At 48.6% G+C, this 70,859-nt stretch overlaps 2 protein-coding genes and 1 pseudogene across 4 annotated transcripts in view; 1 reads left to right on the plus strand and 2 right to left on the minus strand.

The window, feature by feature from the left end:
• MGAT4B (alpha-1,3-mannosyl-glycoprotein 4-beta-N-acetylglucosaminyltransferase B) overlaps positions 1 to 1,591 on the plus strand; it is a 10,192-nt gene extending 8,601 nt beyond the window's left edge. The window contains exons 11-15 of one of the 2 annotated variants that reach the window (XR_013996059.1): positions 23 to 216; positions 535 to 666; positions 747 to 834; positions 919 to 1,031; positions 1,133 to 1,591. Coding sequence is in view for 1 of the 2 variants with exons in the window: in XM_081092371.1 (XP_080948497.1) it covers positions 23 to 216; positions 588 to 666; positions 747 to 834; positions 919 to 1,031; positions 1,133 to 1,156 (498 nt within the window). In the remaining variant the exon portion in view is untranslated. The remainder of the gene's footprint in view (positions 1 to 22; positions 217 to 534; positions 667 to 746; positions 835 to 918; positions 1,032 to 1,132) is intronic. The other variant, XM_081092371.1, reaches the window with a different exon arrangement.
• Positions 1,592 to 2,451: 860 nt separating this feature from the next.
• LTC4S (leukotriene C4 synthase) lies at positions 2,452 to 5,444 on the minus strand. Its single transcript, XM_081092372.1, has 5 exons — positions 5,314 to 5,444; positions 3,230 to 3,329; positions 3,063 to 3,133; positions 2,902 to 2,983; positions 2,452 to 2,704 (listed from the first exon to the last, which is right to left on the minus strand). The coding sequence occupies exons 1-5, from the start codon at positions 5,369 to 5,371 to the stop codon at positions 2,563 to 2,565; spliced, it is 453 nt and encodes a 150-aa protein (XP_080948498.1). The 5' UTR covers positions 5,372 to 5,444; the 3' UTR covers positions 2,452 to 2,562.
• A 25,917-nt stretch (positions 5,445 to 31,361) lies between these two features.
• On the minus strand, positions 31,362 to 58,634 carry LOC308519314 (nuclear receptor-binding factor 2-like; annotated as a pseudogene). Its single transcript has 3 exons — positions 58,337 to 58,634; positions 35,956 to 36,071; positions 31,362 to 31,755 (listed from the first exon to the last, which is right to left on the minus strand). The product of its transcript is annotated as a nuclear receptor-binding factor 2-like (transcript).
• Positions 58,635 to 70,859: the final 12,225 nt, after the last annotated feature.

Below are 70,859 nucleotides of genomic sequence, written 5' to 3' on the forward strand. Positions count from 1 at the left end.
AGCACTGTCTCTCCGGGACCAGGACAAGGACTTTGGGAAGCAGGCGCTGCGGAAGGAGCACATGAACCCCCCGGCCGAAGTGAGCACGAGCCTCAAGACGTACCAGCACTTCACCCTGGAGAAGGCCTACCTGCGGGAGGATTTCTTCTGGGCCTTCACGCCGGCCGCAGGGGACTTCATCCGCTTCCGCTTCTTCCAGCCGCTGCGCCTCGAGCGGTCAGTGACCACCACGGGCCCACCTTGGGGGAGGGGCAGGGTGGCTGCCAGGGTACCGGCCTCACCACAAACTCCTGTGACCCCAGCAAATGACTCCACCCTGCCATGCCTCGGTTTGCTTATCTGAGGAGTGGGGTGCCTAACGGTAGCTACCTTGTAAAGACTGTCAGGCGGGCCCAGGGGGGCTCAGTGACGCTGCCCATCACCATCCTCCAAGGAGTAAGGCCTGGCTCCCTTGCACAGCCAATGGCTGCCCCTGGTGGTGCCAGCGTCGCCCAGCACCCGGGGCCCAAGCCTGGCCTTTTCTCTGCTGGGCAGTGTGCCTGGGCAGCTCCCACCCTGCAGCAGCTCATAGGCCTGCCTGGCTGCAGGTTCTTCTTCCGCAGCGGCAACATTGAGCACCCAGAGGACAAGCTCTTCAACACTTCTGTGGAGGTGCTGCCCTTTGATGTGAGTGTGGTCGCGTGTGGGTGTGCACTGAGGCCACCTCTCCCACAGCCCTGGCTTCAGCCCCTTGATTTCGCCCCCAGAACCCCCAGTCAGACAAGGAGGCCCTGCAGGAGGGCCGCTCAACCACCCTCCGGTACCCGCGGAGCCCCGATGGCTACCTCCAGATAGGTGAGTGGGGTCCGGCAGGCAGAGGGGGGAGAGGCTGGGCTGGGCAGGGGTCTCGGGACGAGTTCTCAGCACTGCTGTCCCCAGGCTCCTTCTACAAAGGCGTGGCTGAGGGCGAGGTGGACCCTGCCTTCGGTCCCCTGGAAGCACTGCGCCTCTCCATCCAGACAGACTCGCCCGTGTGGGTCATTCTGAGCGAGGTGAGGCAGGACACGGCAGGGGCAGGGAGCACGGAGCTGTTCCGAGTGGCTCCCTGGGGCCAGCTCTGTGGCCCCTGCTGACCCCGGGCCGGCTCTTCCAGATCTTCCTGAAGAAGGCGGACTGACGGAGGACTTCTGAGGACTGGCCCTGAAGCCCAGGAGACCAGGACGTCTTCGCTGCTGCCCCCGCAGGGCCAGATGTGCCCACCCAGCCTGAGGGGTTGTTCCTGGCACCTCTCAGCAGCCTGGGGTTGCCGCTGGCCGGGAGGCCCCAGGAGCTGGTGCTGCCCACCCGCCCGGCCGCGGGAGGAGGTGGTGGTCCCCACACTGTGCCTGAGGCCGGCCTGTGCCGCCCTGAACTGTTCGCAGCTGGCAGGTGGGCTGGAGCCAGGCCGTTTTCGAAGAGCTCTTCCTGGGCGCCTGCGCTCTCCGGCGCGAACACTGGAATGCATATACTACTTACGTGCTGTGTTTTTTATTCTTGGATACATTTGATTTTTTTCACTTAAGTCCACATATACTTCTATAAGAGCGTGACTTGTAATAAAGGGTTAATGAAGTGTGTGCCTCCTACCCGGTGCTCTGAGCTCCAGTTGGTGGGGGTGGGGAGCGGGCAGCAGGTGATGCCACCTGTGCCCACCTGCTGCCACCTCTGCACAACCCCATTTTCCCGGCGCTGTCCGGTCCAGGCCGGGGCCACCGTGAAGGGTCTGCATACTGGAAGGCGGGGGCCGCGCGGAACCCGGGCCCTGGCCTTGGAAAGCTGCCCCCTCCACGGGGCCTCCAAGCCCGCCCCTAGCTTCCTTCACCCCAGCTGCCTGCGGTGGGGCCTCTCAAACCCAAGGCACCCCCTGGCCCGTTCCCCCTTCAAGGCCCTCGGCCCTCCTCCAAGTCCACGGTGCCAAGGCCTCCATCACCTCCCCACCCTTCTGCCACACTGTGGGGGCTCCCGCCCACTTCGGGGCCTTTGCACACATTGTCACCCGCTTGCAAAGCTCCTCCCGAGACTGGACTAAAAGTCACTCTTGAGGGACGTTATTGGCGGCCTGCAGGTCCTCCCCAGTCGTCCCTCAAGGCACCCCGACTTCTGAAAGTGCCTACCACGTTCGCGTCTCCCCCCCTCCCCCCCACCCCCCCGCTCGGAGGCAGGGTGCCCTGAAAACCTACTGTTCTAGACACCGGGGCCCAGTGCTGACGAGAAAGGGTCCCTGATGTCTGGTGTAAAGGCCCGGGAACAGGAATAGGGTGGGGCTCAGAGGAGATGGCACCCTGGGCTGGGAGAGGGCGGACCTACGGCCAGATCGCGGCCCTGCTGGAGGGGGCGGCTTTCCTTCCTCGGCCTGCCCCCCAGCCCCCAGGAAGCCCACTCGACTGACTGCTACACGGAGAGCGGCCCTGACCGACAGAGAGCGCCTTCGGGTCTGGTCGCGAGCACTTTAATTAGAGACTGGGGTGGGGTGAGGGGTCCCCTCCCGCCGCCCTCCAGGCGGCCCGGGTCCGGTCCAGCTCCGCAGGTCCCGCGTCCTCGGTCTCAGGCCCAGGGCAGCAGCGTCCGGAGCCGCCCCACGAGTGCGGCGCGCAGGGAGGCGGGGAGGAAGTGGGCGAGCAGGCCGAGCGCCGCCAGCGCCACCAGCAGCCACAGGGCGCGCGCGCTCGCGTACAGCGGGGCCAGCCTGCGGACGGCGTGCCGGGGGCGGGGCCTGGAGGAAGCCCCGCCCCTCCCGCGGGCCCGCCCCGCCCCGAGGCCCCGCCCCTGTTTCGCGATCCCGCCCCGCCCACCAGTCCCCCGCCCCGCCCACCAGCCTGGCTCCCCAAAAGGGTCCCGCCCCCCGCCGGTGGCCGGGCCGTGGTAACCCCGCCCGGTTCTCACCTTTGCTGCGCGGAGCGCGCGTAGCCCTGAAAGTAGCGGAGGCGCGCGAACAGGTAGACGAGGCCGCACAGGGCCGCCGCACCTGGGGGCCGGCGGGCGGGGTCAGCGCACCGGGCGGGGGACCCTGGGCTCCAGCGCGCCCCCCTGCCCCGCGCCCAGACCTTCGTGGAAGAAGATGCCGGCTACCCAGAGGGTGGCGAGGAACAGGGGGAAGTACTCGCTGCAGTTCACCCTGCGGAGGGCGGGGCGGCGTGAGGCGTCGCCGGGCCTGCGCCCCTGCCCGCCCCGGCGCGCGCGCCCCTGCCCGGGCCCTGCCGCCGCGCCTCACTGGGCTCGGTAGACGCGCTCGAACTCGGGGGGGCCGGTGGTGAGCGGCGGCGACACGCGGAAGGCCCTGCGCGCCGAGATCACCTGCAGCGAGAAGTAGGCTGGGGCGCAGGGGGTGGGAGTCAGGTCTGGCCCCTCGGCGCCGGCAGCCTCCCGGGACCCCGCCTCCCAGCGGCCTCGCACCTTTCTCTTCCACTTCCGCCTCCACACTGAACTCAGGGCTCCTCTCGAAAGCCCTCGGCAGGGGCCTCCACCCCCAGTCTTCTCTGGGCTTGCCCCGTGTCCCTGACCTCCATGGGAAGGGGAGGGTGCGGCCTGGGCACCCTGTGAGTGTAGGGGAGGGGGATGCCAATCCCTGGGACACCTGCCGTGGGCAGGCCCTTTGGACTTTCCTGCTAAATCATTTGACTTGCAAAATGCAGGCAAATGCCCAGCTACCCGTCCCCCCTCTAGACATGGACCTTGCCTTTCGGTCCCCACACAGGGAGTGCCACCACGGCCTAAGGCAGAGCTGGCTGCCCCTTCCAGGTGCAGGGCAGCAGCACCCTGTGGCTAACAGCCCCGCGCCCACCTGCAGGGCCTCCTGACGCTGCCTCAGGCCAGAGTCACTCCAGCCTGGGCTCCTGGGCCTCCAAACTGCAGCGGTGGCCTCCCGTCTCAGCGTCTCTGTGCAGATACTCTGGACCCTGGCCTACATCTGACAGGCACGCTCCCTACCTCCGGTGGTGGCAGCTGGGACCTTCTAGTCCAACCTTCTAGCCAGACCCCAAGAGCTCTGCCACCCTTCATTCCAGCAGAGGCGGCTGGGCTTGCCCTAGGGGGTCTGAGTGTGGAGGGGACCCCAGGCCAGGCCCTTACCACACACAGCCCAGTGCTGGGTGTCCCCAACTATCTTACTGTGCCCTTGGAGCCAGGCCCTATGCAGACATATCATCCCAAGGGCACTGTGGTACCAGGGTGGCCACGAGCAGTGTAGCATCTGGAGGAAGCCCTGCAGCTACATGAACAGGGGCCGAGGGCCAAGCTTGCTGATGTGGCTGGAAATGGAGGCTGCGTGGACCCTTCAGGCCCCTGCCCCGGCTGTGCCTTGTCCCAGCCCATCCACGTTGGTGTCCTCAGCAGAGGGGGTATCTGGCCCAGGAATGTGTCCTCTAGGCCCGTGGCTCGGCAAACCGTGGCTCGCGAGCCACATGCAGCTCTTTGGCCCCTTGAGTGTGGCTCTTCCACAGAATACCACGTGCGGGCGAGCACGTACAGTGCGATTGAAACTTCGTGGCCCATGCACAGAAGTCGGTATTTTGTGGAAGAGCCACATTCAAGGGGCCAAAGAGCCGAAGGGCTCGCGAGCCACGGTTTGCCGAGCCGCGGTTTGCCGACCACTGCTCTAGGCTAAGTCTGAGACCGGCACCAAGCCGGCACCTTTTGGGGCCCAAGGGAGCAAGTTCTAACCCTGTCCAGCTCCATGTGATCCCAGCACGGAGAGGGTGCCTTTGAAGGCGAGGCCAGGGGATGGGCTCTCGTGCTGGGACACCCAGAGAGGGATCGGCTGGAGCGGGCAGGAGCCGGCTGGAGCAGACAGGAGCCAGCTGGAACGGGTAGGGGCCAGCTGGAGCGGGGCTGCAGCAGGCCCATGGTTGTCCCACATCGGTACCCAGCACCAGAGCACCCATTCATCCTGGCGCGCGCACACACTCAGGTCCCACAGCCCAGCACAGCTGGATGCCCATCTGCTCCCTGGGAGCTTCATTCCTACTCCGGGTTCTTATGCTGGTTGAGGGGTCACCACCTCAGTCATCCCTCAGGGCCTTTGGTCCCTGCTGGGTTTCACCGTTCACCCTGCAGACATCCCTCAGGGCTGCCCCTCCCCATCTGGGAAACTACAAGGCCCTCAGCCCTGGGGCACCCCAGCCTCCTGTAGTCGGTCAGTGGGGTCAGGAGAGCTTGGACACCGGACTCCGGGGTGGAGGCCCCACCTGTGCCCCTCATCTGGGCCTGGGCCCTCCAGTACCTCCCCAGGACCTGCAGGGCAGAAGGCAGGCGGCAGGGTCTGAGGCCCACCCACCTCCCACACAGGAGCCAGCTCACCTTGCAGGAGAACTCCCAGGAGGGTCACAGTGGCCAGAAGAGCCACCTCGTCCTTCATGGTGATGCTGGTGGCTCAGTCGGGCCAGCTGGTGTGTCAGAGGGCTCGCAGCAGAGTTTATCAGCCCCTGCCTAGCGGCTGCTCAGAGGCTGGCCCAGGAGAGGAAGAGTGGCTGGCTCTCCCGCCCCTTTGCAATGGAGGGCAAAGGGCAGGGGCGTGGCTATGGCCAGAGAGGGGCAGGCAGCCTGGTCAAACTGAGCAGGCGGAAACCAGGGTCACATGAGTCTGGGCAGGAGAGAGCAGCTGGCTGGTATAGCCTGGCCACTTCCAGTTTTTCTAGTCCCTGTGCCAAGCCCTGTGCTGACGGAACTTAAGCTGTCCCCCCAGGTGTGCTCCAGCCTAGGTGTCATCCGTGTCATCCCTGTGTTCCCCAGGCCCTGCACGCTCAGCAGGTTCCAGTTGGCCCGGGAGCCTCCCCTGTCCTAGGTCTGGCTTCAGGAAACCAGAGCTACCACCACTGAGCACTCTGGGCTCTTTATGCTGGTTGAGGGGTCATCATCTAAGCACCCAGCCCACACTGGGCACAGCCAAGTACTCGCTTTCTCCCAGGAAGCCTGATGCCGCCAGCCTCGGCTGCCCGGCTCCAGGTGCACAGGCAACGCTGGAGGCTGCCCGGCTGGCCTGGCAGGGTGGCTCCCCACTCAGGATGGCCGAACTCATCCTCTCAGGGCCTCTGACCCCACGCAACCGCCTGCTGTTCTGCCTGCCCAGCAGCCCTGCTTCCTAAGACGCTGACCGTCTCCATACTTGGTCCTGTGGTCTGGGCAGAGCTGCCCCCGCGCCTCTGAGACCTGTGGGAAGGACACATGAGCCAAAACTGGCTGTAGAGCCGAGATGGTGAGACGCAGCTCTAGAAGCTTCCTTAGAACTGAGAGTTCAGAGTGAGGAGGGAGATTGCTGAAGGCCATTGATGGCCACACACCAGCCTGAGGAGGACGGAGCCCACACAGGGCCACCATGACCGAGAGGGGGCTGGTCCTGGCACCCTGAGGCCACCTGGCCTGGACTGCCCCCTGGCTGTAAGGGCCACCTCTCCTTTAGGCTCACACCGCTGGGAAGGGGGTTTTGGTCAGCGGTGGCAGCATCCAGACTGATACACAGGCACAGGCAGGAGCCGGTGAGGCCACAAGCAAGCACTGGCCAGGCCGTGGGAGGGACAAGGGCGGGGCAGCTGGGTCTCTGGAGCAACTGCTGCTGCAGCAGGTCCTGGCCACCAGGACGGCCTGGCACCCCTCAGCCTCCACACCTTGCACCCACCTGGCCTTTCTTGCTGCCCCAAGCCCAGGCTCCAGCCTGAGGACTGTGGTGCCTGCTGGGTTTCCCAAGAAACCCTTTTACCCTCAGTACCTGGCCAACACCAACCAGCCATTCTGCCCGCATCCTCCCCCAGCTACACCCCAACCAGCTGCTCCCCAGCTGGGAGCGCTGCAAGCACCTCAAGGGCAGGGATGGGTCTCCAAGTCTGTGCTCACTGTGGGCCAGGTCTTGAAAGGACAGAACAGGACTGATAGCTGTGTCTTTAACCCCTCTTCCAAGAAAAAGCCGCAGAATGTATCAGTTACTCAGCCTGCCCTTATCTCGGCCGATGGGAAAGCGGGGGGGGGGGGGGGGGGGGGGGGGGGGGGGGGAACTAGCCCAAGGCCAAAAGTATGTTAGCCACACCCCCTGTCTTTGTGTAACCAGACCCTAGCTGCACCCTGCCCCCACCCCCGACCCCAAGCCCTATAAATTCTTTGTTCTCTTGGAACTCGGGGCTCTCTCTTGCATCCAGTAATGGAGGCGGGGGGGGGGGGGGGGGGGGGGGACCAAGCGAGCTTGTATAAAAGACTCTGCTTTTGCATCGGATTTGGTGCTCCCTGGTGGATCTTTGGGGGGTCTTGAAATCTGGGCATAATAGTCTGACCCATAGGAGCCCAGTGACAGGGCATGGCTGATAGATGCTTAGGAACAAACGGGAGCACCAGGGAAGGGATGCCAGATGCACCCTCCAGCCCTCTAGCTGCCCGCTCAGCCCTCTTCCTCCCTGAAACCTGCCCCTGACGGGTAGGCCCCATGCTGGCGGAAGGCCTGTGCGCCGGGCAGTCCATGCGCAGTGCGTGCCTGTCGGTCCGCTTGTTGCACGCCTGTGTGTCTCTCGGGTCCCAGTGCTTGGGAGTGTATTACAGCTCATCCGTGGCCCGAGTGTGTGTCTGGGTGCCTGCAGGGGTCCAGGCCTCTTCTCTGCCCAGCTCTTGTTTCCTCTGAGGCCTAAACATCCTCCCTTCGGAGCTCATCCCCTTCTGCCCGGGCGGCAGGAAGCTGACCAGCAGCAGCAGCTTCTGAGGAAGTCCCTGGTCTCAGCCCCTGGAGCCCGCCCCAAGCCCTTGGTCTGAGCTCGCCCAGCCTCCCAGCTCCCGGCCTGGGCTGAGTCTGCTCAGGAAAAGAGGTCCAGCCCAAGGCCATCCAGACAATGGCCACCCCCCCCCGCCCCCCTGGGCAGCCCTGGAGGTGCCTGCATCAGGAGGGAAGTGAAAAAGCCCCTCCCTGACCCCTGCAGGACCTGCCCCTATGACTCAGAACCCCTGCCCTCTGTTCTAAAGCCTCTACATGGCCCTGAGGAACCTTCTGGAAGCTGAGCTCACCAGGGACCTTTTGGGGAGTGGAAAGGCCAGCAGAACCATTATGTTGAAAATAAATCACAACTTTGGTATGATAGACACAAGCAGTGCATAATAACCCTAACCTTAAACTAAAAAAGGAAAATACTTATTTTGAAATTACTTTCTTTCAAAAAGTTACAAAAATAGTATAGTTAGCACATACCCTTCATCCAGCTTCCTCTAATATTAAAATCTTATATAACCATATTTTCATTATGTAAACTAAGAAATTAGGATTGATACAGATCTTATTAGCCATTTTACAGATCTTATTCAAGTATCACCAATTGTCCCACTAAATCAGTACAAAGACCTCAAAAACAAGCTAAGTGTGCCAGACCCAAAAGACCATATGTCCCACGGATCTGTGGATACTGTAAGAGCTTGTCGCTTGAAGCCCTGCTTTTCCAAAAAATGTGCGACTCTGGTCCTTTGTTCCTTGGGAACGGTGGGAAGGACCTTATCAGCCATGCTGAAGTCCCTCCGCATGACAGCCGTCTGGTGACCAGGAGGGAGTAGCTGACGATGTTCAGTTCTTTATCCCCCAGATAAAGCCTGTTGTCTTTAGGAATATAGCCCAGGAGATACATCGTTCTGTCCAAGTGGGCAATGGTGACTATTTCTCCTCCAACATAGTAATTTAATCTGTTCACAGAACTTGTGTAAATGAAGCAGTCACCTACCCACAGCCCCGTTTTCACAATTTCCTGAGTCTCACCAAGAACCTCAAAGGCATCTTCAATGCCATCTTCAGTAACTCCCTCATGTGTTTCCTGTGCAGCCAAGACTTTTTTCCGACAGATACGTAAGGATGAAAAATGACTCCTCAGTGGCAATACAGACGAGCTCTCCAGAGTCAGACCAGAAAATATGTTTGGGCCGAATTTCAATTCTGTGTGTGAGTTCTGTATTGTCCCAGTCATAGAAAGCTAAGCCATTTACAGACCTGACCCCCAATAAGAAGCCTCCATAGACACTTTCAGCTCCAAAATCTGGTTTAAATGATTTTTTTCCTTAAAGTTTTTAAATATCTTTACAACACCGTTGCTCTCTTATTGCATACTCGGAGGGATCATGGGCCCATGCAAACTCCAGGGCAGACCCAAAGCTCTTGTTTCTCAAAGCCGTTGCTGTGTAGATGATATACTCGCCATCACCACAAACCACAACAAATGCCCATTAGGACTGTGCTGTGGACAAAAGGGGCCACATGCTGACTGACAAGCTCAGGGGAGGCCTGCATGGCAGTTTTAAAGACCTACAGTAACCACACAGGATGGCCTGAAATTAAACCTTAACTAAAAGCAGTTGTGGTGGGCAGTTACGTCCTAAGCCGATATCTTCACTGATAAGGTCCACCTTTACCGTAACTGAGCCTCTCTGTCTTTTTGCATCTATGATAACATGTCCTTGGGATGTCTGGGTAACTTGTGACTTCCCTTTTTGTGGAGCCCCTGGGGCACAGCCAGGTGTGCTGGCCCAGGACAGAGACCACAGATTCCTTGTTAATTGTTCCTGCACCCACCTAAGTATGTGTCCATCATTTTACTTTTTATCCTATCACAGAGGTTTCCCCGCTTCGCTTGATCCCACCTCCTTAAATCTGTCACCAATGAATTTCATGTGTAAATACGGATGTGACCCTGCCATTCTCCAGAGCACTATCTCAATTCGTTGAGGTTCTGCTTCCCGGCATATGTCGACAGTTTGGCTCAAATAAACTCACAAAAATTCTTTACAGGTTTCAATAGTTTTTTTACGTTAACAGTGCTGAATAGTCTGAGGGTATATTTCACAACTGCCCATATCCTTTACTGCCAGTAGCAACCTTTCTCCATCTTTAATCTCAGCATTGCCCATTGCTTTTAGGTTGGCCTGCTGGACTTCTGAATGCTTGGCCCAAACTATCTTTCAAATTGGCATCCATGGATATGGCAGGTTCCTCCCAACCAAGCTTAACAATGATACTCCCTTCGTCATAGCCCAAAGATTGAATTTATATAAAATTCCCGAAAAGGCAAAGTAATAGAGACAGAAGACAGGTAAATGGCAGCCTGGGCTGTGAGTATGAGGGCTCTGATTGGGGTGATGAGAATGTTCTGGTTGTGGTGATATTTGCACAACTCAGTAAATTTACTAAAAAAATTACTGAATTTTTACACTTAAAATGGGCAGATTTTATGGTATGTAAGCTATCCTATATAATAAAAGTCTAATATGCTAAGTGTCCAGTCATCAACCAATCAAAGTGTAATATGCTAATGATAGGCTAAAGCTGCTCAATTGCTCTCTGTGACATGCACTGACCACAGGGGGCAGACACTCCAACTGGTAGGTTAGCTTGCTGCTGGGGTCTGGCTGATCAAGATTGAGTGAGACAGGCCAGACATGGCCTGGAGGCCTCCAGCGGTCCCTCCCTGGTCCTGATCCCTCATCCTGGTGGGGTCCCTCAGCCTGGCCTGTGCCCTCTCGCAATCTGGAACCCCTCAGGGGATGTCAGAGAGCCAGTTTCGGCCCGATTCCGCAGGCCTGGCTGAGGGACCCTACTGGTGCACAAATTCATGTACCGGACCTCTAGTACCTCAATAAAGTTGTTTTAAAAAATAGTACAAAGACTGCTTGTATATCCTTCCATGGCTTCCACAACTGTTATCATGTTATGTAACATGATTAAAACCAGGAGGCTAACATTGATCCAAAACTATTAACTAACCTATAGACCTTATCCAAATTTCAACAATTGTCCCATCATGTCCTTTCTGTGGTCCAGGAACCAATCCAAGACCATGTCCTCAGTCTCCTCCAATCGAGGACAATTGGACAGCCTCAGTCTGTCTCTATCTTTCATGACCTTGACCCTGTCAAAGAACACTGGTGAGTTCTGTTGTAGATGACCCTCAATTTTGATTGTCCAATATTTTCACATGGTTCGCTGAAGTTTTTCATGTTTGGCAAGAATGCCAAAGAAGTGATGTGTGCCCTTCTTCGTGCATCACATCAGAAGGGACGTGGTATCCACACATCTAATCACAATCCTGAGCTTTCTACACAAGGAAATAACACCCATGATGATGGCGCATCATGCTCCAGACTTAACCCACCGTCTCCAGCCATGCTCTACCCTGCAGAGTAACCTCGCTGATACACAGCTCTGACCTGGCTTTTCTCAGCCTCATTCCATTCGGGCACCTGGGCCTTCATGCACCCCATGTACTCCCAAGATGCCTGAGCGTTCTTCCTTGGCAGCCTTGTCCCTCTCTGTTTTCCGTGTTGGGTTTATATCTTTCTACCCTCACAGGAGTTCTTGGGAAGAGATGACTGCCCTCTGTGTGGTCCTCAGGCCCCGCAGGTGGTAGGTGCCCAAAGAAAGGTACCTGCGAATGAGCAAATGACAGCTATCCAGCGGGCCTAGCTGCTCTCCCTTCCACCTTCCCCTGGAAACCACTAAACTGTCTACTGTGTCCATAGTCTTGCCTTTTCCGGAATGTCATCGTTGGAATCATACAGTATGTAGCCTTTTCAGATGGGCTTCTTTCACTTAGGAGTTTGCATTTAAGATTCCTCCATCTCTCTTCACAGCTTCATAGATCTTTTTTTTCTCCCCGCTGGGCTGAATGATATTCTATTGTCTGGATGTACTTCACCTAATGAAGGACATTTTGGCTGCTTCCAAGTTCTGGCAATTATGAATAAAGTTGCTATTAACGTTTGTGTGCAGGTTTTGTGTGGATGTAAGTTTTCATTTCTTGGGGTAAATACCAAGGACTACAATTGCTGGATCATAATGTAAGATCAAGTTTTGCCGGAATCTGTCAAACTCTTCTAAAGTACCTGTACTATTTTGCATCCCCACCAGCAATGAATGAGAATTCCTGTTGCTCTACAGACACCCTCAGTAGCATTTGGTGTTGTCACTGTTCCGGATTGCTGTAGACTCTCAGTGTTACCTCAGCATTCTTTTCATTCCCCTGAGGACATATGATGTGGAGCACCTTCTCATATGCTAACTTACCATCTGCATATCTTCTTTGGTGAGATGTGTGTTCCTGTTTATTGTCCATTTTTAAATAGGGTTGTTGAGTGTTTTTTTTTATTTTTAAAATATGTTTTTTAATTGATTTTTAAAGAGAGAGGAAGGGAGAGGAAGAGAGAGAGAGAGAGAAACATCAATGAGAGAGAAACTATTGATTGACTTGCCTCCTGCACTGGAGATTGAGCCAGGCATGGTTCATGGGTCAACGGTCAACCACTGAGCCACATCAGCCAGGCTTGTTGAGGTTTTTTGTTTTGTTTTGTTTTAATATATTTTTATTGATTTCAGAGAGGAAGGGAGAGGGAGAGAGAGAGATAGAAACATCAATGATGAGAGAGAATCATTGATTGACTGCTTCCTGCACGCTCCCTACTGGGGATCAAGCCCGCATCCTGGGCATGTGCTCTTGACCCGAATCGAAAGTGGGACTCTTCAATTGCAGGCCAGTGCTCTATCCACTGAGCTAAACTGGCTAGGGCCAGGCTTGTTGAGTTTTAAGAGTTCTTTGCATATTTTAGATAAGTCCTTTATCAAATATATCTTTTGCAAATGTTTTTCTCTTATCCTGTAGCTTTTCTTCTCATTCTCTTTTTTTTTTTTTTTCACTCTCTATAGAGACCGTCAAAACTTGCGAGTGCTGGCTATATTTGTCACGGCAGGGTATTGGGAAAAGTTTTCAATGAGCAATAATCGTGCCTCAGATAAACCTCATTGGCCACAATACTGCCACTGTGCAAAGCTCTTCTTATTCGCTTGACAGGATCTTTCACAAAGCAGAAATTTTAAACATTTTCATGATGTTCAGCTTATCAAGTATTTATTTTGCCCTGGCCAGTGTTGTTTAGAGGTGGGAGCGTCAACCAGCACACCAAACGGTAGCCAGATCAATCCCTGGTCAAGGGCACGTGCTTGGGTTGCAGGTTCAATCCCCGTGCCCCAAGGGGGCACATGTGGGAGGCATCCAATTTATGTGTCTCCCTCACATCAATGTTTCTCTCTCTCTCTCCCTCTCCCTCCTTTCAACTCTTTCTAGAAATCAATGGGAAAAATATCCTCCATGAGGATTAACAACAAAAAACCCCACAAGAAAAAGACTATCTTTTCTCCATTATATTGCCTTTTCTCCTTTGTCAGAAATCAGTTGAACCCAGCTGGTATGGTTCAATGGTTGAGTGTCGACCTATTGTACTGGGGGCAGGGACCGCGGCATGGAAAGATTACTGATTGTTTTAAAGAAACAAAATGTTATGATATGCTCCAGCCAGGTGTGACCCCGGTTTCCTCCTGTTTGTATTAAACTTTTCACCCTGCCAGTTCTAAAGAACAGCTAACAAAATGCTTTGTGATTTTTACAAATAAAAAGCTTTGCTGTACCCCAAATAGTTACTGCAAGCTGCGAGGCTCCCAGAGGGGGAGGGACGCGCTGTAGTCAGCTGGCCAGCTTAATAAAGGCTCCTAAATTTAAATTCTGAGTCGGTGGTCTATCTCGCTGATTGAACCCATAACACTATGAACCAGGAGGTCATGGTTTGATTCCCAGTCAGGGCACATGCCTGGGTTGCAGTGCAGCGTGTAGGAGGCAGCCGATTAATAATTCTCTCATTGATATTTCTATCTCTTTCTCCCTCTCCCGTCCTCTCTAAAATCAATAAAAAATATATTATAAAAAGAAAGAAGTCAGTTGACCCTAACCGGTTTGGCTCAGTGGATAGAGCATCAGCCTGCAGACTGAAAGGTCCCAGGTTTAATTCTGGTCAAGGGCATGTACCTTGATTGCGGGCACATCCCCATTAGGGGATGTGCAGGAGGCAGCTGATCAATGCTTCTCTCTCATCAATGTTTCTAACTCTCTATTCCTCTCCCTTCCTCTCTGTAAAAAAAATCAATAAAAAAAAATTTTTTTTTAAAGAAAGAAGTCAGTTGACTATATTCTGTCCCATTAATAAACAAATTGTCTATTTTGCCAGTACCACACTGTTAATTACTGCAACTTTATAGTAAGTCTTAAAGTCAGGTAGCATGAATCCTCCAACTTTGTTCTTCTCTTTCAATGTTGCATTGAGTTGGCTATTCTGGGTCTTTTGCCTCTCCATATCAACTTTAGAATCAGTTTGTTTATGTCCTTAAAGTAATTTGCAGGGATTTTTTTTTTTTTAACTGGAATTACATTGAATCTATAGATTAAGTTGGGAAGAACTAACATCTTGATGATATTGAGTCTTTCTATCCATGAACATGGAATGTCTCTCCATTTATTTAATTCTTAGATTTCTCTCATTAAAGATTTGAGTGTAGCTTTTTAGTGAGTTTTGAAACCAGTAATTGTGAGTTGTTCAAGTTTGTTCTTCATGCTGAAGATTGTTTGGATTATTCTGGATTCCTTGAGTTTCCATATGAACTTTAGGATCATCTTATCAATTTCTACAAAGAACCAGCTAGGTTTTTGATATGGATTGTGTTAAATTGTTTATTAATTTGGAAGTATTGCCTTCTCAACAATATTAAATATTCTGATTTGAGCACCTGAGATGTCTTTCCATTTATTAGGTCCTCTTTAATTTATGTCATAACAATGTTTTATAGTTTTCAGAGTATAAGTTTTGCATTTATTTTGTTACATTTTTTTCTAAATATTTTATACCTTTTCATATTATTGTAAATAGAAGGGTTTTCTTCTCAGATGTATATAGAAACACAACAAATTGTGAGATTTTTTTTATTTTTTTTTACATTTTTATTGATTTCAGAGAGGAAGGGAGAGGGGGAGAGAGAGATAGAAACATCAATGATGAGAGAGAATCATTGATTGGCTGCCTCCTGCACGCCCCCTACTGGGGATTGAGCCCGCAACCCGGGCATGTGCTCTTGACCAGATTCGAACCTGGGACCTTTCAGTCTGCAGGCTGACACTCTATCCACTGAGCCAAACCGGCCAGGGCATGAGTTGATCTTGTATCCTTCAAACTTACTGATTTTGTTTATTAGTTCTATTCATTTTTATTTTATTTTATTTTTAAATATATTTTATTGATTTTTTACAGAGAGGAAGGGAGAGAGATAGAGAGCTAGAAACATTGATGAGAGAGAAACATCAATCAGCTGCCTCCTGCACACCTCCCACTGGGGATGTGCCTGCAACCAAGGTACATACCCTTGACCGGAACTGAACCTGGGACCTTTCAGTCCGCAGGCCGACGCTCTATCCACTGAGCCAAACCGGTTACGGCAGTTCTATTCATCTTTAATGGATTTGTTAATATCTTCTTCTTTTCATTCTTTATTGCTTAAATTATTACAAATGTCTCCTTTATCCCCCGTTGACCTCTCCCTGGCACTCCACCTCCCCAGTATTTTCTATATACAAACAAGTTCATGTCATCTGCAAAGAGAGATAGTTTTACTTATTCTTTTTGCTTCATTTTCATTTTCTTGTGTAATTGCCCTAGCTGGAACCTTCTGATGTGGCAAGAGCCCTTACGTTATTTCTGACCTTAGGAACAAAGTGTTCAGTTTTTCACCATTGAGTATGATGTTATCTGTGGGTCTTGTAGATATCTTACATCAGGTTGAGACAGTTCCCTTCTCATCTTAGTTTATTAACTGTTTTTATCATGAAAAGATATTGGATTTTGTTAAATGCTTTTTGTACATCTATTGAGATGATCATATGCCTTTCATTTTATTACTAGAGGCTGGGTGCACAAAATTCATGCATGGGGAGGAGGGTTCCTTCAGCCCAGCCTGCATCCTCTCCAATCAGACATCCCTCTCCCAATCTGGGACCACTGACTCCTAACCACTCACCTTCCTGCCTGCCTGATCATACCTTAACCACTCTGTCTGCCTAACTGATCGCCCTAACTGCCTCTGCCTGTCTGCCTGATTGCCCCTAACTACCTCTGCATGCCTGCCTGATCACCCCTAACTGCTCCCCTGCTGGCCTGATTGCCCCCAACTGCTCTCCCCTACCTGCCTGATCACCCCTAACTGCCCTCCCCTGCTGGCCTAATCTCACCCCCAACTGCCCTCCCTGCCAGCCTGGTTGCCCCCAACTGCCTCTGCCTTGGCCTCCTCCACCATGGCTTTGTACGGAAGGAAGGTGGACATCCGGAAGATGGCCGGTCGACCCAGTCTAATTAGCATATTACCCTTTTATTAGTATAGATAGATTATATAGGATAGGATTGCTTAAATGGGGGCGGGGGAGCCTTTTTCAGCAGGAGGAGATGCTCTTTGCAGACAAAACTACATAATCCCTATATCTGGACTGATAGCCAGCCATATGCAATATACTGCCAAACCGGTCATTAAAAATTTGAATTTTTAAAAAAAAATATATTTTATTGATTTTTTACAGAGAGGAAGGGAGAGGAATAGAGAGTTAGAAACATCGATGAGAGAGAAACATCGATCAGCTGCCTCTTGCACACCCCCCCACTGGGGATGTGCTCGCAACCAAGGTACATGCCCTTGACCGGAATTGCACCCGGGACCCTTGAGTTCGCAGGCTGACGCTCTATCCACTGAGCCAAACTGGTCAGGGGAAAAATTAAATTTTTTAACAGCTGTTGCCCTTAAGACCCCTCCTCAGCCCCCACCTTAGGTTCTGCCTTCACAATTCACCCAGGTTAGGTTCTGACTGGTCAGTTTCTATGCCAGTCAGTGTCAAATGCTCTGCCTCCTAGGCAACCATTGGCTCCTCACAGTTCACCCAGATTTGGTTCTGATTGGTTTGTTTCTATGCCAGTCAGTGTCAATAGCTCCGCCTCCTAGGCAACCATTGGCTCTTCTGGGAAATCCAGAATGGCCCCACTGACAGCTGTCTCTCCAGGCCCATCTCTGGGCCTGATCCTCAGCCTCCACAGCAGCTGCTGATCAGGCTCTTGTTCTCTCTCTCTCTCTCTCTCTCTCTCTCTCTCTCTCTCTCTCTCCCTCTCTCTCTCTCTGCCTTGCCAGCAGCCGTGGTGGCTGCTGATCAGGCTCCGCCTCTCTCTTTCTCTGGGCCTCTCTCTCGGCCTGATCCGGAGCTGCCACAGCAGCGGCGAGGTCCTTAGGCCTCCAATCCGGCATGGGCCGGAGGCTAATGACCTCGCTGTGCCCGTCTCACCCCACCCACCTCCCCCACCGCTCCACCCACCGCCTGTCGCCAGCCTTGTGGACTGCAGGGGAGGGATCGAGAGGTGCTCCATGCACTTTCTGGTGACTGGTCGTCCATCTGGTCATTTAGGTCTTGACGGCCCTAGGCTATTATTAGGATAGATAATGGTATATTACATCAATGGATTTTTAAAAATCCTCACCCAAGGATATTTTTCCATTGATTTTTAGAGAGCGTGGAAGAGAGAAGGAAAAATAGAGAGAAATATCTATCAGTGTGAGAGAAACACATTGATTGGTTGCCTCCTGCACAAGCCCCGACCAGGAATGGGCCAGGGAGGAGCCTGCAGCCTCCGCAGCAGCTGCTGATCAGGCAGGCGCTCTCTCTCTCTCTCTCTCTCTCTCCTGGCTTCTGCAGAGGCACTGGTCCGAGGTACGTGCCCTTGAGCAGAATCAAACCTGAACCCTTCAGTCTGCAGGCCAACGCTCTATCCACTGTGCCAAACTGATTAGGGCAATGGATTTTTAAATTTTAAACCAACCATGCATTCCTGGTGTAATTCCCACTTGGCCATGATGCATAATACTTTTTTGTTTTTATTATCTTTTTACATGTTTTTATTGATTTCAGAGAGAGGCAGGGAGAGAGAGATAGAAACATTGATGAGAGAGAAACATTGATCGGCTGCCTCCTACATGCCTTCCCATTGGGGATTGAGCCACAACCTAGGCATGTGCCCAGACCAGGAATCAAACTCGCAATCTTTTGGTGCATGGATGATGCTCAACCAACTGAGTACAACAGTCAGACTGTATAATCCTTTTATATGTTGCTGGATTTGATTTGTTAGTAAGTGTTGAGGATTATTAATATTTTTCTTTAACTCTTTAAAATACACTTTATGTCACCACCATTAAAATAAAGTCAATATCTTGTTTTCATAAATAGAAAACAAGACAATGTAATTAAATTCTGGCTAGATTTTCTTATTTGATCTGGGCTTCCAACCCATGTTCTGTTACCTCATCATTGTTATTGTTAAAAACACAGAATAGCCCTAGCCAACTTGGCTCAGTGTCAGCCTGCGAACTGAAGGGTCACAGGTCCAATTCCAGTCAAGGGCATGTCCCTCAGTTACAGGCTCAACCCCCAGCCCTGGTCGGGGCACGTGCAACAGGCAACCAATCGATGTATCTCTCTCGCATAAGTGTTTTTCTCTCTGTGTCTCTCCCCCTCCCTTCCACTCTCTTTGAAAATCAATGAAAAAAATAAAAATAAAAATGTAGCCCAGATGGAAACCAAGATGGCGGCATAGGTAAACACCGGAAACTGCTGCCTCCCACAACATATTTAAAAATACAACTAAAAGAGAAAACGGACATCATCCAGAACCACAGGAAGGCTGGCTGAGTGGAAATTCTACAACTAGAAGGAAAGAGAAAAGCACACTGAGACTCAGAGGAGGTGCGGAAGTAAAGTGCAGAGGTACGGAGGCGCAGGCGGCAAGGACTGGCAACTGAGGACTCGGCTGTCTTTTTGAATCCGGAGGGAGTCACAAGCCCCCGACTGCTCTGAACTCCAGTTCTGGGTGAGTCTCTGGGGACCTAGACTCATATGGGGAGAAACTGGACTGTCTGGCAGCAGGCAGAACTCAGAACTCGAGGGGGCTTTCTCTCAAAGGTGCTTGCAGCGATTAACAGGACACTGAGACTTGGGGCCCCTTAGGGCAGGCCTGAGGATCAGCCATTATTGCTTGCTCCACCCTGTTGATTCCCTGAGACCCTGCCCCACCCAAGCTGTGGCAGGGGCTTTTGCATATGAATGCCCTGGCCCTTTGCAATCTGAAAATTACCTAACAAACTGCAGCTGGGCCAGACAGACCCAGAACTTCCAAGAGAAGGCACAAGGCCCCACAGCAGCTTACATTGCTTCACAGCTGGGCCTCATTGGGGCACCTCCAAACCCCAAACAAGGAAGGGGAACCTGCAGATCTCCTCGTAGCTCCTGCTGGGTAGCCTCAGGCAGAGGCTAAATTAGCACCTCCTTAGATCCAAGAGCCAGTGTACCCAGTGGTCAGAGTGGGACCATCCAATTACAACTCCTCAGATCCATAAGGGACACACTCAGGGGGCAGACTCAGTGAGCACCAATGCCCCACTGAAGCAAGTCTAGCCTCATAAGGGTGTCTTCAGCACAGAAGTTCTCCCACTGTAGACACAGCTGACTCTCAGAGCCAATTGGCCTGGAGGTCAATTCCTCCCAGTGATACCTACAACAATCAAGGCTTAACTACAACAAGACTGTGCACAAAGCCCACAAAGGGGTGCACCAAGAGTGTCCACCTCAGGTAATTGGGGAGGCTGAGCCACTGGGCCCTATAGGACACCTAGCACACAAAGCCACTCTACCAACACAGGGAAGCATAAAACATGCAGAGACAAAGAAACAGGTCACAAATGACAGAAATGGAGGAAAGCAAACGACTGGATATAGAGTTCAAAACCACACTTTTAAGGTTTTTCAAGAACTTTCTAGAAACCGCCGATAAATTTAGTAAGACCCTTAAAACGACTGGTGAGACCACGGATAAATGTAGTGAGACCCTCAAGAAACCTAGTGAGACCCTCAAGGTTATGAAAAAGAACCAACTAGAAATTAAGCATACACTGAATGAAATAAAATATATTATGCAGAGTTTCAATGAAGTATGGTACCTATTTGCTTTGTTTAACAATGGACAGGTTATTTTGATTTTCTGAATTAATATAAGTCATCCCATTCGATTGAATGCCTTATTGATTGTAACATGACTATCCCATTGATTGTGATCTTACTGGTTATTGAAGCATATTCTTCTGTACCTGGGGAACAGGACAGCACAATTATCCTAAATTGTTTTAGTGGCCACAGATAATGCATTCCAGTTGACTCAGTGGTCCCAAGACCAGGACAGCACAATTACTCTAAATTGCCTCAATGGCTCTAGATAATGAATTCCTGGCAACTCAGTGGTCTCAAGACCCAAGGGCTCTAGACCCAAAACTGTAATTTAGATAACATGCCTAAATTTAACCCAGGTTACCCAAGGGCTCTAGATAATGTGTTTATAACATGCTGTTTAAACTGCTTTTTGCAAACTAGATTCCTCATTCCAGACCTGAGGGCTCTAGATAATGTATTTCTGTCAATTCAGTGACCCCCGAGACCCAAAACTATAATTAACATGCTTTATTCTGCTTCTGTAATCTGCTTTTTGCAAGCCAGGTTCCTCATTCCAAACCCTGGGATGTAATCAATACCTTGTGATTTTTGCCTATATAACCTTGGAGCTGCAACCACCTTGTTACTATGAGATTTGGGGAATGGCCCCTCATAGTCCTGGATTGCAATAAATGTGACTCTTTAATTCGACTTCTTGAGGCGTCCTTCTGTGATTCACGGGGTACATTACAACACCAACAGCAGACTAGAGGATCGCAAGAATCAAGTCAAAGATTTGAAATACGAAGAAGCAAAAAACACCCAACTGGAAAAGCAAAATGAAAAAAGAATCCAAAAATACGAAGATAGTGTAAGGAGCCTCTGAGACAGCTTCAAGCGTACCAACATCCGAATTATAGGGGTGCCAGAAGAAGAGAGAGAGCAAGATATTGAAAACCTATTTGAAGAAATAATGACAGAAAACTTCCCCCACCTGGTGAAAGAAATAGACTTACAAGTCCAGGAAGCACAGAGAACCCCAAACAAAAGGAATCCAAAGAGGACCACACCAAGACACATCATAATTAAAATGCCAAGAGCAAAAGACAAAGAGAGAATCTTAAAAGCAGCAAGAGAAAAACAGTCAGTTACCTACAAGGGAGTACCTATACGACTGTCAGCTGATTTCTCAACAGAAACCATGCAGGCCAGAAGGGAGTGGCAAGAAATATTCAAAGTGATGACTACCAAGAACCTACAACCAAGATTACTTTATCCAGCAAAGCTATCATTCAGAATTGAAGGTCAGATAAAGAGCTTCACAGATAAGGAAAAGCTAAAGTAGTTCATCACCACCAAACCAGTATTATATGAAATTCTGAAAGGTATCCTTTAAGAAGAGGAAGAAGGAGAAGAAGGTAAAGATACAAATTATGAACAACAAATACACATCTATCAACAAGTGAATCTAAAAATCAAGTGAATAAATAATCTGATGAACAGAATAAACTGGTGATTATAATAGAATCAGGGGCATACAAAGGGAGTGGACTGACTATTCTTAGGGGGAAAGGGGTCTGGGGGATGTGGGAATAGACTGGACAAAAATCATGCACCTATGGATGAGGACAGTGGAGGGGGTGAGGGCGGAGGGTGGGGTGGGAACCGGGTGGAGGGGAGGTATGGGGGGAAAAAAGAGGAACAACTGTAATAATCTGAACAATAAAGATTTAATTAAAAAGAAAAAAAAAATAGCCCAACCAGCATGGCTCAGTGGTTGAGCATTGACCTATGAACCAGGATATCACAGTTTGATTCCCAGTCAGGGCACATGCCCGGGTTTCAGGCTCAATCCCCAGTAGGGGGTGTGCAGGAGACAGCCCATTAATGATTTTCCCTCATCATTGATGTTTCTATCTCTCTCTCCCTCACTCTTCCTCTCTTTGAAATCAATAAAAACATATTTAAAAAAATAAATAAAGAAGTAGCCGCCCTAACTGGTTTTGCTCAGTGGGTAGAGTGTTGGCCTGCGGACTCAAGGGGCACACCTGGAGAGCCCAGCTCAGGTGACTGGGAAGGCTGTGCCACTGGGTCCTACAGGACACCCACCACATAAGGCCACTCTACCAAGTCCAGGAGATGTAGCAGCTCTACCTAATATATAAAAACAAACACGGAGGCAGCCAAAATGAGGAGTGAAACAGGTCCCAAATGAAAGAATGGGGGAAATCTCCAGAAAAAATAACTAAATGAAATGGAGGCAAGCAAACTACCAGATACAGAGTTCAAAACAATGGCTGTAAAGATGCTCAAGGATCTTAATAAGAACTTCAACAGCATGAAAAAAAGAACATGGAAATCATAAAAAAGAACCAGTCAGAAATGAAGGGTACACTAATTGAAATGATGAATAATTTACAGGGAATTGACAGTAGAGTAGGTAAAGCAGCAAATCAAATCAGTGATTTGGAATATAAGGAAGCAGGAAACATCCAATCAGATCAGCAATAATAATAATAATAATAATTTTAAAAAATGAGGTTAGTGGCCCTGGCTGGTTTATCTCAGTGGTTAGAGCATTGGCCCGTGGACTGAAGGGTCACAGGTACGATTCCCACACAAGGGCATGTACCTCAGTTGCAGGTTTGATCCTGGGCCCCAGTCAGGCCAATGAGAGAGGCAACCAGTCGATGTGCATGTATCTCTCTCTTCCGTCCCTTTCATTCTCTCTTAAAAAAAAAAAATCAATGGGAAAAATATTGTCTGATGAGGATTAAAAAAAGAAAATGAGGATAATGTAGGAGCCGCTGGGACAAGTTCAAGTGCACCAATATTTGCATCATGAGAGTGCCGGAGAGAAGAGTGCCGGAGAAGAGACAGAGCAAGAAATTGAAAACCTGTTTGAAAAAACAATGATGGAAAACTTTCCTACCTTGGTGAAGGAAATAGACATACAAGTCCAGGAAGCACAGAGAGTCTCAAACAAGTTGAACCCATCAAGGCCCACATGAAGACACAGCCTAATTAAAATGCCAAAGGTCTGTCCTACCTGGTTTGGCTCAGTGGATAGAGCATCAGCCTGCGCACTGAAGGGTCCCAGGTTTGAGTCCGGTCAAGGGCATGTACCTTGGTTGCAGGCACATTCCTAGTAGGGGGTGTGCAGGAGGCAACTGATTGATGTTTCTCTCTCATCGGTGTTTCTAACTATCTCTCTCCCTTCCTCTCTGTAAAAAAATCAATAAAATATATTTAAAAATAAAAAATAAAATGCCAAAGTCAAAGACAAAGAGAGAATCTCGAGGCACTCTCACAAGGTACAACTGATACTCTGGCGCTAGAAATATCTGTGGTGATGACAGATTGAGGTGTTCCTGGTAAGCCCCTAGGTGTGTTGTGCCCCAGAGCAAGTTTCTGCCTCTTGAGAAAGAATGTACACCGTTCTCCCCCTGGCCAGTTTTTCTCAGGGGTTAGAGTGTCCGTCCGAGCTCCAGAGGGTCATGGGTTTGATTCCCAGTCCAGGGCTGCAGGTTCGATCCCCGACCCCAATGGGGTGTGTGTGGGAGGCAACCAATCGATGTGTCTCTCTCACATCTCATTCTCTCTCTCTCTCTCTTTCCCTCTCTCCCCCACTCCTTCCCTCTTTTCCATTTTCTCTAAAAATCAATGGAAAAAAATATCCTTGGGTGAGTATTAACAACAACAAAAAAGAATGTACAAGCCCTGATCGGTTTGGCTCAGTGGATGGAGCGTCGACCTGCGGACTCAAGGGTCCTGGGTTTGATTCCCGTCAGGGGCATGTACCTTGGTTGCAGGCACATCCCCAGTGGGGAGTGTGCAGGAGGCAGCTGATCGATGTTTCTGTCTCATCAATGTTTCTAACTCTCTATTCCTCTCCCTTCCTCTTTGTTAAAACCAATACAATATATATATATTTTTAAATATATTTTATTGGTTTTTTAAAGAGAGGAAGGGAGAGAGATAGAGAGTTAGAAACATCGATGAGAGAGAAACATCGATCAGCTGCCTCCTGCACATCTCCCACTGGGGATGTGCCTGCAACCCAGGTACGTGCCCTTGACCGGAATCGAACCCGGGACCCTTCAGTCCGCAGGCCGACGCTCTATCCACTGAGCCAAACCGGTTTCGGCAATACAATATATTTTTTTAAAAAAAGAATGTACATCATTCTAAAACAATGTCCATGGGACACGGGGACACCAAGCAACTCTTGGCCAGAGCAGCCAGGGACCTGGCAAGTCACAGCAGAGCCCTCACACCTGGAAGGGATGCTTGGCATCGACTGGGTGGGGCCCAGGGCCCCGCCAGCCCCTGCCTCATCCACCACTGCGGCCCAGCCCCTGTCACTTGGCCACTGGCCAAAACCAGAGGCTGGGAAGGGCTCCCTCTGATCAGAATCCTGTGGAGGCCGTCGGTGAGTTAGGGCTCTTGATTTCACTGTAAGAAGTTTATCCATGTTTTACCTCATGTCTTGTTTAAGAAATCCTTTTTTATCCTGAGGTGATAAAGACGCTCTCCTCCATTATCTTATAAAAGCTTGATAACTTCACGTTTCACGTGCCTTTAATTCTCTTGGAATTGATTTGCTTATGGTGTCAGGCTGGGGTTGCATTTTCCTCCAAAAAACCCCACATGTTTTTATTTTTATTTATTTTTTTATATATTTTATTGATTTTTTACAGAGAGGAAGGGAGATGGATGGAGAGTTAGAAACTTCAATCAGCTGCCTCCTGCACACTCCCCACTGGGGATATGCCCGCAACCAAGTCACATGCCCTTGACCAGAATCGAACCTTCAGTCTGCAGGCTGACGCTCTACCTGCTGAGCCAAACCGGTTAGGGCTATTTTTATTTTTTATTTTTTTTAATATTTTTATTGATTTCAGAGAGGAAGGGAGAGGGACAGAGAGATAGAAGCATCAATGATGAGAGAGAATCATGGATCGCTGTCTCCTGTAAGCCGCCCACTGGGGATCAAGCCCACACCCGGGCATGTGCCCTTGACCGGAATTGAACCTGGGACCTTTCAGTTTGCAGGCCGGTGCTCGATCCACTGAGCAAAACTGGCTAGGGCCCAATACTGTCTTAAAAAAATGTTTTTATTGATTTGAAAGAGAGGAAGAGAGAGAGAGAGAAAGAGAGAGAGAGAGAGAGAGAGAGAGAGAGAGAGAGAGAAACATCAATGAGAGAGAAACTTCAATTGGCTGCCTCCTGCACCCCTACGGGGAGATTGAGCCCACAACCCAGGCATGTGCCCTGACGGGGAATGGAACAGGAGGCATCTTGGTGCATGGGACTTTGCTCAACCCACTGAACCACAGTGGCCAGGGCCCAATACTGTCTTTATAGTGAAAGAAACTCCAGGATTACACATTGTGTTCAGTGGTCAAGCATTTTCAGTCGGCCGGGGTTGTGCGTTCAGAGATCTCTCAGCCTTTGTGAGCACAGGCAGTTACTTTGCAGCAGGCCATCCTTGGGGTGGCCTGAGGCTTCTGCAGACTCTAACCAGCCATCCGCTTGGGGCAGCAATGTTAGAGGGCGCGCTGCTGGCCCCAGGACCTGGGCGAAGCCCGTCAGTTCCTCACCGGGTGATGTTCGAACTGCCCTGTTAACATGCTGTCTGCCGGCTTCTCTGCTGGAAAGTCCGCACACGAGGACTCCCTGCGACTCTCCCCAAACCTCCTGCGCCAGGAGACTTTGCCCAAAGTCTGCCAAGGCTTCCCGCAGCCATGGCCTGGGCACCCAGCCTCCGTCAGGGCCACTCTGGAAAAGCGGAGGCTGACAAAGGAATTTACCGTTAGTTCCAGCCAACACGTGAAGATAGGCTGCTGACTCCCATTCTTAGAGCATTTACTTTAAAACCTTAAAATTGTCAAGTTCTTTCTTTGTACTTTTTCTTTTTAATCCTCATCTGAGGATATTTTTTTGTTGCTTTTTAGAAAGAGTGGATGGGAGAGTTTGGGTAGGGGAGAGTGTGTGCATGAGAGAGAGAGAGAGAGAGAGAGAGAGAAGCATCGATCTGAGAGAGACACATTGATTGGCTACCTCCTGCACAAGCCCTGACTGGGGCTGGAGAGCGAACCTGCAACCAGGTACGTTCCCTTGACCTGGAATCGAACCTGAGAGACCACAGTTCTCAGGACAACACTCCAACCACTGAGCCACACGGGCCAGTGTTTCCTTTGTCCTTTTGAGATGTATATGTATCTCCTACAAACCTGAAGTGCTTTTTGTTTTTTAAGAGAAAGTTTATTTTAAAAGTTAGAGACGTGTAGAAGCGAGCCAGCTGGGCCCCGCAGTAGGCAGGCTCAGGGGATGAGTTACAGCAGCAGAAGGGCCTGTGCAGCTAAAGGAGAAAAAGGCAAAGGTAATGCCCCTGGGGAGGCGGGAAGGGCCAGGCACTGGCATGTTCCCTCGAGGGAAGGCCTGCCTTCTTTTTAACTTCGCCCAGGTCCTGGGGCCAGCACCGCGCCCTCCTCTAACATTGCTGCCCCAAGCGGATGGCTGGTTAGGATCTGCAGAAGCCTCAGGCCACCCCAATGGCTGGCCTTCTGCAAAGTGACTGCCTGTGCTCACAAAGGCCAAGAGAGATCTCTGAACGCACGACCGCGGCCCGACTGAAGGAGACTGAAGATGCCTGACCACTGAACACATGCGTAATCCTGGAGTTTCTTTCGCTATAAAGCGCACATATTGCTTCTCGAGAGCGTGTTCCCAGAATGGCACTCTTCATGCCCGTCCCTCCAGTCATCACTCCTGGGCACCACGGCTGCAGGACCAGCCCCACGCCCTGCGGCCACCCATGGCCATGACGTCACTGGAGCAGAAGCCCCCTCTTCCTGGCCCAGTTACTTCTATTACTGCCGGTTTATGAGGCTTCCATTCCACGTCTGCCTCCAGCCGAGTCGGGGCGGGGCTGGGCTGGGAGGGCAGGTTTATATTGAATGAAACCGAACTCGAGGGGCCCAAGCCTTAGCTCAGCCTTTCCTCGTTATGGGGTTCCGTTGGATTGGGGCTCCTCCATGACTAGTGAGAACTGCCTGTGGGTTCAGAAGGCCCTCGGTATGCACGTGGCCGCCTGCTTGCTGGCTACACAGCGGGAGCTGGAATGCGTGATTCCTGAAGGCTTAGCCCACTGCACCCTGGTAGCCTCCCCGGGTCAAGGTGCCAGGGGAATGTGAGCAACGGAGACCAACAAGACACATTTTCAGGTTGTTTTATATTCCTTTTTTTTTTTTTTGCCCTAGCCAGTTTGGCTCAGTAGATAGAGCTTTGGCCTTCAGATGGAAAGGTCCCAGGTTCGATTCTGGTCAAGGGCACATGCCTGGGTTGTGGGTTTGATCCCCAGTAGGGAGCATGCAGGAGGCTGCCGATCAATGATTCTCTCTCATCACTGATGTTTCTATCTCTCTCTCCCTCTCCCTTCCTCTCTGAATTCAATAAAAACATATTTTTTAAAAATTCCTTTTTTCAAACGTCCAGTTCATTGCATACCAACAGTTGATGACAACCTCCATGCTCCATAGGCAGACGCCATGTTCAGGTGGGCCGTGGGCACCCTGAGTCCTGTGGATCACATCCAGATCCAAAGCCCTTCAGATGGCGGGCAGATCTCACCCATCGCTCAGTCACCGGAAAGGTATTGGTTCTAACCCTGCTTCAGTCGGATCTCCCGCCCTCTGCTGCAGGGAGTCTGCTGGAGCGGCACAGGGAGCTCTGTGCAAGCTGCTGAGGCAGGACCTGGGCCACCCGTGGGAGGCCCTGACATCCTCGCTGTGTGCGCTGTGAAAGGAGAGGCCTCCTCCTCACTCCCCGCCTGGTAGCAGCGCCTGTAGCTGCACGTAGGTTCCCAGAAGACGTAGATGTTCAAAAAAGCATCCAGGTGGGCTGTGGAAGGCACATGGCGACAGGAGGAAATCCAGGTCTCCAAGCTGTTCCTTTCTTTTCGGGCAAACATCTTTAAGGGACTGAAAAGCAGAGGAGTTCCTTTTCCTAGTTTCCCTGTAGACGTGAGAAGACGGTTGAGTCAGGCCTTCACAGGACTTTAGAGCAACGCTGTGTGATTAAACAAGGTGGACCGTTACCTTGCCTAACAGGCTGGGAATCTTCACCCCGCGGGGCAGAGCTCCAAACAGCTCATTTTAGTCCAGGGCGTTCCGTCTTCCTGGGGCGCAGTTCCCTTCCCCATGGCTGCTGACTCTGAATAGCTGTCAGCGAGTTCCTCTTCCCTCTTGCCTGCCTTCACGCACTGGTGGTGGAGCTGATGGAGCTGGGACTTGGAAGGGGCTGTGGCAGCACTCTCCTGTCACGGAAGCTTTTCGGGAAGGGCTCACAGGAGGAGTGGCCGGTGGGAGGAGACCCTCAGGGCAACACTGTTCAACAGTGCGCTTGGAGAACTCCTGAAGTGGGTTGGATGTCAACCTAGTGGGCACAAAGTTTTTATTTAATTTTCCTTTAAAAGTTTATGTGGTGATGGTGTGGCTGTCCAGAATGGACAAGGTAATGAACAAAGCTACTGAAGATGAAGGAATTCTTTCAAGATTTCCTGCTGCTGAGAATAATATACGTCTTGTAACAAACACGATGATAGTTATTTTTGTTGCCCTGGATTGGTGCCAGGTGGTCAGTTCGGGACTAAGCCACCCACCTTCAATCTGCACAACAGTAATGAGATATAGGTCTACAATTCATTCCTGTTCAAGTGTTCTATGTTAAAAGTTGTGTTTAATTTCTAAAGATTAAAAAAAGAAAAAATAATGGTGCTAAATTTTACCCCTGAGCATGCTCAGTGAAGCTGGTCATGCAAGCATTTACAGTGCCCTGCTCGTCAAGCCTATTGTTTTGAATCCACAAAATAGGGGGTGGGGAGTCAGTGTGCGAGGACTGGTCTGGTGAAGCCCAGGGCCCACTGCAGTGGCCTGGTGTCTGGGAGGAGCCCACCCCCTGCACTTTCCCTACGCTCCCTGCAGGTCCAGCAGAGGAGATGCTCGAGGTCCCCCTGCTTGTCAAGGGGACGCAGGAGTTGAGCAAGGAAAATTATTTGGCCTCGTGAAGAATGGCACTCTAGCCCTGGCTGGTTTGACTCAGTGGATAGAGTGTCGGCCTGTGGACTGAAGGGTCCCGGTTTCAATTTCAATCAAGGGCACATGCCTGGGTTGCGGGCTTGATCCCCAGTAGGGGGCATGCAGGAAGCAGCCAATCAATGATTCTCTCTCATCATTGATGTTTCTATCTCTCTCTCCCTCTCCCTTCCTCTCTGAAATCAATCCTATATAATAAAAGCGTAATATGCTAAGTGTCTGACCCATCAGTTGACCGCTCAACCAGTTGCTATGATGTGCACTGACCACCAGGGGGAAGACACTCCGACCTATAGGTTAGTTTGCTGCTGGGATCTGGCCAATCGGGACTGAGTGAGAGGGCCAGACATGCCCTGGAGTCCTCCTGTGGTCTCTCCCCTGCCAGTTGGCCCATCGTTGGCCCCCGATAGGGACTGAGCGAGGCGGCCCCGATCAGCCCAATCACTGGCCAGGCCAAGGGACCCCACCCATGCACGAATCCGTGCACCAGGCCTCTAGTAAAAATATATTTTAAAAAATAGAAGCTGTAGCTGTCAAAACTAAAAAAAAAAAGAATGTCACTCTAAGTGTTTAATTTAAATGTCTGGGATGCACCGTGGCCACCTCATGAAGATGTGTGACAGGTGGCTCTCACGAAAAATACTGAGTCTGGATCATCCATGTGGCAGTTTGGCAGAGGGGATGACAGCTCCAAACTAGAACCGAACTGCTTTCCACACACTCCACCAACCAGTGACGAGGGTGGCCAGTCTATGTGTGTGGTGGGTTTAAAGAGAAGGGCATGGTTTTGCTTGGTGTTTCATTTGTCCTTGGGCTGCTCAGTAGGGAACCACTGTTTTCAAGGAACCAACCCAACGTGGCTGGATTGGTTCAGACTTGTTTCATCCCTAGCTGTGAGTGCCTCTTGGTCTGGAAAGTTAGCTTGTCTCATAATACCCACAGCTAGGACAGTCTCTATGTAATTATGGAAACACACACATGATTAGCTTATTGATTTTTTAAAATATATTTTATGGATTTTTTACAGAGAGGAAGGGAGAGGGATAGAGAGTTAGAAACATCGATGAGAGAGAAACATCAATCAGCTGCCTCCTGCACACCCCCTACTGGGGATGTGCCCGCAACCAAGGTACATGGCTTTGACCAGAATCGAACCTGGGACCCTTCAGTCCGCAGGCCAACACTCTATCCACTGAGCCAAACCAGTTAGGGCAGTTTATTGATTTTTTACAATCAAATACTGCCAACTAGTATTACTTCCACTCATACATCATTAAAAACAAAAGGATATTTCCTTGGTATTTTCCAATGATGCACCACACAATAAAGAAAGCTAGAACTTAAAATGCACCCTGATTAGTTATGGAAACTGGTAATTTTTTTAAAAAGTATAACTCATAATTTGGTTCTTTATGAAATGAAAATTTAAACATTTCTCCTGATAGTCTTGAGGTTATCATTACATTATGAGTAGTGCAAAGTGTGGCAGCGAGTTTCATCTAGAAAGGTGTCTTACACGCCTTAGTAAACAAGTGAAGTGTGTGTAACAAAATGCACACGGTCAATGCATGTTTCAAATACAAGGCAGCCCCTCAGGCCACCACATTATTTAGGTTTTGCATTGTCTAGATCAGCCGTGGGCAAACTACGGCCCGTGGGCCGGATCCGGCCCGTTTGAAATGAATAAAACTAAAAAAAAAAAAAAAAAAAAAAAAAGACCGTACCCTTTTATGTAATGATGTTTACTTTGAATTTATATTAGTTCACACAAACACTCCATCCATGCTTTTGTTCCGGCCCTCCGGTCCAGTTTAAGAACCCATTGTGGCCCTCGAGTCAAAAAGGTTGCCCACCCCTGGTCTAGATTAATGACATATAACATATTTTATATATTTTAGCCCTGAAGATAAGAAAAATAATTGTTTCTTGAAAAAAATTACTCCAGACAGCAATTTGGTTTGTATCAGGAGAAAGTGAACCTCTGAGAGTTTAGTGTCTGCCAAGTCTGGAGTCATTAACTCAAGTCAGTGAGTCAGACACATAGCATATTTCACAGTGGCCGTTCCAAGTCCTGGCGATGCCTCCTGGCCACAGCGCACCAGAGGACAACGTGTCTCCAGCATTACCCTTGCTTTTCCATTTTTTTTTTCTGGATTAACTGTATTATTTCCTCTTATCTCTTTTATGGTTTTACATTTCATTTTATTTTTTTAAAGCTAGGTTTTTATTGAATTTAGAGAGAGAGGAAGGGATAAGGATAGAGAGAAAGAAACACCGTTGATGGGCTGCCTTCTGCATGTTCGCTACTGGGGATCGAGCCTGCAACCCAGCATGTGCCCTGACTGGGAATCGAAGCAGTGACCTCTTGGTTCATGGGTTGATGCTCAACCACTGAGCACACCGGCTGGGCTGGTTTTACATTTTAATTATTTATAAGTCCTTTCAGAATATCCTCAGAGAGCTCCTTAATAGAGGGGAAGTTCTGGAGATGGGAAATCCAAGGGAGGAAAATTGGGAATGGAATATCCTTGGCTGTCCCAGTATTTGCTGCAGACTTCTGCCAGGTTGAAGAGGCTATAGCAGTTTCTGAATGTGGTGGCAAGCTCCACAACTCTGACTTTTCTACAAAATCGCATCTACCTGTAGCTCCTTTTCTATTGGGCCTTTTCAGCCTTTAGTTGTTTATCTTCTTTCCTTATACTGTCATCCTCAGCCATGAGAAATACCACATGCCTTTTCAAATCCGAAATTTTGGAGGCCTGATCCTCTATAATTGTTTTTATCATATTTTGGAGCTTTGCTTCCAATGCATGGCTCTATTGGCATTATTCTTTTCTTTTCCCATTAATTTTTTAAAATCTTTATTGTTGGGAGAAACCAAGATGGCGACGTAAGGTATAGACCTGTGCGTGTTGCCTCCCACAACAACATTGAAAATACCAACTATAAGACAAAACAGCTGTCATTCAGAACCATGGGAAAGCTGGCCCAGTGGAAGTTCTACAACTGGAAGGAAAGAAAGAAGAGCATTGAGACTGAGTAGGATCTGCAGAGGTGCCAAGAACAGAGGTATGGAGTCGCGCGCCAGGTGGGCTGCAACTTGATGCGCGGTTTTTTCAACTGAAAGGGGTTACAAACTCTAGAATCCACTGAGCTTGTTTGGGGCAGGATTCTGAGGTCCCAGACCCCTACGGGGAGAGGTGGGACGGCCTTGCAGCGGGTCAGAAAGCGAGGGTGGCTTTCTCGCAGAGCTGCTCGCCGGCACTCGGGGACGTGGAGACGCAGAGTCGCAGAGAGGCGAGGAGTCGCGGAGACACCATTGCTGTTTGCTCCGCCCTGGTGATTCCCTGAGACCCCGCCCTACTCAATTTACATCCCCACCCAAGCTGTGCCAGTGGCACAGAAGGAACCACCTTCGATTTTGCAGCCTAACCCAACAAACTGCAGATTTCAATTCCTCACATCCATAAGGGACACACTCAAGAAGCAGAATCAGGTTCAGAGGAAGCCAGAGCTGGACCTGGCTGGGCCGGTGACATGGAACCACTGTACCAGCAATTGCACAAGCAGGTCCACCAGATCCAGTTTCACATGGGACGCCAGGAGACAGCAGACAAGCAATCTGTGCACTTAGTAGAAAACAAAATCCAAGCAAGCATACCAGATATTCAGCCAGCTAGAATGCCTGAAGATTTTGTCCAGCAAGGAGCCTCCCAACAAAAGACAAAATGCCAAAGTTTGTGTTGACCAGTTAAAGTATGATGTCCAGAACCTTCAGACTGCTCTCAGAAACTTACAGCATCAGCGATACGCAAGGGAGCAGCAGGAGAGACAGCGAGAGGAGCTTGTCTCACATCTTCACCCCCAACGTGGAATGAGGCAACCCCTGCGAGGCTGCGATGGCCCCTGCAAGGCTGCGACAGCCCCTGTGAGGCTGCAATGGCCCCTGTGAGGCTGAGATGGCCTCTGTGAGGCTCTGATGGCCCCTGTGAGGCTGAGACGGCCCCTGTGAGGCTGTGACGGCCCTTGTGAGGCTGAGACGGCCCCTGGGAGGCTATGACGGCCCCTGGGGAGCCGGCGGAACTGCGTGAGCCACCCAGACGGCTTCGTCGATGGCCTGCAAACCAGCATGTGGCCCCACACACAACTATCACCCGAAGGGCGAGAGGGGCGAGAGCAGCTGTAGTGTTGCTTTCTCCTCACTTTTGGTAACAAAATCTTCATTTTAAACATAAGAGGACACATTATTTTAAAAAGCCGTTATGTGTCTCCATACCCATTCTGAGTAGAGCATGAACAAGTCGTGAGAGACCTTTCCAAACACAGGGACATGTCGCGGATGGAAATAGCTACATTTTCCATGTGTATGACCTTTGACCTGGCAACAAAAAGCGTACACCTATGGATGAGGACAGTGGGGGGAGGGTAAGGGCAGAGGGGGGTGGGAACTGAGTGGAGGGGAGCTATGGGGGGAAAAAGGGAAACAATTGTAATGATCTGAATAGAGATTTATTTTAAAAATATCTTTATTGTTGAGAATATTACAGATGCTCCCCTTTTCCCCCATATTGCCCCCTTCCACCTAGTTCCTGCCCCACCCTAGACCTTCACCACTCTACTGTCTGTGTCTGTAGGTAAGATCTTTGGTTAATCTCTTTCTACTCCCTCTCCCCTTCCCTCTGAGATTTGTCGGTCTGTTCCATGCTTCCATGTCTCTGATTCTGTTTTATTCACCAGTTTACTTTGTTCATTATATTTCTTGTTGTTTATTTTGATTTTTAGATTCAATTATTGATAGATATGTATTTGTTGCCACGTTATTATTCCAATTTTTTATCTCTTATTCTTTTTCTTAAAGAATACCCTTCAGCATTTCATATAATACTGGTTTGGTGGTGATGAACTCCTTTAGCTTTATCTTGTCTGTGAAACTCTTTATCTGACCTTCAAGTCTAGTGATAGCTTTGCTGGGTAATTTTGGTTGTAGGTTCTTACTATTTATCACTTTGAATATTTCTTGCCACTCCCTTCTGGCCTGCAAAGTTTCTGTTGAGAAATCAGCTGACAGTCTTATGGGCACTTCCTTGTAGCTAACTAACTGCTTTTCTCTTGCTGCTTTTAAGATCTTCTCTTTGTCTTTACCCTTGGTGTTTTAATTATGATGTGTCTTGGTGTGGGCCTTTTTGGGTTCCTCTTGTTTGGGACTCTCTGTGCTTCTTGGACTTGTAAGTCTATTTCTTTCACCAGGTAAGGAAGCTTTCTGTCATTATTTCTTCAAATAGGTTTTCAATATCTTGCTCTCTCTCTTCCCCTCTGGCACCCCAATAACTTGAATGTTGGTGCACTTGAAGCTGTCCCAGAGGCTCCTTACACTATCTTTATTTTTTTTTAATTCTTCTTTCTTTTTGCTTTTCTGATTGGGTGTTTTTTGCTTCCTCATATTCCAAATCATTAACTTGATTCTCAGAATCCTCTACTCTGCTGTTGAATTCCTGTAAATTGTTCTTTATTTCAGTTAATGTATGCTTAATTTCTGACTGGTCCTTTTTCATGTCTTTGACATTCTCACTAAGATCCTTGAAGCTCTCATTACAATCCTTGAGTATAACCTTATAACCATGGTTTTAAACTCTGTATCCAGTACTTTTCTTGCTTCCCTTTCTTTCATTTGTGACATGTTTCTTTGTCTCTGCATTTTGACTGCTTCCCTGTATTTGTTTCCATGAATTAGGTAGAACTGCTATGTCTCCTGGAATTGGTAGAGTGGCCTTGTGTATTAGGTGTCCTATAGTGCCGACTGGGTCAGCCTCCTCAGTCACCTGTGCTGGGCACTCTAAGTGTGCCCCTTTGTGGGCTGTGTGCACAATCTTATTGTAGTTGAGCCTTGATTGCTGTTGGTGTCTCTGGGAGGAATTGACCTCCAGGCCAATTGGCTGTGGAGACCAGGTGTGGCAACAGTGGGAGAGCTGCTGTGCAGGAGGCGAGGCCCGGCTTGAAGCAAGGCAGGATGGTGCTAGTGCCGGGTCTGGGGCCTTTTTATTAATAGGTTTGGGGCACACTGTCACTAGCTGCAGCTTGTTTGAGAGATTTTAGCAAAGTCCGAAGCCTGAGCTAGGACCAGCCATTCATATGGAAAAGCTGCTGCAAATAGCTTGTGTAGGGCTGCAAATTGGATGGGGCAGAGTCACAGGGAATACCCCAGGGTGGAGCAAACAGTGTGCTTCAGGCTGGTTGAGACTCAGATATGGCTGCCAGTCAGGCCTGTGACAGGGGAGGTCCCAGCATAGGAACAATGACCCTTGTAAGCACCGCAGTCTGGGAGAGAGCCACCCCTAAGTTCCTGCCCCAATGCCAGATAGTCTAGTTTCTTCCCCAGAGCCGCCCGGTGCTTGAGCTTAAAAGTATGGAGTCCCAGTACGTTCAGTCACTGGCCCCTTCAAAGCAACACCTGGGTTCCCAGCGGCCTCTATGTCACTCACCTACAATCCTCGCTGATTTTTACAGCCTGAAGTTATGGGGACTTCTCTTCCCAGCTTTGGAACCCTGGGTTGGGGTCTGGTGTGGGGCTGGGACTCCTTGCTCCTCACGGGCGGCCTCCACAGGGACGATCTCCTTCCCGATTAAAAAAGTGGCACATGCGGGTGATGGACAAGCCCGTTCTGCATCTCTGCCCCTCCTACCAGTCTCAATGTCTTTCTTCTTTACTTTCTTGTTGTAGGACTTCCATTCAGTCAGCTTTCAGGCGGTTCTAAATGATGGATGTTCTGTATTTTAGTTGTAATTTTGATGTGATTGTGGGAGGCGTTGAGTACAGGCATCTTCCTATGCCACCATCTGGGTTCTCCTCGGCTTTTTTTCTTCTAATTTGAGAGAGCGAGAGAGCGAGGAACATCGATTTGTTGTTCCACTTATGCTTTTAGTGGTTGATTCTCGTACATGTCCTGACTAGGGGATCAAACCTGCAATCTTGGCATATCGGGACCACAGTCTAACCAACTGAGCTACCCGGTCGGGGCCTGCTGGCTCACTCTCCTGCTGCAGTGAAAGTAGCCATGTGTCTGGGTCCCTTCAAAGACCCCCTGGAATTCAGGCAGGAAAGGACTGCACTCCTGGGAGAGAAGGAAACTCTGGCCTGCACCGGCAGGGAGCTTGTGAGCTGCCTGAAGCCGGGCAGCAGCATCCTGGTCTGTGCTCTGCTGGGCTCTCACTCTTCCCTCCCACCTGGCCCCTCCCACCTCTTTCGTATGAGGAGGACTGTTTCCTGGGGCGATCCTTGCAGTTCCAGTGATAAAGGAGCCTGCTCAGAAAGTGTCAGCCTCATGGCTTCAGAAAGATACGCACAGCCTTCTTGTGATAAGACACAACCTCTTGGTATTTCCCTGCAGCTAAAAAATAGTCTGCTCATCTGCTCTGTTTATGAGCCTCCCAAGACCCAGATGGAAAGGACCTTTAGCTTCCTCATGTGCCACACTCTCTCTTGTCCCCTGGCCTTATCCATCCTCTGCCTGCAGTCTGGAGCACGCTTCTCCTCATCCTTTACCCGGTAAATTCTAGGTAAACTTCAGATCTTACTTTGGGTGGGACTTCTTTCTGAAAAGTGAATCTGTTGGACTGAACTGTGTTGTTCCAATAGGTACATGTTGGAGCCCAGGTCCTCCCAGACTGCGGTGCTTACAAGGGTCATTGTTCCTATGCTGGGACCTCCCCTGTCACAGGCCTGACTGGCAGCCATATCTGAGTCTCAACCAGCCCAGGAGCATCCTTCTCAAGGATCTGAAAGCCTTTCTTTTGCAATGTTATTGTCAGGAAGTCCGGGGACTGACTCCCAGTCTCTGAGGGAGGGAGACTGGCCTGCATGTGAATGCAGTGAATGCAGCTAGCAGGCAGAGGGGACAGATCACTTTGACACTGAGCAGCCCTCTTAATGGCTTTTGTAATTTTCACTTCCCTGACGGCACTGGCCTCCCACTGGTTTTTGTTTTTGTTTTTTTTTTTAATATTTTTTATTGATTAAGATATTACATATGTGTACCCTCTACCCCCCCACCCCCCCGCTCATCCCCTCACCCCCCCGTTGTCCGTGTCCATTGGTTAGGCCTATATGCTTGCATATAAGTCCTTTGGTTGATCTTTCCCCCTTGCCCCCACCCTCCCCTACCTTCCCTCCAAGGCCCGACAGTCCAATCAATGCCTCTCCGTCTCTGGATCAGTCCTTGTTCATCAATTTATGTTATTCATTATATTCCACAAATGAGTGAGATCCTGTGGTATTTATCCGCTCTCCAGTTCCATCCATGCTGTAGCAAATGGTAAGAGTTCCTTTTTCTTCTTCCTCTTCTTAAAGAATACCTTACAGCATTTCATATAATGCTGGTTTGGTGGTGATGAACTCCTTTAGCTTTTTCTTATCCGTGAAGCTCTTTATCTGACCTTCCATTCTGAATGATAGCTTTGCTGGATAAAGTAATCTTGGTTGCAGGTTCTTGCTATTCATCTCTTTGAATATTTCTTGCCACTCTCTTCTGGCCTGCATGGTTTCTGTTGAGAAATCAGCTGACAGTCGAATGGGTACTCCCTTGTAGGTAATTGACTGTCTTTCTCTTGCTACTTTTAAGATTCTCTCTTTATCTTTTGCTCTTGGCATTTTAATTATGATGTGTCTTGGTGTGGTCCTCTTTGGATACCTTTTGTTTGGGGTTCTCTGCGCTTCCTGGACTTGTAGGTCCATTTCTTTCACCAGGTGGGGGAAGTTTTCTGTCATTATTTCTTCAAAAAGGTTTTCAATATCTTGCCCTGTCTCTCCTTCTGGTACCCCTATAATTCTGATGTTGGTACGCTTGAAGCTGTCCCAGAGGTTCCTTACACTGTCTTCATATTTTTTGAATCTCTTTTCTTTTTTCTTTTTCGGTTGGGTATTTTTTGTTTCTTTGTATTTCAAATCTTTGACTTGATTCTTGGGATCCTCTTGTCTGCTGTTGGATCTCTGTAACTTATTCTTTATTTCAGTCATGTATGCTTAATTTCTAGTTGGTCCTTTTTCATGTCCTCCATGGTCTCACTATACTCCTTGAGGGATTCATTAAATTTATCGGCGGTTTCCATAAAATTCTTGACAAACCTTATAAACGTGGCCTTGAACTCTATATCCAGTCGTTTGCTTTCCTCCATTTCTGCCATTTGTGACCTGTTTCTTTGTCTCCACATTTTGGCTGCTTCCCTGTATTGATAGAGTGGCCCTGTGCGTCAGGTGTCCTGTAGGGCCCAGTGGCTCAGCCTCCCCAGTTACCTGGGGTGGACACTCTTGGTGCACTCTTGGTGCCTTGGTTGTTGTAGGATCACTGGGAGGAATTGACCTCCAGGCCAATTGGCTGTGGGAATCAGCTGTGTCTGAAGTGGGAGAATGGTCCCCCTCTGACCACTGGGTACTGTGGCTCCTGGATCTAAGGAGGTGCTAATTCAGCCCCTGCCTGAGGCCACACAGCAGGAGCCACGAAGAGGCTCAGCTGTGAAGCAATGCAAGCCGCTGCGGGGCCTTGGGCCTTCTCTTGGAAGTTCCGGGTCTGGCTGGCCCGGCTGCAGTTAGGTAATTATCAGGTTGCAAAGGGCCGGGGCATTCACATGCAAAAGCCTCTGCCGCAGCCTGGGTGGGGCGGGGTCTCAGGGAGTCAAAAGGCCAGAGAAAGAAGCAATGGCTGATTCTCTGCGCCCGGAGTCGCGCGTCTCAGTGTCCCGGTAATGGCTGCAAGCACCTCTGAGGGAAATCCGCCCTCAAGTTCGCCCGCTGCCGCCTGAGAGAGCAGCCTCTCCCCGTATGAGTCCTGGGTCTCCAGAGACTCGCCGGAACCAGAGTTCAGAGCAGTCGGGAGCTTGTGATTCAAAAAGACAGCCGCGTCCTCAGGTGCCACCCCCTTTCCGCGCGTGCGAGCCGCCGCCGTACCTCTGCACTCAACCTCCGCAGCTCCTCTGGCTCTCAGCGTGCTTTTCTTTTCTTTTAGTTGTAGAAATTACACTCAGCCAGCGTTCCTGTTGTTCTGGACGATGATTGCTCCGTCCTTTGGGATATTTTTCAATGGTTGTGTGAGGCGACTATTTCCCGGTGTTTATCTATGCCGCCATCTTAGTTTCTCCCCACTGGTTTTTTATACCTCCCTTACTGTATCTTTTACAAAAGTAACTTCTTTCCTAGTGAAACTTATCAGTATCTTTCTTTGTAGGGTCATATGTTGAGGTTATGTAAAAAATTGTGTTACTCCTCAAACTAATTTTAACAATTAGTGGGATCTTTTTTAAAAATAAAATATTTTATTGATTTTTAGAGAGTAAGGCAGAGAGAAGAAGAAGAAGAAGAAGAAGAAGAAGAAGAAGAAGGAGAAGAAGAAGAAGAAAAAGAAGAAGAAGAAGAAGAGAGAGACATCGATTGGTTGCCTCCTGCACCCCCCTGACTGGGGGATCAAACCAACAACCTGGGTAAGTGCCTGACAGGGACTCGAACCTGCCACCTTTCGCAGAGTATGGGACAAGGCTCCAACCAAGCCACACCAGCCAGAGCCTCTTGGTGATTCTTGCCTGAATCACTTATTGTTATGATGTTGCCACTGGTGATTTTCTAATCCCATCACTTCGTTTTACGTTTCTTAGTAAGAAAAAGCTTCAGCATCTCTTTCACTTATTTGAATCATTGTGGAGTCATAAGTTTTTAAATTAAAAATAAATTCTTATTTTACTCGATGGGTTATAATTCTTTATTACCATTATTTATTTATTTTTATTTTAAAAAATATTTTTATTGATTTCAGAGAGGAAGGGAGAGGGAGAGAGAGACAGAAACATCAATGATGAGGGAGAATCATTGATCAGCTGCCTCCTGCATGCCCCTGACGGGGAATCGAACCTGTGACCTCCTGGTTCAACCACTGAGCAATACCACCGGGCCCCATTATTTATTTTTGTGTCTGTATTTGCTACCAGTCCAAAGTCTGTGTGACTGATACTTCAAAAATCCAAAACTCAAAATGTCAGTTTGGAATAAGGAAAGGGTTTTTTTTTAGTGTTTTTATTGATTTCAGAGATAGAAACATCAGTGATGGCCCAGGTACAGAAGGTCACCAGGGCACAAAGCCCTGGGTGCCTAGCAAAGGAAGATTATAGGGTGGAACGTCGCCCCCAGGGTGACCTTCCCTCCCTGAGCATATCGCTAGTCATGTGATTTGGACCCTCTGACCTTTTCCCCTAGAGATAATACTTAGGCCTCAAGTTGTATTTCAGCTCCAGGCCCAGAAAAGGAGCAAAACCAGACAAGCGACCCCACAGCTGACCGCAGGACCAGCTGCACTGGATAATAACCCTCTGCTCTGGCGCTGACCAATCAGTCCGTGGAGACCGAGACCCTGAAAGGCCACACCTGGAAAGCTGGTTTGGCTCAGTGGGTGAGCAGTGAGCTATGAACCAGGAAGTCATGGTTTGATTCCTTGTGGGCTCAGTCCCCAGTGGAACCTGCAGGAGGCAGCCAATCAGTGATTCTCTCTCATCATTGATGTTTCTATCTCTCTCTCCCTCTCTCTTCCTTTCTGAAATCAATAAAAATATATTTAAAACAAAACAAAACTGCCCAGACCTTGAGACTCTTGTCCTATGTGACACGTAGGTTGGACTTTTAAAATATATATTTTTATTGGTTTCAGAGAGCAAGGGAGAGGGAGAGTTAGAAACATCAATGATGAGAGAGAACCATTGATCAGCTGCCTTCTGCACACCCCCTACTGGGGATGGGGCCAGCCACCCGGGCATGTGTCCTTGACCAAAATCGAAACCCGGACCCTTCAGCCTGCAGGCCAGCGCTCTACTCACTGAGCCAACCAGCTAGGGCAATGTTGTATTTTTTAATATAATGATTTTATAAGATTTAATTTTCAAATAGCTAATACACTCAGTTGATTCAAATATAGGGTGTCTAAAATTCACACAATATTTGCAATTCAATTCAATTGCAAATCTTGCGTGAATTTTGGGACACACTATATAAAAATACTAGTGGCCCGGTGCATGAGTTCATGCACATTGAAAGGAAATTAATTAGAAGAAACATTTTAATATCGCTATTTGCCCTTTCTCTATAATAGAAGTATCAACCAAATTCACCATCGACAATGACAGATCGAAACACACGCATGCGGTTGGTGCCAGCGAGAGCTTTATATGTACTGCGCATGCGCAAGTCAACTTAGCCTTTCATAGATATAGAATAAACTTGCTTAATTAGATCTGCTTTCTGATGTAGCTAAACTTTTTCCAGCCCAATGAAGCACCCCAACTTCTCTTTTAGGTAATTGTCAGCAACACAGCAGTAAATATCAACATGAAGCAGATTATTATTGTAGATCATGCAGGGAGAACAAAGGGTAAAATATTTAACTGCATCAGTGTTTGACTATATTCTGTGCAGTGAGTAAACTTGAAGTCATTTTCAAGGTCCACCATTTCTTACTTCTTTTCAGTCGGGTCAAGTTTCTAAGCTTTCTAAATCTCCGTTTTCCGGCCAATGAAAAGAAAATAGGATTCCACTGAGTCTCCTATCTACCTACTCCAGGACTCCTGTGAGGATCAAATGAGATGAGGCACGGGAAAACGCTTCACAGACATTTGGTTAAAGTATAAAATGTTTGCACTTGGGTATAAAGCAAATTGGGTTCCTGGGCTGAAGAAACTGCAAGGAGGCTAGTTGCTAGGGAAAGGAAGCTGGGTGTTGCTATGTGACATCATTACCTGGACAGACATTTAGAATATTAGCCTTTTATATAAATAGATAAAAACCTGCTACTATAATTCTTTTTATTTTGTTGATTTGAGAGAGAGAGAAAAGAAGAGAGAGGTGGGGCAGGCTGGAGGAGATTAATGTGGGGAAAAGGGGTCATATGTAATACTTTCAACAATAAAGATTTAAAAATAAAAGGAGAGAGAGAGAAATATTGGTTTGTTGTTCCACTATTTATGCATTCATTGGTTGATTCTTGTATGTTTCCTGACCAGGGGTCAAAACCACAACCTTTCGGTGAATCTGGACGAAGCTCTAACTGTGGTAGGAACAGAGCAAGGATGACGGGCCAGGCACAGAAGGTCACCAGGGTGAAGGGCCCTGGGTGCCTAGAATTGGACAAAACTGGGAAAACAAAGACATGGCCCCAGGGTAACTTTTCCTCCCCTGGCACATCGCTGGTCATGGTGTTGGACCCGCCCCTGACCTTTCCTCCCCTGGCACATCGCTGGTCATGGGGTTGGACCCGCCCCTGACCTTTCCTCCCCTGGCATGTTGCTAGTCATGCAGGTGAGGCCCCTTAGAGCGGGAATTAACAGGAGAATCTGAGAATAGGCCTTAAGCATTAAGCCCCCAGGACAATGAGGTTCTGACCCACATCACATCCATCTAGGCCTCAGTTCTGTTTCAGCTCCAGGCCCAGAAAAGCAGCGAAACCAGACAAGAGACACCACCACAGCTGACCTGAGGACCAGCTGCATGGCCCTCTGCCCTGATACCGACCAATCAGTGAAGACCATGACCCTGAAAGGGCGCACCTGGAATACTGATGAACAAGCATGTCAAACTCAAAGGTTAGCGTGGGCTAAATAAACAGGGTGTAAGTGTATGTGGGCCACAAAAAATCAAAAGCTTCAATTTTCTTTTTCTTTTTCTTTTTTTTAAAATATATTTTATTGATTTTTTTTTTTATAGAGAGGAAGGGAGAGAGATAGAGAGTTAGAAACATCGATGAGAGAGAAACATCGATCAGTTGCCTCCTGCACTCTCCCCACTGGGGATGTGCCCGCAACCAAGGTACATGCCCTTGACCGGAATCGAACCTGGGACCCTTGAGTCCACAGGCCGACGCTCTATCCACTGAGCCAAACTGGTTAGGGCAAAAGCTTCAATTTTCATAGAAACGTAGGTATATATCGACAGAGACACGCTGAATACAAAGGGCTGAAATAAATGAGTCATCATTAACATAAAATAGAACATTTTATTAAAAATTAATATTTTTCTTGAACATTAACTTACCAGACACTGAATAACTGCACAAATTAATAAGTGTAATGCAAATAAACCTCTTGTTCTCCAAAAGCAAAATATGTCCTGTTGCGCACACCAAACAAGTCAGTCCAAGACTAATGACATGGGAATCAGCTGCTAAAATATTCACTGAAATATTAGTGAAGAGAAACGGTGCACCTGTGTGTAAGGCATGTAAGGGAAATGAATGCAACATGATTATAGTAATCAGTCATTAGCAAACGTTGTAGTTCATTATTAATAACTAGAGGCCCGGTGCATGAATTCGTGCAGGGGTGGGGTCTGGCTGGCCCGCCCAGATGGGAGCCAGATTGGAGCTGGGCAGACCGGGGAGGGGGGCGATTGGGGGCGGGTCCAGTGGGGGGGAGGGGCCGCGGGAGGTTGGGGGTGCCAACTGGGGCCCGATCAGGCTGGTTGGTTGCCGCAGTGTGTCATAGCCACCGGTCATTCCCGCGTTCTGGTCACTTGGCTTATATATATATAGATTATGTATAACAGGATATTGCAAAAATTAAGTAATGAAATTTTTATTAAAACATTTCTTACATACTGTTATATTGACTGGGCCACAAAAATATTCGTTGTGGGCCGCACGTGGCCCGAGGGCTGTGAGTTTGACATGCTTGCTGATGAACATGCTATTGAGAGCCTCCTCTGGGACCTCCCCCAAAATCCCCACCCTTCAAAGTCCTTAAGGAGGGAGGACCCAGCCGGCTCCCCAGAGCACTCCCTGGTTTTCCCCTCCCCTCCCCCTTCCACCCCCTCCTTCTTCCCCCGCACATTTCCCTCGCCTCTATTCCTCCAAGCTCCAAGGGCCCCTCTTTTGCCTCTATAACTTGTTTCCTGAGCCCATTTCTTCCACCACTCACTTCCACCTCTGTGACTTTCTAAATAAACGTTCTCTTAGGGAATTTTCTGAATTCTTTCCTTGCCAGAACCCAAGTATGAGGTTGTTGAACCTGGTGCCCTCACCACCAGCATAACAGCTGAGCTACCATCCAGGGCTATAATTCTTTTATTAAATAATATATAGAGACACTGATTTAAATGTCATAGCCAATACGACCTTGTGGTGGCGTTCACTGCAATTCTCTACCTGGCCGTTTTAAAAGAGCTTAAAATCAGGATGAAAAACCCCACCACACTGAAGATGTTCACTTACAGAAGCCCCGGCACAGGGCACAGGGCACAGGGCACAGGGCACAGGGCACAGGCGGGGAGACCTTTCCTGCTCCTGCAGGCGCCTCAGGAGTCTGAAGGAGGGCGGGCTTTCAACTGACTTGTTTGGGAACACAAGTCTTGGAAATGCTGATAAACCTACTGTCTCCTCAACAAAGAAACACTTAAACTTTCCATTTGTGTGAGTGGACCCCTCAGGGCACGTGTGCAGGGGTTGCTTGGGGCCTGGGCCTGGCAGCACCACCTGTGGGAGCTGAGGGGCACCCGGCTGGGCAGGGGGCTGAGATGTGACATGGCTGCACCTGAGCCTCAGCCGCCTGGCCTGCAGGTCGGGCTTCTGCACCCCACAGCGACGGGGAGGCTGGGAGCAAGGGGAGGGTGTATCCCGCACCACCTGGGCCCTCGTGCCTCACACAGTAAGTTCAGTTCCTCCGTGCACAGCACCTCAGGGCGCTGGTCTCTTCTTGGGGACACTGAAAGTAGTGAATGGGCCACAGCAGCCAGCCCACCCCCCCCCCCCCCACCCCCGTGTCTCAGGCTTCACTGCCTCCCCACCCCCCCCCCCCCCGCCCCACCTGTCCAGGTTGCCACACATCCGTTTACCTGGGGGTCACCCAGTCCCATATCCCGGGGGGGGGGGGGGGGGGCGGGGCGGCAGTTCTGAGCTCCTGCCATGCCGGTCCATCTGTAACCACGTAGAAACTTCATTATTTATTGTGATGTTTTCTCCTTCTTTCTGTTAACGTAAAAAACCATTGAAACCCGTAAAGAATTTTTGTGAGTTTATTTGAGCCAAACTGTCGACATAGGCCGGGAAGCAGAACCTCAAGTAATTGAGATAATTAATGCTCCGGAGAATGGCAGGGTTACATCTGCACTTATACATTTGCAATCAAAGGAGGGACATAGGTGTGTTACATGAAATCCATTGGTGATAGATTAAGGAGGAGGGAGAAAGCAAAGCAGGGAAACCCCTGGGATTGGATAAAAAGTAAAATGATGGACACATACTTAGGTGGGTGCAGGATCAGTTAACATGATAATGAAGGAATTTGTGGTATCTGTCCTGGCGCCCAGCACATTTGGTTGTGCCCCAAGGGGCTCCAGAAAAAGGGAAGTTACAAGTTACCCAGACATTTCAAGGGTATGTTATCACAGATGCAAAAAGACAGACAGGCTCAGTTACTGTAAAGGTTGACCTTGTCAGAGAAGATACCTGCCTAGGATGTAACTGGCCCCCATCACTGCTTTAGTTAAAGTTTCATTTCAGACCATCCTTTGTGGTGACTTTAGGTCTCTGAGTTTGCAAGATTGCTATGCAGGCCTCCCCTGAGCTCGTCAGGTCAGCCTGCGGCCCCTTTCGTCCACATTTCCTTTTGATCCGAACTCCAGCACCTGGCTCACCTGCCTCCTCCCATGCGCATCCACTCCCTTAATCATTTAAGCCCTCAGGACAACGAGGTTCCGATGAGCATCAAATAATCTTAGGAACAAAGCCTCTGGTCTGTTGACCACAGAGACAGTCAAACTAGAGATAACATCTAGGCCGCAGTTGTGTGCCTCCTCCAGACCCAGAAAAGTGGTGACAGCAGATGAAGCAAGGCCACGGCAGACACCAAGACCAGATACAATGGTCACCCCCTTCCCACCTCCCCCACCCCTGTCCCGAACCCCTAGTGCCAGCAAATCAGTAGAGACTGTGAGGCTGAAAGGGCAAGGGCTAAGCCCTCCATCTTGCCCCAGGGTAAGGGCTACGCCCTCCATCTTACCCTGGATCCTCCATTTTGGGGCAGCCGTGTGCTCGGCAAGGAGCTTCTTCCCGGAAGCCCAAGCCTCTGCTAGCCACACCCACGATTTCTTTAAACTAACCAATGACAATCAAGGGAAGTGCGCGCCATAGATATGACCACATCCTGTGTAACAAGACACCGACTTGCGCCTGGCCAATCGGCAGGGCCCACAGTCCTTTCTCCTCCCCTTACTCCAACCCCCTATAAAACCCCTCTCCACACAGAGTTCTCTCTCTCTGCCCATTGCCGCTGCATCGGTGAATGTGGTTGGGGAGCCGAGCTAGCTCGAATAAAGACTCTTTGCTTTTGCATCGGACTTGGCTGGCTCCCTGGTGGTCTTTTGGGGATCTTGAAATCTGGGCATAACAAGGCTTCATCCAGCAGTTAGACACCCCTCCCCCGGAACTGACTTCCAGACCATTTTGCAATGGACATTCCTGATAGATCCTCCCTTCCCCCAACTGGTGGGCGGAGTATGACGTAACCTGCAGCCCGGAAATACCTGAGTGACTAACCATGTACCTTATATGGACTATACATTGGACCACCAATCCACACCTGCCAAATACCCTAAGCCCTTGGTCTATATCAGTGATGGTGAACCTATGACACACGTGTCAGAGGTGACATGCAAACTCATTTTTTTGGTTGATTTTCCTTTGTTAAATGGCATTTTTTTTAAATATTTTTTATTGATTAAGATATTACATATGTGTACCCTCTACCCCCCCTCCCCCCGCTCATCCCCTCACCCCCCCGTTGTCCGTGTCCATTGGTTAGGCCTATATGCTTGCATATAAGTCCTTTGGTTGATCTTTCCCCCTTGCCCCCACCCTCCCCTACCTTCCCTCCAAGGCCCGACAGTCCAATCAAAGCCTCTCCGTCTCTGGATCAGTCCTTGTTCATCAGTTTATGTTGTTCATTATATTCCACAAATAAGTGAGATCTTGTGGTATTTATCCGCTCTCCAGTTCCATCCATACTGTGGCAAATGGTAAGAGTTCCTTTTTCTTCTTCCTCTTCTTAAAGAATACCTTTCAGCATTTCATATAATGCTGGTTTGGTGGTGATGAACTCCTTTAGCTTTTTCTTATCCGTGAAGCTCTTTATCTGACCTTCCATTCTGAATGATAGCTTTGCTGGATAAAGTAATCTTGGTTGCAGGTTCTTGCTATTCATCTCTTTGAATATTTCTTGCCACTCTCTTCTGGCCTGCATGGTTTCTGTTGAGAAATCAGCTGACAGTCGGATGGGTACTCCCTTGTAGGTAACTGACTGTCTTTCTCTTGCTGCTTTTAAGATTCTCTCTTTATCTTTTGCTCTTGGCATTTTAATTATGATGTGTCTTGGTGTGGTCCTCTTTGGATTCCTTTTGTTTGGGGTTCTCTGCGCTTCCTGGACTTGTAAGTCCATTTCTTTCACCAGGTGGGGGAAGTTTTCTGTCATTATTTCTTCAAAAAGGTTTTCAATATCTTGCCCTCTCTCTCCTTCTGGTACCCCTATAATTCTGATGTTGGTACGCTTGAAGTTGTCCCAGAGGTTCCTTACACTATCTTCGTATTTTTTGAATCTCTTTTCTTTTTTCTTTTTCGGTTGGGTATTTTTTGTTTCTTTGCATTTCAAATCTTTGACTTGATTCTTGGGATCCTCTTGTCTTCTGTTGGATCTCTGTAAATTATTCTTTATTTCAGTCAGTGTATGCTTAATTTCTAGTTGGTCCTTTTTCATGACCTCCATGGTCTCACTATACTCCTTGAGGGATTCATTAAATTTATCGGCGGTTTCCATAAAATTCTTGAAAAACCTTATAAACGTGGCCTTGAACTCTATATCCAGTCGTCTGTCCTCCTCCATTTCTGACAATTGTGACCTGTTTCTCTGTCTCCGCATTTTGGCTGCTTCCCTGTGTTGATAGAGTGGCCCTGCGCGCCAGGTGTCCTGTAGGGCCCAGTGGCTCAGCCTCCCCAGTTACCCAGGGTGGACACTCTTGGTGCACTCTTGGTGCCTTGGTTGATGTAGGATCACTGGGAGGAATTGACCTCCAGGCCAATTGGCTGTGGGAAGCAGCTGTGTCTGAAGTGGGAGAATGGACCCCCTCTGACTACTGGGTACAGTGGCTCCTGATTCTAAGGAGGTGCTAATTCAGCCCCTGCCTGAGGCCACAGAGCAGGAACCACGAAGAGGCTCAGCTGCGAAGCAATGCAAGCCGCTGCGGGGCCTTGGGCCTTCTCTTGGAAGTTCCGGGTCTGCTTGGCTGGGCTATAGTTAGGTACATTCACATGCAAAAGCCTCTGCCGCAGCCTGGGTGGGGCGGAGTCTCAGGGAGTCAAAGGGGCGGAGAAAGACGCTATGGCTGATTCTCCGTGCCCGGAGTCGCGCGTCTTAGTGTCCCGGTAACGGCTGCAAGCACCTCTGAGGGAAATCCGCCCTCAAGTTCGCCCACTGCCGCCTGACAGAGCAGCCTCTCCCCGTATGAGTCCTGGGTCCCCAGAGACTTCCCAGAACCGGAGTTCATAGCAGTCGTGAGCTTGTGATTCAAAAAGACAGCCGCGTCCTCAGGTGCCACCCCCTTTCCGCGCGAGCCGCCGCCGCCGCCACCGTACCTCTGCACGCAGCCTCCGCAGCTCCTCTGGCTCTCAGCGTGCTTTTCTTTTCTTCTAGTTGTAGAAATTACACTCAGCCAGCCTTCCTGTTGTTCTGGACGATGTTTGCTCCGTCCTTTGGGATAATTTTCAATTGTTGTGTGGGACGACTATTTCCCGGTGTTTATCTATGCCGCCATCTTGGTTTCTCCCTGTTAAATGGCATTTAAATATATAAAATAAATATCAAAAATATAAGTCTTTGTTTTACCATGGTTACAAATATAAAAAAATTTCTATGTGTGACATGGCACCAGAGTTAAGTTAGGGTTTTCAAAATGCTGACACGCTGAGCTCAAAAGGTTCGCCATCACTGGTCTATATGGACCATGCAGTAAGCCACCAATCCGTGTGCGCCAAGTAAACTAAGCGCCCACCCCTTCCCATTCCGCCCCTCAAAAGGCGTGCCCACCCTGCACGTGCTGCTGTCCTCCCCTTGAGAGACAGCCCGCAGGTCTTTCTCCTCTAATAAAGCCTGTAGTCCTGGTTTTCGGCCTCTGTCTGATTTTTCAATTCCCTTTCGCTGAGACCACATTCCACTTGCTAAGACAATTTATCTCTCCCCTCCAGACCTGCACAGAGAATTCTCCGCCCAGAAAGCCCGCCAAAGTCCTTTCAAACCCGCTGACTCCCGTCACTGGGGGCTGGCGCCATCTGGGGCTCAGCCACCTGGTGTGCAGATGATCCAATAAATTCGTAAGCCTTCACCATTCTGCCCTCGTGTTCCTCCTTCGGCGACCCTGACAGAGACCTGAGCCTAACCCCCGTAGTCACCATGATGAATGCTTTGTCCCTGTGTAACCCATCCCCTGGAAGCCATTGGGCAACCAGGGCGCTGAGCGTTAGCTCGCCTGTCTGTCCTGGGCCACTTCCTAAAATTAACCCTTATGTTCTTGGCTACATACCTGTTCGGGGCTCATTGGGTTCTGATGTGCTCAGGCAAGCAGACCCCTCTGGTCCGTAACCCATTCACCTCCAAGATTGTACCAAGGGGCACCCAGGGGATCTGCTGGGTGCCGGTTACATTCTCCCTCCTCCCCTGATGGGCAGGCCAAGCCCTCCTGCCAGGACAGTGGCTCCTTTCTCTGCTCTCTGGGCCTGAGGAGCTTTGGGACCAGGTGGCAGCTGCTGCTTGGAGGCTCAGGGGCTCCAATTGTGCCTCCTGGAGGATGGGTTCTTCCTTGGGAGCTGGATCCCTGGACCCACGGAGCCGGAAGCTGCAGGATGGGAAGCACAGCACCCCAGTGGGTCTGGAGAGATGGCAAGTGTTAGGTTAGGTTGCTCAGGAGGCGGCATAGGAAATAGAGTCCAGTTAATCAGAAAAGAAAGAAAGGAAAGGCTTTATTCTGTGTCCCCGGGCGACCCACGGGCCCCAAAGACAGGGCACGCGGATCCGCACCAACAGGGAGGGGGGCGCTTTTTTTACACAGCTGTTCAGTGAGGGCGGGGGAGCATGAGCCGTGGGAGTTCCCGCCGCGGGTCGTCACGGTTTCCAGGTGTCGTCATCTGCCTGGTAGCTGACCTGTTAGGAATTCCAGGCGGGACCGGTATCTGCATCACCATTTACCTGGTGCACTGGCCTGTTACGGATTCTAGGAAGGGCCCAGTACCTACATCACCATCTGCCTGGTGAAGGCATGCATCAGCTCCTGGACCCCCTTTCGACCTAACAACAAGCAAGTGAAACAGGAATTTTAGGGGCAAAATAGGACAGGTTTAGGAAATTTTAGAAATTAAGGGGACCATGGAGGAAGCACAGGGCTGCAGAGCAGCAGAAGGTATATGTCCATAGAATAGGGAAGCTGAAAAGCTGCAACGGGAACATTTCCATAGAAAGAGGAGCTGGGAACAGCAAAAGGTCTATATTTAAAACGTAAAGAGAAGGAAGCCCTTCATCCAGAAGGAGAGGAAGAAAGCCCAAAGGGAACAGGAAAACAATAAGGAGGGGGGGGGGGCGAGCCTCACATGTACCATGTGAGGTCTGACCTTTGAGCCCAGGAGTTACTATAGCAACCAGTCTAAGGGGATAGTGACCATCAGAGGGGATATCAAGGCACCAGGATCTGCAGCCTTTACTAGTATAAGCCGTAGGGAAAAGGAAGACAGCGGTACCCTTTCCCCCCTCCTATGAGGGAGTCCGTTCTGTGGGACTCTTCCCCCTCCCCACGTGGGAGTCTGTACTTGTTCTTCAATAAATCTCCACCTTTGCTACACCACCTTCTGCCAGTGGATTCATTCCTCGACTCCGGCGGACAATGAATCCGGGTTCCAGTCCAAAAATTTCGTTTCACAAGGGTGTTTCCCACCCTGTCCCTATTGGAGACACAGCCCCAAGCCTCAGGCTGGATCTGGGATGTGTACCTTTCCTGGAGGACAGCATCCTGTCCTTGTAAGGTCTCATCACCAATTTCCATCGCTCTCCAGGTTGGCGCTCCTGGAGGTGGGAGTGCGGCAGCACAGGGGGTCCTGCTGCCTGACCCTGCAGCGTCGTCATGGAGAGGGCTCTGGGGCAGGCAGCCTGGAGCCCCAGGAAAGGAGTTATCAGACAACCCCTGAGTCAGAAGAGAGGGCTGGCCCCAGATCAGTTCTTAGTGTGGACAAAAGGGGCCGCATGCTAACCTCAGGAGCTCAGGGACAGCCTGCGTGCGGCCTTGCAAACTCAGAGACCTAATGTAACCACAAAGGATGGTCTGAAATGAAAACTTAAAAAAAAAAAATCTTTATGCCCAGCTGGTTTGGCTCAGTGAATACAGTGTCGGCCTGCAGACTGAAAGGTCCCAGGTTTGATTCCGGGCAAGGGCACATGCCCGGGTTGTGGGCTTGATCCCCAGAAGGGGGTGTTATGCCCAGAGTTCGGGGTCCCCAATAATCCACCACCAGGGAGCCTCTTCCGATGCAAAAGCAAGGAGTCTTTATTAATTTTTTTAATCAAACCTAGGTTTGGCTCCCAGCCTCTGTCCGATGCAGCGGTAAGGTGAGAGAGCGTGTCCCAGGAGAACAAAGGTTATATAGGGCTAGTTATTTGGGTGGGCTCTGGGGGTGACGTGGGTTACAGAGATTGGTCATTTAGGTCAGGGTTTTTCATCAGGGTCTTACAGCACAAAGGTCAGGAAGTGACCAGCACATTCTGAGGCCTGGGCCGTCCCCCACTGTAGCCTTATCAGGACCTTAGCTGCATTTCTGGAGCGTCATTGGTCCACTCAGGTGGTGGTTGGGGAAGTTAGGTCAATACCGGCATTCTTGTGGTCACTCAGAAAAGGAGGGGGCTTAGGCTGAGGGCCCAGCCCTACAAGGCAAGATAGCGGAGAGGGAGGGGAGTATGTTTCTGCTTTGTCCTTTCAGGGGCTGCACAGGAGACAGCCAATCAGTGATTCTCTCTCATCATTGATGTTTCTATCTCTCTCTCCCTCTACCTTCCTCTCTGAAATCAATAAAAATATATTTAAAAAAAAATCTTTGAGAGTATTACAGATGTCCCTCTTTTTCCCCCCATTGCCTCCTTCACCAGTTCCCACCCCACCCCAGGCCTTTGCCCTATTGTCTGTGTCCATAAGTAATGCATATGCTACATAATAAAACCCTAATATGCAAATAGACTGAATATTTGGCGGAACGACCAGTTGCTATGACAAGCACTGACCACCAGGAGGCAGACACTCAACGCAGGAGCTGCCTCCTGGTGGTCAATGCACTACCCCTGTGGGAGCATCGTTCAGTCAGAACCCTGGCTCACTGCTCCTTAGCACTGCCTCAAGGCGGGAGAGGCTCCCGCTGCCGCTGCTGTGCTTGCCAGCCATGAGCCCAGCTTCTGAGCGCAGAGGCAGTGGTGGGAGCCTCTCCCACCTCCACTGCAGGCGGGCGGTAAGGAGCGAGGGGTCCCAGACTGCGAGAGGGTGCAGGCCGGGTTGAGGGACGCCCCTCCCCCAGTGCATGAATTTCATGCACCAGGCCTCTAGTATGCATATAAAATCTTTATTTAATCTCTTACCGCCCTCCCCCACCCCTCTCCCCTCTGCTATTCATCAGTCTGTTCCATGTTTCCATCCCTCTGATTCTATTTTATTCACCAGTTTATTTGATCATTAGATTTCTTCTTTACTTATTTTTAGATTCAATTGTTGATAGATACGTATTTCTTGCCATTTTATTGTTCATTCTTTTTATCTTTTTCTTCTTCTTCCTCTTCCTAAAGAATACCCTTCAACAGTTCATATAATACTGGTTTGGTGGCGATGAACTCCTTTAGCTTTTTCTTGTCTGTGAAACTCTTTATCTGATCTTCAATTCTAAATGATAGCTTTGCTGAGTAGAATAATCTTGGTTGTAGGTTCTTGCTATTCATCACCTTGAATATTTCTTGCCACTCCCTTCTGGCCTGCAAAGTTTCTGTTGAGAAATCAGCTGACAGTCGTATGGGTGCTCCCTTGTAGGTAATTAATTGCTTTTCTCTTGCTGTTTTTAAGATTCTCTCTTTGTCTTTAACTCTTGGCATTCTAATTACCATATGTCTTGGTGTGGGCCTCTTTGGGTTCCTCTTGTTTGGGACTCTCTGCACTTCCTGGACTTGTAAGTCTACTTCTTTCACCAGGTAGGGGAAGTTTTCTGTCATTATTTCTTCAAATAGTTTTCAATATCTTGCTCTCTCTTCTCTTTCTGGCACCCCCATAAGTTTTCTTGCTTCCATTTCTTTAATTTGTAACACAATATGAGTCCCATTAAACTCTAAGCAGCTTCCTTAATTTGTCTTCTCATTTTTGCTGTTTCCCTGTGTTTGTTTCTATGTATTGGGTAGAGCTACTATATCTCCTTGAGTTGGTAGAGTGGCCTTGTATAGTAGGTGTCCTGTAGAACCCAGTGGCTTAGCTTCCCCAGTCACCTGAGCTGAGCACTCTAGGTGCACCCCTGTGTGGGCTGTGTGCACAATCTTGTTGTTGATCCTTGATTGCTGTTGGTGTCACTAGGAGGAATTGACCTCCGAGCCAATTGGCTGTGAGGACCAGCTGTGCCTATAATGGAAGAGATACTGTGCAGGAGACACCCCTATAGAGTAAGACTTGCTTAAGTGGGGCTTTGGTGCCCACTGAGTCTGCCCCTTGAGTGTGTTGCTTATGGATGTGAAGAATTGTAATCTGCTATAGTCTGACACTGACCACTGGGTACACTGGCTCTTGGGTCACCAGGGAGGTGCAAAGTCAGCCACTGCCTGGGGCCACCTGTCAGGAGCTACAGAGAGATCTGCAGATGGCTGCTACTTATATTGGGCTAGGAAGTGCCCAGGTGAGGCCCCGCTGTGAAGGAAGGCAGGGTAGTTCTAGTGCTGGCTCTTGGGCTTTTTATTGATAGGTTTGGGGCACACTGACTCCAGCTGCTGCTTGTTTAAGAGATTTTAGAAAAAGTCTGAAGCCTGAGCCAGGACAGGCCATTCATATGGAGAAGCAACTGCAAACAGCTTAGGTGGGGCTGCAAATTGGATGGGGTGGGGTTCTCAGGGAATCACCTGGGTGAAATGAACAGTGTAAGGCAGGCTGATGGAAACTCAGATATGGCTGCCAGTCAGCCCTGCGAAAGGGGAGGTCTCAGCACAGGAACAATGACCCGTGTGAGCATCCCTGTTTGGGAGAAAGCTGCCCCTGAGTTCCTGCCCCAATGCCAGACAGTCCAGTTTCTCCCCATATGTCTCTGGATTCCCCCAAAGCCACCGCCCTGGTGCTAGAGCTCAGAGGAAGTGGGGCCATTAAAGTTTGTGCTCAAGCCCTTTAAGAGGAACATCTGGGACTCCAGCAGCCTCTGTGTCACTTAGCCACAATCCCCACTGGTTTTTATAGCCTGAAGTTACGGGGACTTCTCTTCCTTGCTCTGGAACCCTGGGTCTGGTGTGGGGCTGGGACCTCCTGTCTCATGGAGGCCTCAGAGATATCTGTCCTGATTTAAAAAACAGTACACATGGGTGTCTGACCAGCCCATTCCTCACCTCCACCCCTCCTACCAGTCTCAATGTGCTGAAAGTAAAACTTTTTATTTATTTATTATTATTATTTAAATATGTTCTTACTGATTTTTTAGAGAGAGGGAGGGAGAGGGATATCAAGCCTGTAACTGAGGTATGTGCCCTTGAAGGGAGTTGAACCTGGGACCCTTCAGTCCACAGGCCAATGCTCTATCCACTGAGCCAAATCTGCTAGGGCTGAAATTAAAACTTTTTAATTAAAAGCAGTTTATGGCAGGTTGTCATGTCATGGCCTAATATCTTCCCTGACAAAAGCCAATCTTTCCCTTAATTAAGCTTGTTTATTGACTTTTGCATCTACAATAACATTCCTTTGGAATGTCAGGTAACTCCCCTTTCTCTAGACCACTCAGGACTGGGTGGAGACCATAAATCATGTTAATCATTAACTGTTAACTGTCATTTTACTCTTCATCCAATCCCAGAGGTTTCCTTGATTTGCTTTCTCCCACCTCCCTAATCTATCACCAATGGATTTCATATAACTCAATTAAGTCTTCTCTTAATTATAATCCTATCTAATAATAGACAAACATGGTAATTGACCATACCTTCGCTACACCTCCCATGGGCTAATCAGTGTGATATGCAAATTAGCAGCCAAAAAAGATGGCAGCTAATTTGCATATACCAGCTGGGAGCGAAGACTGAAGACACCATAGAAGGAAGTCAAGCAACAGAGCCGAGGTAGCGGAGATGGGTGGGAGATAAGTGGCAGTGACGGGTGGGGTAGGAGCCGGGTAGGAGCTGCAGAGACGGGAGTGAAGCCCTATTCTTGCAGGAATCCTCCTGCAACAGGCCTCTAGTATACAAAATAAGATACAAAACTGCCATTTTCTGGAACATTACCTCCATCTGTTGAGATTTTGCTTCCCAATAATTGTACACAGTTTGGCTCAAATAAACTCACAAAAATTCTCTATAGGTTTGAATGTTTCTTACAGTTGACATCAGTTTTGTAGGAATGAATTCAAACGAATGACCCTGACTGCATTGTGATAAAGACAATTTATGAAAGCAATTGAAACAAGCAAATGTATTAAAGAAGCAAGGGAAGCAAATCTATCATCCAGCATGACACGCATAAATGGGCTCTCAGCTGATCTGAGAGAGAGTTGGGTCGGGGGGTGTCTGCCTTATATACTTTTCTGTGTATAAATTTTTAAATTCCTCTGCGGAATATCTCAGTATAGATTAATTTTCAAGTTTCTCCTTTTACTTTGTTGTGGCCTTCCCAGAATTCACGAAAAGCACCAGACAATTTTATCTTGCCAACCCTTGAGACTGTTGGCTTCTCTGTTTAGAAAGTAAAAAATAAAACTGCCTTTTTTCCCTTTCCCCTTTCCACCTCCTTTCTAGAATTCCCTGGTTAGGGAGCCTGTTATTTTATTTATTTATTTAAATATATTTTTATTGATTTCAAAGAGGAAGGGAGAGGGAGAGAGAGATGGAAACATCAATGACGAGCCCAGCATGCCTGGGTTTCGGGCTCCATCCCCAGTGTGAGGTGTGCAGGAGGCAGCCGATCAATGATTCTCTCATTGATGTTTCTCTCTCCCTCTTCCTTCCTCTCTGAAATCAATAAAAATATCTTAAAAAAAAAAAAAAGAAACATCAATGATGAGAGAATCATTCATCAGCTGCCTCTTGCAAGCCCCACTCTGGGGATCGAGTCCACAACTTGGGCATGTGCCCTGACTGGGAATCAAACTGTGACCTCCTGGTTCCTAGGTTGATGATCAGCCACTGAGACACGCCAGCAGGGCTAACAATTTGTCCTCAAGTTTCCTTGGTTTGGCGAAGATAATGGCTTATTATTTACAAGCCAGCTGCAGCTGTCCAAACTGCTTGGCCTTGTTTAATTATTTCGTCTCAGTTTCCCTATTCCTCCTGCCTCGGAATTTTTCTAGCTTCTCGCTATCCTGTAACAGTTCTTTGGTCCAAGGCAATGTAAGGCAGATTAAGTGTTGGCAGGTCGAACACCGACTCCTCGGACAGCAGTGCTGGCCCAGGCCCACCAGCAGGATAGGCAGAGCACACCTGGGAGGTGCCCATTGCAGGAGATGCGCTGGTCGGTGCCAAGGACATAACTAACAAAGACCGAGCCACTGCCCCAGACTCGGGGCGGCTGAGGAGGCTTGACAACTCTAGGCAATGTGATCCCAGGTGGGATCCTGGATCAGAAAAAGGACATTATAGGACAAAGTTTGAATAAGATCTGTTGATTTTAGTTAATAGTCTTTATTTCAATGTTAATTTCCTCTTTTTTTAAAAAAAATATATATTATTGATTTTTTACAGAGAAGAAGGGAGAGGGATAGAGAGTTAGAAACATCGACGAGAGAGAAACACCGATCAGCTGCCTCCTGCACACTCCCTACTGGTATGTGCCTGCAATCAAGGTACATGCCCTTGACTGGAATTGAACCTGGGACCTTTGAGTCCAAAGGCCAATGCTCTATCCACTGAGCCAAACCAGTTAGGGAAATTTCCTCTTTTTAATAATTGTATTGTTGTTATAAAGGATTTTAACAGTTGGGTGAAGGGTATACCAGCATTCTTTGTAGTATTTTAAAAAGCAAATTTGTTGAGGTATATAATTTATATACCAAATATTTACCCTTTTAAAATATGTAATTCAATGACTTTTAGTAAATGCACTCACTTGTGCAAGCATCAACATAGTCTGGTCTTAGAACAGTCTCATCACCCCAATAGCCCCAGCCCCAGGCCCCCACTTATCTGTCCTCTGTCCCGCCTGTTGGGTCTTTTCTGGACATCTACACTAATAAAAGAGAAAGATGCAAATTGACTGTGCCTTTTGCAGCGCCCACCAGCCAATCAGGAGCGAGTATGCAAATTAACCCAACTCTCTTTGCTCATCTGCTATGTGTTCTAGATAAAAGTCCCCCAAAGAAATGAAACACAGCAACCTCCTGAGGAAAGGGGGCACGTCTGTTTGCAGCAGAATTCATAGGTAGGAAACGCATGATCTTTTTTGGATAACTCGGTCCCCAGGGACAGGCACTTAAGGAAGGTTTTAGAGAGAAAGTTTGAAAATCCAGCTAACACTTTAGTTGTTGTGACTTTAAGAAAGAGACCCGATTATCTTACCAAATCAAACATCACTTGATTCAAACTGGTGGAGATTTCAAAATTCCTTTTTAGAAGAGCTATATAGACACCACAAAGGGCCGCGCAGGCTTTGCAAAACAAAACTGAGGAACCAGGAGAAAACATCGCACTCTCCGTCCTTGAAGTTGCAAGTGTGTCAACCAACTAGAGTTTAATGACAAGAATTAATGGACTCTATGGGAATTAAGAAAAGCCACACATGTGAAACACACTGTAGTTATCATCTCTAGACTCTCTGCTCATTAAAAAAAATATCATGGGAGCGTGGGGACGCCACACAACGCTTGTCTGAAAGGACTGACGGCCCTCCCTGAAAACAGCTCCACCTCACTTTTGCTGATCGCGTTGTTCCAAGTACTCTAGTCGGTTACTTTACACGTTAATTTTTAAAAAGTTGATTAATAAAAAATAGTCCACACGAATTCAGAATCCCGAGAATGTCTGAAGTGCTGATGGGGTGAATGGAAACATCTTGTCTTCCGAGGGAAACAGCACTCCACCCAGAAGATTCCCAGATGCTGTTTTTCGCGTCATTATTGTTTGGGGCTTGTTTTCTTTGAGCGAGAAAGGGGCACATACACTTGCCCGCTCCTAGGAACCGACGCACGCACACGACTGCTTCAAAAGGGAGGATGCTCTCCATGACGGTCATGATCTGCGTGAGGTGCAGCTCATAGGCTGGTCGGTGAGGGTGGCCCTCACGCCTGCTGCGCACAGTAGTCAGGCTGCAGAGGGGGCAGAAAAGCTCGCTCTCCTTCTGGATCCCGCAGCCTCTGAACATGCCAGTGTCTACCAGGTGTGGGCAAACCAGCGTTGTCTTAATTCCATCCCTTTCAGCAGCCTTCAACTCGTGGCTCAGGGATTCGCGGAAACCCATGACTCCACATTTACTGCCACAGGAATCCTTGACTCTGGTACTGAACAATTCCAAGGAACTTGCAGCTGTCATCTACAGCATCGGAGGAAGAAAGCTTTCATGGTTGTATGCCTATTGCTTGGGTCCATTTTACTAGTTAGCAGGCTCCTTGGCTATGGTCTCTGTCACAGCTTTTTTTCTATGTCTGAAATTATCTATCTATACTAATAAAAGGGTAATATGCTAATTAGACTGGGAGACCTACTGGACGTCCTTCCAGACAAAGCCATGGTGGTGGGGCCAAGGCAGAGGCAGTTAGGGGCAATCAGGCCAGGAGGGGAGGGCAGTTGGAGGTGATCAGGCCAGCAGGCAGAGTGGTTAGGGGTGAGCAGGCAGGCAGGCAGGTGAGCGGTTAGAAGTGAGTGGTCCCAGATTGCAAGAGGGATGTCCGACTGCCGGTTTAGGTCCGATCCCTGCCTAAATCAGCAGTTGGACATCTCCTGAGGGGTCCCAGATTGGAGAGGGTGCAGGCCAGGCTGAGGGACACACCCTCCCATGCACAAATTTTATGCACCAGGCCACTAGTCCTATCTAATAAAAGAGAAACATGGTAATTAGCCGTACCTCCGCTACCCTTCCCATTGGCAGATCAGGGCGATATGCAAATTAACTGCCAGCCAAGATGGCGGCCAGCAGCCAGGCAGCTTGAAGTTAACATGGGGCTTGCTTGCTTCAGTGACGGAGGAAACCAATGTTCCCTGCCTGCCGCTGCCAGCCTCTGAGCTTGCAGTTTGAAACATTGTTACAAATAGAGAAGCTAAACAAAATCCCAGAAACCTGCTTTCAGCCAGCCGGGATCTCAGAGCTGGAGTTGAAACAGTGTTTCAATTATAGAACCCAAACAAACCAGATACCTGCTTTCAGCAGCCGAGGCCTCAGAGCTGGAGCCAAGCCTCAGAGCTAAAGCTGGCCCAGAATAAAAAAAAAGAAAAAATGGAGCAGTTGGGAACTTCAGTCACCCGCCAGCCTGAAAACAGCCCTCAGCCCCTCACCCAGACTGGCAAGACACCCCAGTGGGGACCCCCACCCTGAAGGGGGTGTGACCAGCTGCAAACAGCCATCATCCCCTCATCCATGCTGGCCAGGCACCCAAGTGGGACCCCCACCCTGATCCAGGACACCCTACAGGGCAAACCAGCCGGCCCCCACCCATGCACCAGGCCTCTATCCTATTTAGTAAAAGGGTAATATGCCTCCCAGCACCGGGATCAGTGGAGCCGAGAGGCCTCCCGGCACCGGGATCAGCATGACAGGGGGCAGCGTCCAAACCCCCGATCGCCCTGCGGCTCTGTGTGTGACAGGGGGTGGGGCCAAAACCTCCCAATCCACCCTGCTCTGTTCATGACAGGGGAAGGCGCCCCAACCCCCTGATCGGCCCTGCTCTGTGTGTGACAGGGTGTGGCGCCCCAACACCGCCCCCTCCCCACAGGCCCTGCTCTGTGTGTGACGGGGTAGAGCCATAACCTCCCCATTGGCCCTGCCCTGAGTGTTACAGGGGGCGGTGCCCCAACTCCCCTATCGGCCCTACTCTGTGAGTGACAGGGGGGAGCTCCTCAACCCCCTGATTGGCCCTGCTCTGTGTGTGACAGGGGGGAGCTCCCCAACCCCCTGATCCGCCCTGCTCTGTGCATGACAGGGGGGAGCTTCCCAACCCACTGATCGACCCTGCTCTGTGCATGACAGGGTAAGGAGCCCCAACCCCCCGATGGGCCCTGCTCTGTGCGTGACAGGGGGTGGCGCCGCAACCTCCCCATCGACCCTGCCTTGAGTGTGACAGGGGGCGGTGCCCCAACCCCCCCAATCGACCCTACCCTGAGCGTGACTGAGGGTGGCATCGCAACCTCCCGATCCACCCTGCTCTGTGCATGACAGGAGGCAGTGCCCCAACTCCCCAATCGGCCCTGCTCTGAGTCCGACCAGGGGCTGCACCTAGGGATTGGACCTGCCCTCTGCCACCTGGGAGCAGGCCTAAGCCAGCAGGTCATTATCTCCCGAGGGGTCCCAGACTGTGAAAGGGCACAAGCCGGGCTGAGGGACCCCTCCTCCCCCCTGAGTGCACAAATTTTTGTGCACTGGGCCTCTAGTATATATATATAAAAGGCTAATATGCTAAGTGTCCCACCCTCTGCCAGGCCCCGTTGCTATGGGAACCTCTCAACCCCACTGCTTTCAGGGAGCCCGATTCTGTTACAGGATCTGCTACTATCAGTCTGGCCCTTGGAGGAAAGGCCACCCCACTTCTCAATGACGGGTCACTCCAGTGTGCCCTCTTTGGTAAATGGATGTCCTCTGGGTGTTCTTGCAGAATCTAATGGCGGGTGGGGTTTTTGGCCCATCAGAAATGTAGAGTTTGCTGGCCGGTGTGCTGAGTGGTTAGAGAATCAGCTGAGCACTGAAGAGTCTTGGGTTTGATTCCCCATCAAGGGCACCTACCTAGTTGCAGATTTTATTCCCACCCCCAGTCTGGGTTGTGTGGGAGGCAACTAATTGTTGTTTCTGTCACATCGATGTTTCTCTCTCTCCCACTCCCCCCTCCCTTCTACTATCTCTAAAAAAAAAAAAAAAATCAATGGAAAAAAACATCCCTACTTCTTGGGTGAGGATTTAAAAACAAAAAAAAGACTTGAAGAGTATGTCCAGATCAGCATGCCCTTCACCTGGCACTTGAATTCCTTCCTCCACTGCCTGTGGCAATGCCTGTATTTCTGCTTCCCTGAGCCAGGGCCACGACTTTCTCAAAGCTTCCACACCAAGGTGGCAGTGAATTGGCACGGTTTCCTGGGGGCTCTGCCAGGTAGTAAGTCCTGTGTTACAGCAGGTGCTCCCCTACAGATAAGCCCTCCCGGAACCCACTTCCCTGAGGAGCCCTGAAGCCCTGCCCCTTGGTCCCTGGCACTCCCATTCCTCCTGTCTGGCCCCTTGGCACGTGTGGGCTTCCAGCATGCCAGCCGTCTTCTCTTGGCAAGCCCGACACTTCCCCACCAGGTTTCGTCATGACATTGTAAATGGTGGAAGTAGACCTTGGTCCTGAATTCTGGCTAAGAAAGAATTCAGAGCCAAGATTCAAACTTGTGAGGGGAAATTTATTTAGCAAACAAAATAAAAGTACACTCGAAAAAGTTCCCAGCAGGGTGTGGGCCAGGGAGGGTTCCCTGCTTTCTACCCAAGCCGCCCCATCCCAGGTCCCTGTCCTTGCCTGGAAGTCAGATGGGGCTTTTCTCCAGCTCCCTTGTTCCTCACTGTGCGGGGGTAGGGGCAGGGAGTTCAGGAGTCAGGGTGTGGGTGTTGGGGAGGGAGCTCCCACATGACTAGTTACAGGCCAGGGGAGAAAAGATCAGGGGACATCTGACCTGCGTGACCCGAGAGGACAGCATGCCTTCGGGGCGAGGGCCTGAGGACAACAGTTACTCCCATCACTTCCTCTCCTGGTGCCTGTCGCTAGGTGTCCTGGGCTCTCTGCCCTGGTGACATTCAGACCCGGCCTATTGTCCTGCCCTGCTCTACTCCTGCCTGTCTGACTGCCTACCACAGGATGATCCTTGTGAGTGGTCAGGTGGCTAGGAGGGAAGGTGGGCCCCCCAGGGGAAGGAGCAGAGACCTGTGCGTGATTTTCTTTAAAAAAAAAAAATTGAGGGAGAAACCAAGATGGCGGCATAGGTAAACACCGGAAATTGCTTCCTCCCAACAACAAATTCAAAAATACAACTAAAAGACAAAATGGACATCATCCAGAACCACAGGAAGGCTGGCTGAGTGGAAATTCTACAACTAGAAGGAAAGAGAAAAGCACACTGAGACCTAGAGGAGGTGTGGAAGTCAAGTGCAGAGGTACGGAGGTGCATGCGGCAAGGGCTGGCAACTGAGGATGCGGCTGTCTTTTTGAATCGGGAGTGAGTCACAAGCCCCCGACTGCTCTGAACTCCAGTTCTGGGTGAGTCTCTGGGGACCCAGACTCATATGGGGAGAAACTGGACTGTCTGGCAGTGGGCAGAACTCGGAACTCGAGGACAGCTTTCTCTCAAAGGTGCTTGCAGCGATTACTGGGACACTGAGACATGGGGCCCCTTAGGACAGGCCTGAGGATCAGCCATTATTGCTTGCTCCACCCTGTTGATTCCCTGAGACCCTGCCCCACCCAAGCTGTGGCAGAGGCTTTTGCATATGAATGCCCTGGCCCTTTGCAATCTGAAAATTACCTAACAAACTGCAGCTGGGCCAGACAGACCCAGAACTTCCAAGAGAAGGCCCCACAGCAGCTTACATTGCTTCACAGCTGGGCCTCATTTGGGCACCTCCAAACCCCAAACAAGGAAGGGGAACCTGCAGATCTCCTCGTAGCTCCTGCTTGGTAGCCTCAGGCAGAGGCTAAATTAGCACCTCCTTAGATCCAAGAGCCAGTGTACCCAGTGGTCAGAGTGGGACCATCCAATTACAACTCCTCAGATTCATAAAAGACACACTCAGGGGACAGACGCAGTGAGCACCAAAGCCCCACTGAAGCAAGTCATAAGGGTGTCTTCAGCACAGAAGTTCTCCCACTGTAGACACAGCTGACTCTCACAGCCAATTGGCCTGGAGGTCAATTCCTCCCAGTGATACCTACAACAATCAAGGCTTAACTACAACAAGACTGCGCACAAAGCTCACAAAGGGGTGTACCAAGAGTGTCCACCTCAGGTAACTGGGGAGGCTGAGCCACTGGGCCCTATAGGACACCTAGCACACAAAGCCACTCTACCAACACAGGGAAGCATAAAACATGCAGAGACAAAGAAACAGGTCACAAATGACAGAAATGGAGGAAAGCAAACGACTGGATATAGAGTTCAAAACCACACTTTTAAGGTTTTTCAAGAACTTTCTAGAAACCGCCGATAAATTTAGTGAGACCCTGGAGGATATGAAAAAAGGCTAACTAGAAATTAAGCATACACTGACTGAAATAAAGAACAATATACAGAGATCCAACAGCAGACAAAGGATCCCAATAATCAAGTCAAAGATTTGAAATACGAAGAAGCAAAAAATACCCAACTGGAAAAGCAAAAAGAAAAAAGAATACAAAAATATGAATATAGTGTAAGGAGCCTCTGGGACAGCTTCAAGCGCACCAACATCCGAATTATAGGTGTGCCAGAAGAAGAGAGAGAGCAAGATATTGAAAACCTATTTGAAGAAATGACAGAAAACTTCCCCTACCTGGTGAAAGAAATAGGCTTACAAGTCCAGGATGCACAGAGAACCCCAAACAAAAGGAATCCAAAGAAGACCACACCAAGACACATCATAATTAAAATGCCAAGAGCAAAAGACAAAGAGAGAATCTTAAAAGCAGCAAGAGAAAGAAACTCAGTTACCTACAAGGGAGTACCCATACGACTGTCAGCTGATTTCTCAACAGAAACTATGCAGGCCAGAAGGTAGTGGCAAGAAATATTCAAAGTGATGAATGCCGAGGAGGAGGAAGATGGCGGCGATATAGGCAGACGCGTCCCAGGTCCTGTCCCGGAGCAAATGGAGAGAGCAGCTGAAACTAATAGCATCCACCCCGAATTGGCGAAATTGCTCAGCTGGTGAGACAGTTTGCAGCCGAGAAGAGCAGAACTCCCCTGGAAAGGTAAAAAAAAAAAACAGGGTTTTGGGCAGGAAAGTTTGCCAGACCTCTGAGCCCAGAGAGTCGGAGTGAGACCGCGCGGCAGACCGCCGCGTCCCTTGGGACAGGCACAGCCCCTGACGGGGGAAAGGAGAACCGCGGGATTCCTGGCGCCACCAGGGGAATTGAGAGCTGGGTTCTGTGATCACGGAGGACTGAGCCTAAAGGGGGCAGCCTGAAGAGCTGACCAGACCATGCAGTCCCGGTAAGAGAAGGCGCTTACAGAAACCGAGCCTTCCCCGTTTCCGCGGCCGGCGTTTGTTTGTTTGTTTTCACTGAATCCTGTTCATGGGACATTTCGGATACAGACACTCACCTGTGCTGAAGAGAGGGAGAGTGTGCGGAGGTGTGGAATCTGGGGAGAGACTGAAGAGAGAGGGGGGCCGGGAGAGGTGGCAGCGAATTGAGTGCTGAGACACCCCTGAGCCCAGGTCTGGGGCAGCCATTCTCTCTGGAGAGTGAGACTCCTCCCCCCAGCCCCCAGGCAAGGAGCACAGCCACACCCAGATTCCACCCTGTAGGAGATCAAGGATTAAAATAATCTGATCAATCCCTGGGAGTTAACAGGGTCTGGCCTGTAGAGGGATTTTCAATCCCAGCAACAACACAGGGCCAGTAACTAACTATTACGCAGCCAGCTCTGGGCAGTGAACTTCCACTGGACAGAGAGGCCCTATAGCCTCAGAGGCCAACCCCAGAACACTGCCACCCAGAGGCTGACCCACAAACTGACTCTTTGCTAAACACAAAATAAGGCAGTCTGGGAAACAAATGCGGCTTGCTTTAAAATAAGGACTGTGGTTTACAACACAGAGGAACAGTGTATCGCAGGGAAACCCAACACTCTCCTGAATACCTGGCAGGTCTAAGGCGAGCCACACTGAAGAATAGAAGAACCGAAGGACCTTCACTACTGCAATTCTTTTTTTTTTTCTTTTTTCACCTTTTAACTAAGAAACCAATTTTTTTTTCTTCTTTTTTTTTCTTTTTTTTTTCTTCTTTTTCCATCACCTCATTTTACCCTTTTAACTACTACCTTCTTATTTTTAACCAGTATTATTACTGCTACCATTTTACCATTTTTTAAAGTGCCATTTTATTTTCTCTTTATTTTATTTTGGGATTAGTGTTCTCCATTCTATTTTCATCGTTATATTATTGGTTGTTTCTAGTTTGCATTCATCTCCAGGGAGCTGTTGCTGGAATCTGTTGGGATTAATGGCGGTTCTATAGGAGTATTCTCCTCATATTAAAAGTCTCTTCCCCTCTTCCACTTCATTCTCTCTTTTTGCTCTTTTATTTTTTTTTTCTTTTTTCTCCTTTTTTTTTCTTGTCTTTTCTTTTCTCGCTTTTTCCCCCCCCTCCTTTTTCCCAATTTCATTTTTGTACTCCTTTTTTTGGTCCCTACTTTTCTTTTCTTTTTTCTCTTTTATCTTTTTCCCTTCCATCCTCCTTATCCCCTAATTCTCTTAATTCGGGTGGTCAACTTTATTTGGGGTTATTAATATCGTGAATATATTTGTGTATACTGCTGGGTACGTGGTGCCTTGTTGTGTTGTATTTTGTGCCTTTAAATCAACGCAGCTGATCGAAGCTACAGCAACCTCCAGAGCACCACACCCTCTGCTGAGGAACAGCAGCTGTATGTGAAGCCTCGCCCCACCAGCCAGAAGAGCCACTTCAGCTGTGAACAGCACACACCAGAGGAGCTGCTGCAAACTGAAGAGCAGCTGCTACCGCAACCGCTCGAAGAGCAACCACAGACCAAGGAGTCACTGCCACCAAGGGAGCAACCACTGAACGACTCAACGTCTAGATATGTCAGTGAGATCAAACATGGGTAGACAAAGAAACCCCCAAAGGAAAGAGAAGGAGGACTCTCCAGAAAAGCAGCTAAGTAATGCAGAGGCATGCAACATGACAGACAAAGAATTCAGAATAAGGGTCCTAGAGTGCATAAACCGGATGGAGGAAAAAATCGACAACCTCTGCAAGAAGCAAGAAGAAACAGATGAAAAAATCGATAACATATGGAAGAAGCTAGAAGAAACAGATGAAAAAATCAACAACTTAAGTAAGACCCAAGAAGAAATGAAGAGTGATATAGCTGCAATGAAAAACTCCATTGAAAGTATCAACAGTAGACTAGGAGAAGCGGAGGACCGAATTAGTGAATTAGAAGACAAGGAAGCAAAACACACCCAAAATGTACTGCAATTGGAGAAAAAAATTAAAAGACAGGAGGAGAGCCTAAGGGAGCTTTGGGACAACATGAAACGAAACAACATACGAATAATAGGGGTACCAGAACAACAGAAGGATAAACAAGGATTAGAAAACCTATTAGAAGAAATAATATCAGAAAACTTCCCTGAGGTGGGGAAGAAAAAAGTCACACAAGCCCAGAGAGTCCCAAACAAGGTGAACCCGAAAAGACCCACACCAAGACACATCATAATTACCATGGCAAATGTTCAGGACAAAGAGAGAATCTTACAGGCTGCAAGAGAGAGACGGAAAGTTACATACAAGGGATCTCCCATTAGATTGTCAAATGATTTCTCAACAGAAACACATCAGGCCAGAAAAGAATGGACAGAAATTTACAAAGTGATGCAAAGCAAAGGACTGAATCCAAGAATACTCTATCCAGCAAGGCTATCATTCAAACTTGAAGGGGAAATAAGAAGCTTCACAGACAAAAAAAGGCTAAGGGAGTTTATCACCACCAAGCCAGCAATGCAAGGAATGCTAAAGGGACTGGTATAAAAATAATAAAAAGCCCAGAAAGAAAACAGCCACACACACAAAAAAAGAAATGGCTACAAATAAGTACCTTTCAATAATAACTTTAAACGTAAACGGACTAAATGCTCCAAACAAAAGACATCGAGTGGCTGAATGGATAAAAAAACATGACCCATACATCTGCTGTCTACAAGAAACCCACCTCATTAGAAGGGACTCACACAGACTGAAAGTGAAAGGATGGAAAAATATCTTTCAGGCAAATGGAAAGGAAAAGAAAGCTGGGGTAGCAATACTTATATCGGACAAAATAGACCTCAAAGTGAAGGCCATAACAAGAGATAAGGAAGGCCACTTCATAATACTAAAGGGATCAATTCAACAAGAAGATATAACCCTGGTAAACATATATGCACCCAATTCAGGAGCACCCAAATTCATAAAAAAACTCCTGGAAGATATCAAAGGAGAGATCAACAACAATACAATCATAGTAGGGGACTTTAATACACCACTGACAGCACTGGATAAGTCCTCTAGACAAACAATCAGCAAAGATACAGCAATCCTAAATGACTCACTAGATCAGATGGACTTAATAGACATCTTCAGAACACTTCACCCCACTGCCACGGGATATACATTCTACTCAAGTGCTCATGACACATATTCAAAAATAGACCATATACTGGGTCACAAGCAAAGTATCCCCAAATTCAAGAAGATTGAAATCATAAAAAGCATCTTCTCAGACCACGATGGCATAATATTAGAAATAAACTACAATAAAAACAACCCAAAATACTCAAACACCTGGAAGCTGAATAGCATGCTATTAAATATTGATTGGATTACCAATGAAATCAAAGAAGAAATTCAAAACATCCTGGAAACTAATGACAATGAAAACACAACAATCCAAAACCTATGGGACACATTGAAAGCAGTCCTGAGAGGGAAGTTTATAGCTCTACAGGCCTATCTCAAAAAACAAGAAAAAATGGTAGTAAATCAGCTAACTCTACAACTCAAAGAATTAGAAAGAGAGCAACAAGAAAACCCCAGAGTGAGCAGAAGGAAGGAGATAATAAAGATTAAAGCAGAAATAAATGACATAGAGACCAAAAAAAAATACAGAAAATCAATGAAACCAAGAGCTGGTTCTTTGAAAGGATAAACAAGATTGACAAACCTCTAGCCAGACTCACCAAGAAGCAAAGAGAGAGGACCCAAATAAACAAAATCAGAAACGATAGAGGCGAAATAACAACAGACCCCACAGAAATACAAATGATTGTTAAAAAATACTATGGTCAGCTCTACTCCAACAAACTAGACAACCTGGAGGAAATGGACAAATTCCTAGAAAAATACAACATTCCAAAACTCAATCAGGAAGAATCTAAAAATCTCAACAGGCCAATAACTATGGAAGAAATTGAAGCAGTCATCAAAAAGCTTCCATCAAACAAAAGCCCAGGACCAGACGGCTTCACAGGGGAGTTTTACCAAACATTCAAGGAAGAACTAAAACCTATCCTCCTCAGACTACTACAAAAAATTCAAGAGGAAGGAACACTTCCAAGCTCATTCTATGAAGCCAGCATCACCCTAATACCAAAACCAGGTAAAGACAACACAATGAAAGAGAATTACAGGCCAATATCCCTCATGAACATAGATGCCAAAATCCTCAACAAAATCTTAGCAAATCGGATCCAGCAGTACATCAGAAAGATCATACACCATGACCAAGTAGGATTTATCCCAGGGATGCAAGGATGGTACAATATCTGCAAATCAATAAACGTGATACATCACATAAACAAATTGAAAGAAAAAAACCACATGGTCATATCAATTGATGCAGAAAAAGCATTTGACAAAATTCAACACCCATTTTTGATAAAAACTCTCAGCAAGGTGGGAGTAGATGGATCATACCTCAACATAATAAAAGCCATATATGACAGGCCCACAGCCAACATCATACTCAATGGACAAAAACTTACACCATTTCCCCTAAGAACAGGAACAAGACAGGGATGCCCCCTCTCACCACTCCTGTTCAACATAGTACTGGAAGTGTTAGCCATTGCAATTCGGCAAGAAGAAGAAATAAAAGGCATCCAAATTGGAAAAGAGGAAGTAAAACTGTCCTTATTTGCAGACGACATGATATTATACATACAAAACCCTAGAGACTCCATCAAAAAGCTACTAGACTTAATACATGAATTTGGCAATGTAGCAGGATACAAAATTAACCCCAAGAAATCTGAGGCATTTCTATACACCAATAGTGAACTTTCAGAAAGAGAGATTATAAAAACAATCCCGTTTACCATCGCACCAAAAAAATTAAGCTACCTAGGAATAAACTTAACTAAAGAGGTAAAAGACCTCTACTCAGAAAACTACAGGAAGTTGAAAAAAGATATAGAGGAAGACATAAACAGATGGAAGAACATACCGTGTTCGTGGATTGGTAGAATCAACATCATTAAAATGTCCATACTACCCAAAGCAATCTATAAATTCAACGCAACGGCATACTTCAGAGATCTAGAACGAACTCTCCAAAAATTCATCTGGAATAAAAAAAGACCCCGAATAGCTGCAGCAATCCTGAAAAAGAACAAAGTAGGTGGGATCTCAATACCAGATATCAAGTTGTATTACAAAGCCACTATTCTCAAAACTGCCTGGTACTGGCACAAGAATAGGCATATAGATCAATGGAATAGAATAGAGAGCCCAGAAATCGGCCCGAACCAGTATGCTCAATTAATATTTGACAAAGGAGGCAAGAACATTCAATGGAGCCAAGATAGTCTCTTCAATAAATGGTGTTGGGAAAATTGGACAGATATATGCAAGAAAATGAAACTAGACCACCAACTTACACCATACACAAAAATAGACTCAAAATGGATAAAGGACTTAAATGTACGACAGGAAACCATAAAAATTCTAGAAGAATCCAAAGGCAACAAAATCTCAGACATATGCCGAAGCAATTTCTTCACTGATACAGCTCCTAGGGCACTTGAAACTAAAGAGAAAATGAACAAATGGGACTACATCAAAATAAAAAGCTTCTGCACAGCAAAAGAAACCATCAACAAAACAACGAGAAAACCCACTGTGTGGGAAAACATATTTGCCAATGTCATATCTGATAAGGGCCTAATCTCCAAAATTTATAGGGAACTCATACAACTTAACAAAAGGAAGATAAACAATCCAATCAAAAAATGGGCAAAGGACCTAAATAGACACCTTTCAAAAGAGGACATTCAGAAAGCCAAGAGACATATGAAAACATGCTCAAAGTCACTAATCATCCGAGAGATGCAAATCAAAACAACAATGAGGTACCATCTCACACCTGTCAGACTGGCTATCATCAACAAATCAACAAACGACAAGTGCTGGAGAGGATGTGGAGAAAAAGGAACACTTGTGCACTGCTGGTGGGAATGCAGACTGGTGCAGCCACTATGGAAGACAGTATGGCGTTTCCTTAAAAAACTGAAAATGGAACTCCCATTTGACCCTGTGATCCCACTTCTAGGAATATATCCCAAGAAACCAGAAACACCAATCAGAAAGGATATATGCACCCCTATGTTCATAGCAGCACAATTCACCATAGCTAAGATCTGGAAACAGCCTAAGTGCCCATCAGTAGATGAATGGATTAGAAAACTGTGGTACATCTACACGATGGAATACTATGCTGCTCTAAAAAGGAAGGAACTCTTACCATTTGCAACGTCATG

The sequence above is a fragment of the Myotis nattereri genome (genome assembly GCF_964212035.1).
Source record: "Myotis nattereri genome assembly, chromosome: 5".
In the NCBI taxonomy this organism is placed as follows: Eukaryota; Metazoa; Chordata; class Mammalia; order Chiroptera; family Vespertilionidae; genus Myotis; species Myotis nattereri.

Coding starts and splice junctions, on each gene's coding strand:
- LTC4S (XM_081092372.1), bottom strand. CDS start 5,371: ATGAAGGACGAGGTGGCTCTTCTGGCCACTGTGACCCTCCTGGGAGTT. Junction 3,330..5,313: donor CCTGGGAGTTCTCCTGCAAG/GTGAGCTGGCTC, acceptor CCTGCGCCCCAG/CCTACTTCTCGCTGCAGGTG. Junction 2,984..3,062: donor CGGCATCTTCTTCCACGAAG/GTCTGGGCGCGG, acceptor GCCGGCCCCCAG/GTGCGGCGGCCCTGTGCGGC.